The sequence below is a fragment of the Ipomoea nil genome, unplaced genomic scaffold (genome assembly GCF_001879475.1).
Source record: "Ipomoea nil cultivar Tokyo-kokei standard unplaced genomic scaffold, Asagao_1.1 scaffold0222, whole genome shotgun sequence".
Classification (NCBI taxonomy): Eukaryota; Viridiplantae; Streptophyta; class Magnoliopsida; order Solanales; family Convolvulaceae; genus Ipomoea; species Ipomoea nil.
Genome location: NW_017616650.1, coordinates 413,813 through 474,760, shown reverse-complemented (window position 1 = coordinate 474,760; position 60,948 = coordinate 413,813). Strand labels below are relative to the sequence as shown.

Sequence of the window (60,948 nt, the reverse complement as noted above, 5' to 3'; positions counted from 1 at the left end):
TCTTTATGATCCTTTCCTGACTAGAATTTTAAGTTGGGATTTACATAGTGTACATCCGTAGATGCTAGTTACGGAGTTTCTGTTACTAAAAAAAATGTGATTGTAATTGATAATATATTATATAATAGCAATATTTTAATTTAAGTATATTTTGTTAATTAAAAGTATAGAGTGATATTATGGAATGGTATGGATGAAATATGGTAAAAACCAAGTTGGCATGGAATGGGTTCCCACTTCCATCTTCAATAGGACATGGCTGAGGTAATAATGGGCATTGATAGGCACTAATTTTTAGATATAAAAAGGTAAAGTTAATTTGGATAAGCCAAGATTATGATTGTTGTTAACAACCCTAGGAGCATGCCATAAAGTGATTATTAATTAGTTGAAGATCGAGATTCGAGATACTGAATTTAAAAGTAAGTAGGAATTATTAAGTAGTAATCTTTGCAATTAGGTTAAATGGTTAGTAATATTATTGCCAACCACTTCAAAAGTAGTCAATTGTAATAGATATATGTCTGTAACTTTTACTCTAATGAAAGAGATCATCTTAATACATTTAGGAAAACCATAAAATAGAATTATGTTCCAAATTCCAAAACAATCATTGCGGTATGGATTATAATTTATAAAAATAAACTTCCATATAACATACTAAAAAAGTGAAAAGAAAACAGAGGAAAGGAGGATCTCTGGGGCCGAGCAGGGCCGTCCCTGCCGATAATGGCGTCGGCGGAAAGATACCAAAGCTTTAACACATCCCCATTCCCAACCCCACTTTGAATATGTACACCTTTGTTTAAGCCAAATGTTCAATAATAATAAGTATATAACCATAATACACTGTTAATACACAGGTAGAACTAAGTCAGTAAATCAGTTGTGCAATCCGTTGCCCCCTGAAAAATTACGGTAGATATGCCTCTCTTTCGGTCACATGTCAGCAACAGACCAAAGATATGCCTCTCTTTCGGTCGCCTGCTTCTCATTCGCACGTTTAAACATTTGTTTCTCATAACCTACAAGAGATGTAGCAATGCACAGTAAATATTGCGAGTAAATTCATAATGTAATAAACAAATTCGGGCTTAATATATTAAAAATGCAGAAACATTACGCATCCATAAGGCAGTTGGTTTTGGCATATTAACCCCCCTAACATACTTTGTATGATGAAGTAGAAACAATAAAATTCAGTAAGCAATGGAAGTGAACATTACCATTACTGCGGTCAACCCCATCCCAGTGCCGTCCTGGTTTGATACCATATCGATTCGGTGCTGCATCCAAGCCTCTGCGTATCCAGCTGTGAGGGGGAATTTCTTGGGGAATTATAAAACCTGATTCTTTCATTTTGTCATCTGCACCGAGGTCAGGCAAAACCTGCTCCACTCTCTTTTTCTGCAACATTCAACAGGTAAATCATCAATTAATTTGACTGCAAAGTGCAACAGCCAACTCTAGTTAAGAGAAAATGTCATCAGTAGTGCATGAGAGAAAGAGTGTTTATCACCTTGACTAAATGTGCCATGGGGTCACCCCATCTCAACCTCTCCTTCAGCATATTGTCCAGTTCGGGGTCATCTCTGGAAAGAGAAGTGCATCAGACATACAGGTAAAGGATTTAGAAGAAGAAATTTTGAATTTATGACAAGGAATGTTGGCTGAAAAATAATAAACTATCAAGTAAAAGCATGCTGGTTAGAACTTTACCTGCTCCGTGCAAATGGTTTCTCCTTCTCACTTTCCAATTCTTCAAGCCTAGCCTCCATCTCACGCTTTTGTGCCAAACCTTTACCCCATTCCAGCTTTATTTCCTGTTGAAAAGATATGGTAAATCATCTAATGAATAGAGTAAACCAAAAGGAACATGCAAATAATAGATGAGTAGATGATAGGTAAAACAAATTATTTTAGCTGAATAGGAGGACCATTCATTCAAATGTATAGTTAATTCTTAATATGAACAACAAAAAGTCATCCTCTCTGGCCAATAAATTGCATCTATTTATTTCAACATTGGGCAAATCCGGTGGTATAATAACAATGCCAATGATAGAAATAATGTATAGTTACAGGCTGTAACTATATTTAGGTCCTGTAAGGCTGTAACTTACAGCCTTACAGGACCTAAATATAGTTGACAAAGCATAAGTGCATAACTAGTGAAATTTGCCCTAACCTAACTTATAATTTGCAGTACGTCCACCTTGGTTCCTTTGGTTTTTAAAGACAATTCACTTTTATGTTCTCTGTGACTTACATGATATTTGAGTGCATTATTGTAGGGAATGGACCAATAAACCCATAGATACATGTGGCAGGTTTGATAATAAGGATTGCAGATTTAGGGCTTAGAGTAGTGCCAAGCTAAGCCTCTTTCCAAGAAATTGTCCAGGGATAGCTTGTTATGATTTTTCACAGTAGTAAGAGACAGTGTAATAACTCCCCAAAAATAGAAATGTAAAAAAAACTATTCATCGATCAGCATCTAATCATATATGAATGAAGTATGTATGCTGTCCCATGCTATAGTGCAATCCTGTGATATTATATTACAGAAGGACAGTACCTTAGGCTTTTCCTTCTCTTTCTTTTTCTGAGACTGCAAGTACTCTTCCTTTGACAGTCGTTCCCCTGCAGCATTTAAAAGTGAGATTACACCCCAAAAATACATGGTTAAGACGTTAAGTGAAAATTTGTTTCCATTATTCTGCCGAACCTGTTACTTTATCACGATATACTGGTTCAGCACCTTGGCCACTAACTGCAGCGTCCAGCTCTTTAAACCTATCAGAATAGAAACCCATAACATTAGATTAACTGGTGACCCATAAGACAATCCATTCACCAAAGGGACAGGCCCAAATTCCAATCCCAAAATTTAGTGATATTACTTTTCCCTTGACATACAAGTTTGTGCATGAGGTAGAATGGAACAAAAGAGAAGGGGCTACTATGTAGGGGAAAACATTACCTCAACCACTCTTCTTTCTTTGTTTTAGCAATTTCATCCTTGACATCCTTGCCAGTAACCAAACCAGTCTTTTGCCTTTGTTCTATAACAGGCGACCGATATCGTGACTTCCTTGGTGGAGAAAGGTCTAAATCATGTGCATTTGGAGAGGCTTGTAGATCCACTTCATGTGGAGGAGAGTTGCGGTGCTTTTGTCTCCGCCGCGGTGGTGACATATCATCAACTTTTCTTGACAGTGTATCACTCCTAGCACTGCGTTTCCGGGGAGGTGACAAGTCATTATCTTGTGGTTCTGGTGAAGGTGTATCATATCTAGCTCTTCTTTTACGCGGTGGTGACATATCATCATCAACTTTTTCTGACAGTGTATCACTCCTAGCACTGCGTTTCCGAGGAGGCGACAAGTCATTATCTTGTGGTTCTGGTGAAGGTGTATCATACCTAGCTCTTCTTTTACGCGGTGGTGAAATATCAACATCTACCGTGCTTGATGGATTAAGTTTAGGTTCTGGAGAAGGTGAATCATTACGAGCAATTCCTTTACGTGGTGGTGACAAATCCAAGTGTTTTGGAGCATCTGAAACAGAAACCCAACCACTTCCATCCTCTGAAATGGCACCAAATGGTCTTTTAGCTCTGAGCTCCTCCAGTCTCTTCATACGCTTGACATCAATATCTACGTCAACCAGAGGCTTCTCTTCATCTGTATCAAGACCAAATTTTAATTTAAACAATTAAAGCTAGCATTCAAGAAATGCAAACACATTGTAAAACCAAACTTTTTTTTTGTTAAATTACCAGCTGAATCATCCTCTTCCTCATCAATTTTCACTGGTTTTTGCCAGACAGGATCCTCATCAACAATAATGACACCTGAGACATCAGTTTTAGCTTTCTTTTTCTTCTTCTTCTTTTTCTTCTCCTCTTCATGGCCACTTTCATATTTTTTCAGATACTCCTTCAGTGATGTAGAGTCAGATGATGGAGCCACCATTCTGCCTCAATCAACAACTCCCTACACCAAAAATTATTCAACTGTAATCTGATAAATAAAAACAGTGGAGGAGCAGGAAAAAATCTTTAGTGGGGGCAAAAAATTAAAGAAAATTAGATATTTTATTTTAGCCATAATTGATTGTGACTAAAACTATTCAAACTCTGGAATCCTCTCTTAGTTATTACATGGTACACCTGAGTTAAATAGACCATATCAGCATCTTATATGTTTATTTGGTATGAACTTTTCAAATGCAACAATAAGCAACAAGACTAGGAACTGATCAAATTATATATTCCACTACCTAATTCCATGAAATAAAAGAATGAACTCATAATCTATTCAGAAATCAGGAAAGCCAATTCTCTCCCCTGATTTAAGCAGCTCCGATTTCCAATTATATAATATCCTATTATTCTATTTTAGGTACTTCACCAGGCGAAAAAGAACTTAAAATCCAAGGGAAAAGAGAATTTAAAAGCTATTCAGAAACCAGTCACAGCAATAATCCATTTATAACCTTTATGAAACTCAGAATGCCTAAATCCATAAGAAATAACCAGAAAATAGCAGATGGCAAGCACATTATCATACAAACTATCTAACTAACGATCTTTACGCCCAAATTGAGTTCATCTGCCATGAAATCAAAGAGACAGGGCCAACCCCATATCACATAAGAAAAGAAACCCAATTGTGTTCATCCAAAATACACATAAATCACAATTCACTATTAGCCTATTATTCAATTATAAATAAATCTCGCAAATTAATTTTTGGAAATCTACTAATAAAATCTAATAGTCTAATCAAATATTTAGGGATTTAGGGTTTAGGGTACGAACCAGTGAACTGTCAACCGAGCTAGCAAGCTTCTGCCTACCGCGTGCTGCCGAAAGAATCACGGAGAGACGGCGGGGGCCTGCTTGCCGACGGCGGAGCTGCGGCCGGTTGTCGCTGCGGTCTGCGGAGGAGCTGCGGAAGTGCGGAGGAGTAGAAGGCAGAAACCTATTTCCCTATTTTGTTTAGTTTTCTTTCTTACTCCGTATGTTTGTTGATTTGTGAATACTTTTTATTTTATTTAGTACTACGTACTATTCTTATTTACTGTTAATATTTTTTTATTAGTTTCTTATTTTCTTTATTATTCTTCTCAATTGTATTAAATATTTTTTTACATTCAAAAAAAGTATTAAATATTTTTTATTTTTGCTTTAAATATAGCATATTAATCAGTAATTTAAAATTTTAAAAATAAATCAATATACGCATAAACAACGGTAAAATTATGTTCACAATTTCAAGTTACTCTAAATTAGAACCTACTCCGTATAATTTAATTATTACTAATTTTCTTAATTTTATAATGGAATTGATTCCTAAATACTTATAAGAAAAAAAAAAAAAGAGGCACGATTTTATATTAAGGTTAAATATTTCCACAAATTATTTCTTATAATTTAATTATTATATGGTCAAATACTCAAATCATTATTAGTACCTTAAGTTTTATTTAGATAAACTCAAATAATCATATATATATATATATATATATATATATATATATATATATATATATATATATATATATATAAGTTTTTAATTTTGGTCACACGATTATAGGGACTTTGTTAATTTCAGCACCTAATCTTCAAAAGTGTCAATTTAGTACCTTAAGTATGTAATTTTTGTCAATTTTGATCACTGCATTATGGAAACCAGAAGCTGCACGATAAGCTCCACATCACGCTGCTCAAACAAAATTTTTTTTTTTGAATGTTATTAGCTCTATTACAATGTAGTATCTGTTCATATACTTTCTCAACCTACTGAAACACAAAGAGCTAATAACGCCTTCACGCTCAAACAAATTATTTAATTTAGCAACATCCCAATCATCTGTTTCAGGGTGTAACAAGGCACTAACCTGAAGATTTTCATCATGATCCAGCCTTGATGTTCAACTCTATACATAATATTGCATATTTTTGTCTCTCTTAATTAGTGCCTACAATATAATTAGTTCATGTGAAATTATATGCATTCATGACTATGCAATTACCATTACATGCCCAAAATTCTTTATTTATTATTTATTTTTCAAATAGTATAAGAAAATGTATTCTAATAATGCGAAAGTTACTCAAATACAATATGAATTTTAATAATTATCCGCATTTTTTTACCCCAGCCCGACAGAGCATTTGGGAGGATGTAAACATGAACCATAAAGGCTAAACCGGCTAGACCAGTGCTCACTGCGCACAAGGAGCCCCCCTCACTTTGAGAGGTTGCTCCCACACTGCCGCTGGTGAGACTCGATCCCTGGTCATTCTTCCAAAGTTTCACCTCTATGACCAGTTGAGCTACCCATGCAAGCCCATATACATAATAATACATACGGAGTATTAATTAGTAATTTTAATAATTATCCGCATTTTTTAAAAAATCAAACATTATTTGTTGTAGAAAAAAAATATTAATTTTTTAATCCTAACCTATGTTGCTTCTAATTAAAATAATGTATATGTTATTACAAGTTGTTCTATTATGTATTTGACAAAATGTCTTTATATTTTAAGAATTTAAATGCAAAAATTTCATTATCTAATCCATCTTATATGAAAAAATAATATTCCAAAATATTAATGAGTTTATAAGATAAATAGTTTACATATAACAATAATTGAGATCTCAATCATATACACAAAGAAAACTTATAAATTCATATATTATAATTTAGTTGTATATATAACTCTTTAATTACTATTTGACAACATCAGTAAACATATTATAATCATGAAAATTTTAACAAAAAATAAGTTAGGACATCATTTTTATTTTAAATTATTATTATCTACAGTAATAGACATATTTACTACTACTTTTATTACAAGTTGAAAATACTTATTTTGATTACATTAAAAATACTCAATTTTATTTTATATTAATTATTTAATATATAAAAATTGTACTATGTATTTACTTATTTTAATTTCTGTATTGGTATTAATTTAATCGCGCAATGTGCGAATTATACCTAGTAAATTAGAAAACACAAATGAAATATCTCTCATTTATATACTTGTATAATATACAATACACACATTAACTGAAGTTGTTTATATTTAAAAAAATACGGAGTAATAATGATTATTATTATTTAAAATATACTAATTAATGTCATCTAATAATGAGTTTTTTTGTTTTTTTATTTGAGACATAAAGAATTACGATTTGTTGTGTGGAATAGAGGATATGACTCGTATGAACAGTATTTTGATCAGAAGTTCTGAAAATATCAGCTGTGCTATAGACCATGGAGGGATTGGGGGGCTTGTAAAAATTAATGGGGTGAGAGAAGTTTGAACTCTCGACCTCAGGATTACTCAAAAGCTATGAGACCTATACGCGTTTAACTGGTATTATTTGAACTATTTAATGTTTGAATATTGAGTAAATCTAAGTTATGATTTACAAGAAAGTCCACAACTACTACAAAAATGTGTCCTTTGAATGAAACCCGTATTGTGATTCTAGTAAGCAAATGACCATAATTAAATAAACTAGTTTAAATTACACATAACTGACTTATTCAAACTGTGAGGAGTGGTGCATTTTGATAAATCATATTATAAATCAAAATACAATGTTTATGATAAATTATAAAATGAAATATATTATTCACCCTTTCAAAATTTTGCCCTCATGATCTCCCTCGACATGTCATGTTTTTATTGGATGTTTAATTTTTTTTATAACAAATTAGTGAGATCAATTAAGTCATGAGTCATAACACATCATAAAGGATTTTAAGATGAAATATTTTTGGAGGAGTACAAAGTATTTTTCATATAAAATAATACATGTCTGCATTCTCTCATACTCTAAAATGGTTGTAAGATTGTCCTATTCAAAGTACAGTTACATCAAAGCAATCATTTAACATATTGGAAGAAGGTTATTTGATTGGTTTTTCTCTCTGCAAAACAAGAAATAAGTTTTTCCCTCTCTACCAGGACTATGTGGTCTAATGGTATCCGGGTTGGACTTCCATTTGGAAAATTATGAGTTCAAGCCTCAGTGGAGGCGTTATTGGTTCATTGTGTTTCAGTAGGTTGAGAAAGTATATGAACAGATACTACAATGTAATAGAGCCAGTAACTTTCAAAAAAAAAAAAAAAGTTTTTCCCTCTCTAGCTTCCATGGCTAGCCTTCCCTCTTGCCCACTGTAGCAAGTTTTCTTCCTTTCTATCACCTTTTCACCTTTCTCTGCTTTTGCTTTCCAAAGCATTTGGTAAGTGGGAGTCAATATATGACAACTTTCCAAAGCATGAGAACCACCACATATAGCACACCATGGAGATTGTGGCTCCAAAGCTTGAAAAGTGTTTTCTTGAGGAACTTCTTGGCTCATGTTGGCACCACACTCTGAGGGAAAGATTGACAATCTTGAGGTGGAGTTGAACTTGTGGAGTTTAATTTGTAACAACTCTCCAATGCATGGGCTTCACCACAATAGGAACACCACTTAGAATAAGAAAGGAATGATTGAAGTGGACCACCTTGAAAGGTCATTATACCCATTTTGATGAAATCGGGCAATGACATTCTTTGCTCTTGGAAATCATAACCCTCCATAATTCAAAGTTCTTGATTAAGTGGTGAAAGCTCTTCCTTTTCAATTAAGAGTGAATGCACAAAGAAAAGATCCTTCAACCAAATCTCAATCAAGGTAAGACAATTAGCTCCTTAAACAATAAAAACAAACAAAAAGAAAGAAAAAGCTTAGTCTCCTAAGATTCCCTAAACTCTAATGCTAGCAAAACAAGCAATCACATAGAACCACCAAATTCCAATCCCCGGCAACGGCGCCAATTTTTTATTGTAGCAAAAATAAGATGTGAGCTCGGGTGTGTTATGTCGTCCTTAGGGGATTGGGGGATATGGCACGCAATATGCAATCACAATAAACTAGACACTAGCATAAGGAAATCAACAAGAAGCTAAGCAAACTACAAGTTTAAGGAAATGATAAGACTAACACATATATACACAAAGATAAACACAAAATAGAGAAATAGGACTCTATCTAGGGAGCATTATCATCTAGATGCTATAACAACCTAAGGGATTAGGGAGAACAAGTAACCAAGGAATCAAGCGGGAATGCACGTAGGTATCCTAGTCTACGAACCATTCTCGTGATTAATAAACAAGGATTAGAACAAGGAATTGTCCCACTCTCGTGGTGAATCAATTCCAAGTCCATCAAGCACACAAAGTATCTAAAGTCCCTAATTTCCCCTATTTTCGTAGGAATAAATCTGGTCTATGCAAGGAATGGCTTGGATTCATCACCCACCCAACTCTCGTTGAGGCAAGGAATCCTCCAAAAACAAGCTAATGAATGTGTACTGATAAACATTATTTTTAGTGTTATTTTTAATAATATTTTTATAGTTAATTTACAATAATTGATTAATTATATACATATTTTTATTTATTATTGTTATTAGTATTCTTTGTTAATATTATATTTAATTTTAGGTTGCATTCAAAAAAAAATATTTAATTTTAGGTTGTTTTACTTATTAAATTTGTTTTATTATTTGATTTCTGTTAGTCTTATAGTTCTTGATCCTAATTTCTTATAATAATATTAATTTTAGTAGTACATGATCAGTAGGAGTTTTTTTTTTTTTTTTTTGAAAATGATCAGTAGGAGTTTAATAAAGGTAGATTAGTTATATATGGTCTCTAATAAGTTTTATTATTATTATTATTATTATTATTATTGAGAAAGGAGCCGCGAGAAATAAGATCTTCAACAAATCCAGTCTTTGAGTGATCCGAATAAAACGTTGAGCGGAAGAGCAACCAATAATTAACACAATTTTAGTGAGCAGTCCGGAATAAGCTGTTGGTCTAGGGAGTATAAATTGAGGCCAATTCAGAGAAGACATCATGAATCTTACCCCGGATCAATTCCGGAGGTGCGAACAGAAGAGAAAAATCGAGGTCCGCGGCAGCTTCAATTCCGGGCGGTGGCTTCATTCGGCACAAATTAATTATTTGGTGGCAGCAGCTTAGCAATTTTCACACGGCAATTCATCACTCCCTTTGCTCTTTATAATTGTTTATTTACTCTAATCATTGGTTGTAGTTGTTAAGTGTTGGTAGATTAAATCTTGCGAGTTTGTTGGGAGATTAAATCTTGTGAGTTAGTTGCTGTTAATCCCATAATGCATTGCTAATTAAATTTGCTTGAGAACATGATCTAATTTCTATGAACATTTCGCATTAACTTGAGTTTTAATATTGCCTATTAATTATGTTTTATCTAATAATGATTTTATTGAGATTAGTTGAGTTGAATTGATCAATCTATTCCGAGTTACGTTAATCTAGCCTTTATTCCCTAGTTGTTTTGTTTTGTGGTTAATTTATTATTATTTTTTTTCTATCTTTATTTTTGCATGCGTTTCCGTTTAGTTTAATCCATGTTGATTGTCGTTTAGTTTAATCTATTTATTATTCTGTTTTCTGGTTTCTGAGTTTTGTTATTTTTGGCATTTGATTCAGTACTTTACATTATCAAGTCAATTAATTTAAGTTTAAGTTATTAAATTGCATATTATCAATTCCTCTTGGGTTCGACCCTTGCCTTTGCACACTACCACTACACTGACTCGTGCACTTGCGAGGACATTATATATTAAAATTGTCCAACATGTACATCAAACATTAACAAGATATAAATACAAAACCTTCACAAACACATGAACCCTAGGTTGAAGTTCTTCCCCTTTTTTGCAATAATCACAAATCAAGCATCAAGATAGATAATACAACCCTAACTCAAGTCCATAAATTAACTACTCATGATTAAATAGCATAAAGAACACAAAAGCATAAGTAACAAATATAAATCTTGCAAAAGAAAGAGATAAAAGGAAGTAAGAACTTACGTATTGAAAATGGAAGAACAATCCTCAAATGTTGGAATTCAAGCTTCAACTCCAAGATTACAAGCTTCAAAAGTGTTAAGAAACATAAATCTAAGCATAATCTAACCTAAAAATATGAAGGAGAATGAAAGAGAGAGGCTAGGGCTCAACCATGGGTCAAAGCCAAATAGAAATGACCAAAATCAAACTTTAAAAAAAGGCAGAGCACAGTGACACGGCCAAGGACATGGCCATATCCTTGGCCGTGTCCAAAACGGCAGTAGCTACTGGAATGCACAGAAATTACACGGCCACTGACACGGCCGTGTACTTGGCCGTGTTTTTTGGCTTTCAAAAAATTATAATTGGGAACTATGGTCTTCATAAAAGTTGTATCCCTTCAAGTATTCTTTCCAATGGCGCAAGAATCACTTCATTTGAACATTCCTAGGCCGAGATATGGTCAAATTACCAAACAGTGGTCTGTTTTGGACTGTAAGTTTGGGACTTCAACTTCAAGGACAAATTTGACCACCGTGTATTCCTTTTTAGGCTTTTATGTATTTATAAGAATTGTATCCCTTTGATTCATATTTCCAATGGAACAAGAATCACTTAATTTAGATACTTCTAGACCGAGATATGGCCCGAAAACTGAACAGTGGCCAATCCATGCGAGAATTTCAGCTTGTTGACACTTGTTCCACTTTTGCCTTGGTTTAATTTGTCCATATGATCAACACCATTGAAAACATCACTCTTTGGCTCCTTTGGAAGTGTTGCATCCATCTCCTTAGCTTCACCTTGGCTCCCCTTGACTCCAAATGCATCCAACATGATCTAAAATCCTTCATTTCTACTCAAAGATAATGAATTGTGCATAAAGGATCAAATGAGCAAAATAAAGATGATTTTGAACAACATTGTGACACTTCATAAGAAAAACAAGGCTAAATATGGGATAGACATGGGGAATAAATATGAACAATTATGCACTTATCAGCAACCCGCAACCAATGAGACTCATAGCTGGTTTCCGTGAAGAGGTCGAAACTAGCGGGTTAAAGGATTTCAACTTTGATGGCTACCAATTCACTTGGGAGCGTTCAAAAGGCACCCCTCTTTGGTTGGAGGCAAAACTTGATAGGATTTTGGTGACAGGCGCATGGTGTGACCTATTCCCTAATGCTAAAGCCTCATCGATCACCATTGCCAAAGGCGACCACATGCATCTTCATCTTCAATTTCTCTCACTGGTAATTCCTAAATTTAGAGATGGTTTCCGTTTTGAGAACTTGCTGCTCCGCGAAGCACACTGCAGAGAGATTATGCTTCAGACTTGGTCTTCTACGTATGGTCAAAATCTAATTGATAGAGTTGTGAGATGCAGCAAGGCCATTTGGATTTGGGGAAAATAGTTCACAAGAAATTTCCAACGTCGGCTTGACTACTGGAGCAGGCAAATGGTCATATTGAAACACAGATAAGACCAATCTGGAATTTCTCGATTTAAAGAAGTGCAGTCACAGTACCTACAGGTCCTTCAACACCAAAACAACTATTGGAGGCAACGAGCTACGCAGTTCTGGTTACGTGATGGTGATACAAATTCTAGCTTCTTCCACAAAGCTGTTAGACGGAGACAACAAGCAAACCGCATCATGAAACTCAAGAACAATGAAGGAACTTGGATTGAAAGAGGTACCCAACTGGACTTTTTAATTACTTCATATTATCATGATCTCTTCAGTTCTAATGTGGGTAATATGAATTCTATGATTGATTGCATTACTCCTGTTATCGTTGTTATTCAAAATACAACTCTGTGCAAAAATGTTACTCTCCAAGAAGTTAAAGCTGCCCTATTTGACATGAAACCTGAAAAATCCCCTGGCCCCGTTGGTTTAAACCCAGGATTTTACCAACACTTTTGGGACATTCTTGATAAAGATTTCCTGGAATTCTGCTCAGACTTCTTCAAAACAGGGCACCTTCCACCTAACCTCAATTCAACAGATATTGTGCTCATACCCAAAATATCCAAACCTGAGTGTATGAATGACCTTAGGCTGATTGCTCTATGCAACACACTGTACAAGTTGCTTTCAAAGATTCTTGCAAACCGTATTATGCCTCTCCTCACTTCTATTGTGTCTGAATCCCAATCCGCTTTTGTCCCGGGCCGCTTGATCTCAGATAATATCATGCTAGCCTATGAAATCAACCATTATCTAAAAAGGAAAAACCAAGGAAAGTTGGGGTTTGTGGGAGTGAAATTGGACATGAACAAAGCTTTTGATAAGGTCAATTGGGGTTTCCTTCTTGCAGTCTTATCCAACCTGGGCTTCTCGAGTCACATTGTCAACTTGATTCGCCAAATGATCTCCACGGTCAACTATAATATCCTGTTGGAAGGAAGAGTTATTGGTTTTGTTACTCCCAAAAAAGGTTTGAGACAAGGAGACCCCCTAACACCATATTTATTTATCCTTGTCCTTGAAATCTTCCACCCAATGCTTCAAAATGCACAAATGGTTCCCTCCACGGCATCACCATTGCTAGAGGAGCTCCCACTATCACTAACATGTTCTTTGCCGATGACTGTTACATTTTTTGTAGAGCTATAAACTCTGAAGCCACTGTCCTAAAAAATACCATTGAACACTTTGCCAATTCCTCGGGTCAAATTGTGAACTACAACAAATCAACCCTCACCTTCAGTAAAAACACCACTGTGATGGCTAAGAATGATTTTTGCAATATATTGGGCATGAGAGAGGGAACTTTGAATGGAAATTACCTTGGTCTCCCTTCAGTAATCGGGAGGAACAAACGTGAAATCCTTGGGTTTATCAAAGATAAAGTACTTGGTAGAAGCAACAGTTTGACCCACAAGTTTCTACCAAGAGCATGGAGGGAAGTTCTTCTAAAGAATGTCATTCAGGCCATCCCTTCCTTTGCGATGAGTGTTTTCCTCCTTCCAATTGAAATGGGTAAGGACATTGAAAAGATCATGAACAGCTTTTGGTGGGGTGGCGTTGGTGAAAATCACAAGGGTATAAGATGGAAAAGCTGGGATAGATTAAGTGTCCCTAAACGTTGGGGTGTCATGGGCTTCAGAAAAATACGGGAATTTAATCTTGCTATGCTGGAAAAACAAGCTTGGCGCCTTATTGATCATTCGAGCTCCCTTCTATCCAGAACATATAAGGCTAAATATTATCCTAATTGCACTTTTTTGGAAGCTCAACTTGGTAGCAATCCTTCTTTCGTTTGGTGTAGCATTCATGAAGTTCAACCTATTCTTCAAAGGGGTTGTAGGTAGAGAGTGGGGAATGGTGAGTCAATTAACATTTGGACTGATCCTTGGCTCCCAAATAAACACCAGCCTTACATTCAATCTCCAATCTCTACTGATTTTGGTGATTCCAAAGTTGCTGCACTTATTCATCCAGCAGGTTCTTCATGGAATATTCCCCTCATCACTTCCCTTTTCAATCAAGAAGACATGAACCTTATCACAAGCATCCCTCTATCTAACACAAGGCTCAACGATAAAATTATTTGGATGGAAGATGAGAAAGGAAAATATACGGTTCGAAGCTTCTACAAAACCCTCACGGATGATCATGATTTCGATCAGGCACCATTCTGGACTAGGTTCTAGACTTTTAATCTCCCTCCCAAGATAAAAACATTTTTCTGGCAGCTTTGTTCTTCATCCCTACCCACATGTGATAGACTTAGAGCAAAACATGTTAACATTCCGGGAGTTTGCCAATTATGCAATATTGATGAAGAATCTTATTTTCACCTATTTGTTCAATGCCCCTTCGCGAGAAGCTGCTGGGATATGTTTGGTGGTGTCGACTATGTTTCTAGCAACAATCTTCTTGACTGGCTTGAGTCTATTTTTACTACAAAGAATGATAATGATATTTGTGGCATAATCTCTACTTGTTGGAAATTTTGGGAAGTCAGAAATGATAAAGTCTAGAATCACAAAACTGGCACTGCCTCCTATGTTTGTCAATCTGCAAATATTTTCCTAAATGAATGGTCTTTAGCTAACCTGAATGCTTATGCTGATGTCAGGATTACAGAGGTTGTTACTCACTGGAAAAAAAGCCTCATACTGGTATGCTTAAAATCAATGTTGACGCGACATTGGACACCAACAACAAGAAAATGGGATTTGGTTATGTCATTCGGGACTCTACCGGTCATTTCCTTTATGCCAGATGTCTCCCTTGGCCCAGTATTTTCAGGCCAAACGAAGCAGAGGCGATTGGCATTCGCGAAGCATTGACATGGATCAAAGATTCTAACCTTGACAACATCCAAGTAGAGAGTGGCTGCCTTCTGCTTGTTAATGGCATCATACATGGACATGATACTTTCTCTTCTTTTGATCTCATTATTTCTGATATTAGAGAAATAGCTAGTGATTTTGATAACATTAGCTTTTTGTTTGCTAAACGGTCCACGAACAGGGTTGCCCATTTGTTAGCACGGGAAGCCCTGCCTATGTATGGCTATATGGACTTCTCAATGATCCCTTTCCCTTCCATTGCTCAGGTTTTGAGCTTGGATATTAGTTAATGCATTTTGATCGTTTAAGTTTCAAAAAAAAAAAAAAAAACTTATTACCACATATGACATTTTATAAACCACAATTTAACTTGCAAAATAAATACCACAATTTGATATCAATCACAAACTAACACACATTATAATTTTATCAAGGTAAAATATCTTATGAGACTGTCTCATGGATCCTCATTCGAGACTGTCTCTCAGATCCTCATCCGTGAAATGGGTAAGGTTTTTCATAAGTATTACACTTTCCTTTATAAGTATTACAATTTTTTTTTTTTTTTGCATAAATAACCCTTAAACCGTTAATATTACATTTTAATTTAAAAGTATTACATTTTTCATCAAAAATATCACATTTTTCCTCATAAGTATTACACTTTCTATCATAAGTAACAATCAATCAATTTATCAATGATTAATATTACATTTATTTCTCATAAGTAACTATTCAATCCTCAAAAATATTACATTTTTCATCATAAATAACAAACAATTTATTCATGAATAGTATTACATTTTTCAACATAAGTATTACAGAGTACATTTTTATATTGATCTGACATGTTTCATGAATAAAGATATGTGATACTGTATCATATGGAACTCACTTATTTATCAAATACATAATTTATAATCTCAAAGGAAAAAAACTATGGTATATAAATTTGGTTTTAAAAATACATTTCAAATATTGGTGGTAAACTAGATCATTCAAAGTGATTTGAACTAATTGGAAAAATTATAGCCAAGACAATCATGCGTTTTTTTTTTTTTTTTAAATAATTTCATTCCAATTTTAAACTTAAAAAATAAATAAAAATTTTACTTTTCAATTTTTAACTCCAAGACAATCATGCGTTTTTTTTTTTTTTTTTTTTTTTTTTTTTTTTAATTTCATTCCAATTTTAAACTTAAAAAATATATAAAATTTTTACTTTTCAATTTTTAACTCCTCAAAAGTTGTGAACCGTTTGCTCCCATGATAAATGTTAATAAAATATGTTACAAAACAGTTATCTTTTATCCCTCTACATGGAAACAAAGCATTTGTCTAAGTAGTTGTTCAGTCATTCTTCAAGGATAGATAGAGTATGAACTAACATTTAAAATAGTTGTTTAAATGTTATACTCATTGAAGTGAAGATTGAACCAACAAAGAAGATTATTCGAATAGATGTTAAAGACAGTTATTCAGTTAAGATTTTTGTGGATCGACTACTTAATCAGCAGAACAAAGTATTTATAGAGAAAATCAAATACACTTTTGAGAGAGTTTTTTTACCTAAATTGAATGACTTGATAATTCTTCATGAGTTGATAAAAGATTCCTACATCAAGTCAATCATCAATTTGTTATTGATCACGAATTGTTCAGTCACATGAGTTATTGAGGACGACCAGACGTCGACTTCTCCAATGGAGAAGGCGACTGCTGGTCACCTTCACCGGCAGAAGGCGACTGGTGACTAGTGGTATCCTTCCGCCGGAGTTGGCGACCGGCGACGGTTCGGCCATCGTCGGTCACTGGATTTTCGTCGAAATAAAAAAAGACCTGCAATTGCAGGTCATTTACCTGTTCTTGGACCTAATTCCCTCAATATGACATGTTTAAGGGTGTAATTGAACTTTTTTAAAGTTTAAGGGCCTAATTGACTTTTGAGGTAATGTTTAGGAGTGTGTTTGACCCCTCTCTCTCTCTCTCTCTCACTCTCTCTCTCTCTCTCTCTCTCTCTCTCTCTCTCTATATATATATATATATATATATATATATATATATATATATATATATCACATTTATGATTTAGCATATCGTCATAATAGAGTAGATGTGTGGATTTAATTTTTGTGTATTTTAAAATATGTTATAAAATGTATTAACGATGAAATGTTTTAATATATTGTTGGGAAAAATGACACCCTCCTCCCCAGAGTTATTCATGTATTCACATTTGTCCCTAAGTTATGCTAAAAGTGAAGATTCCCCCCCCCCCCCTCCCTCCCCCCCTTATGTTATATGGGCATTTTTACCCTTAAAAATAACTATTTCATTTATTTTTCTTCTCCAACAAATTATTGCTTATATGTGTGGATGACCACGGTGTGGTTCGAACCTAACCGTACACTGTAGCAGCCGAACCAAAAACAATGTGAACAATTCTAGTTATGATTCAGAACTGGAAAAAAATAAAATAAAATAAATAATTGTTGAATTTTATACTATTTTAAAAATTAGAAATAGAATTTATAAAAATAAATAAATAAAATTTGAATTGGTGGTTCAAACCGAAACTGGAACCTTTATAAAAAGTTCCCATTATGATTTATCATTTCCAAGAACTGTGAATCGAAACCGAACCGCAGACATATCTACTTATATGTGAAATTAGAATAAATGTAAAAATGATCAAACACTATTGGTAAATGATAAATCGATTCAATTTGATTCAAATTTCAATTTTGCATCGCCGGATCAAAATTTATTTATTTATTTTTGTAAATTTTATTTATTATTTTAAAAATATTCTAAATTTAACAATTATTTTATTTTATTTTATTTCGGTTCTAAATCGTAACCAAATCCGTCCTTACTATTTCAGTTTGATTGTTACAGTGTCCGGTTAGGTTCGAATCAAACCGTACTTATCCTACATATAAGCAATAAGTTTGTGGAGAAAAAGAAATAAATGAAATACTTATTTTTAAGGGTAAACATGTCCATTTAATAATAAATGGAAAAAAAACCGTCACTTTTAACATAACTGAGGGGCAAATGTGGATACATGAATAACTTAGTGAGAAAAATGCTATAAGCATATAACTCGGGGCGAAAAAGTGTCATTTTCTCTATATTGTTTCATATTATCTATTTAGAGCAAATACTACTTTTGGTCCCACGAGTATTAGTAAAATGACAATTTTGGTCCACATGTTTAATTTATACAAATTTTCATCCACGACTATTGTTTTAGTGCCAAAATTCATCACGCCGGTCACCCCTTGGTAGACATGCCGAAATATGAAATTATTAAGGGTATTTTTATCCTTTCCAAATTAAGATCCCAATTTGAGCATGAATATATAAAGGGATTTAAGCCCTAAGATCGATTCCAATTCACAATTGTGCTCCTCAAATTAAGGTAAGATGAGGATGAGAACTGCGAATTATGAACAATTTCAAAAAAAAAAATATATTTTCTCTCTCTCTATTTAAACTCTATTTTTCTCCTATTTAAACTTTATTATAAAACATTATACCTAAATTCAATAAATTATTTTTTCTTTATTATCCTATATTTTCTTCATACCTAAACTCTCCAATTTTTCTCGCTCCTAAACTTTACAATCCCCCTCTACAAAGTTGAAATAATACTATTTTTACTTCATTATTGTTTGTATATTTGATTTTTTTTTCTACAAACTTTTTATCCCTAACTTCTAAATTTTCTCTATTAACTTTGATCCCTAACTTCTAAATTCTTTCTATGAATTTTTTCTCCCTAAATACATGAACAAAGCAAATTTTTTATCTATCACCGTCAAATTTTACTATATGTTTCATAATATTCATATACAGTAGCACCTTGTTGCTGTTCGCAGTCTCAAATTGCTATTGCAAATAATAGCTCTTTGCTTGATGCCTAGCAGTAAATCAAGTATAATTATATATTATTAATATTATATTTTAAAATATTTTTATTTTATGAACTAGTAATTATATTTTTAAATATTTTTATTTGAACAATTCTATTACTATAAATTTTAGTGTTCAATATTGTTATGAATTTCTTATGAAATAGTTTTTTTTTTTATGCTTATTAATACTATATAAGTAATTAACATATAAGTCTCACAATACTAGGGATAAAAATAATAATGTTGATGTGGGTGAAGAACTATATACTTAATAAGAAGAATAGTTTGTAAAGATGTATTCAATTAGAATTTCAATGACTTTTGAAGACTTTTTAAAATAAAAAAAATTGATAATTTTATGAATATTTTTTATATAGACTTTTATGGAGTCTTACAAAATTTTAAAAAGTTTTGAACGATTTTATGAAAGTCAATCAAAGTTTATTAAAATAAACCATTCTAAAAGTATTTAAAAGTCTACAAAAGTCATGATTGAATACACTCCTTATCCATTTATGAGATATTTAAATAGAGAAATACTTTTCAAAGAATTGGGGGCCCAAAAATTGTTTAAAAAATATTTAAATATCAGGATTTTTATTAAATAATAATAGATTGTGTTAAGTATAAAACGGAAAAAATGTTAAAAGTCTAGTAAGGTTTCAAAATAAGATAATATTCTAAACTCCTTAGGTTTTACTAAACAAAGTTTATAACTTATTTATATTTAATAAAATAAATTATAAAATCTAAAATAAAGGAACAAACTTTTTTTTTTTAAAAATAATTCTTATTATTATTATTTTTTAAAAAAATTCTATCCTCTCATTCTCTATTGACCCGGCCAAAACCACTCCTACATTGTAGGGGGAAGGGCATTCCTGGCTTCTCATTTTCATCATCAGCGAGTATAAAAATCTAAACCGATGATTGCAAATTCATCAATTGTTTTTGAAGCAATAGTTTCATACACTTCTCTCTCTCTCTCTCTCAAACTAAAATCGTCCAAGAAATTCTAATCAAAAAATCTCAAAGATGTCGTGGCAAACATATGTTGATGAGCACCTCATGTGCGACATTGAGGGCAACAAGCTCAGCGCCGCCGCTATCCTCGGCCTCGATGGCAGCGTTTGGGCCCAGAGCGCCAATTTCCCTCAGGTTTTTTTCTTAGCATCTACTATCATCGTCGTTTTAAAAATTTGGTATCTTTGTTTATGATCTGCATATCTGTGACATTGTTGGATGCTTAATTGATCAGAGTTTTCAAGTTTGTTTTCATTATTTGGCACATCTGATCTAATCTGAAGGATCACAAATGGCTGAATCAATTAATGTTCTTGGCATTGTAGATAAGCCCAGCGGAAATCACTTCTATCTTGAAGGATTTTGATGAGCCCGGGTCTCTCGCTCCCACTGGCATGCACATTAGTGGTGCAAAATACATGGTGATTCAAGGCGAGCCAGGCGTGGTTGTTCGAGGCAAGAAGGTATTATAACCTCCTCATCTAAGACACTTTTTACTTTGAACAAACCAAAATCTTGGTTTTTGACATGTTGTGATTATGAATGATTCAGGGGCCTGGTGGCATTTGCATCAAGAAGACTACCCAGTGCTTGCTGTTTGGGCTATATGATGAGCCAATGACTCCAGGCCAGTGCAACCTGGTTGTTGAAAGGCTTGGTGATTACCTGGTTGATCAGGGCTTTTAAGTATTCTGGTATTGCTCCAATAATGGCTCCTCCATGCTGCTGAGAAGTCTAGTAGTGATAGGGTTTTCATAATAATGTCTTTCCTTCTCCCTTGGGAGAGTTGTTTTTTCATGTTTTGGGTTGTTTCGTTGCAGTGAATTTGATTACACTGCTTATTAGGTTCTTGGGTCTGTGAAACTTTTCAAGTTTCCCTTTTTTTGTTATTTTATAATCTCAGTTTGTAATTGGGGAGCTGTATCTAAATTCCAAATAAACAAGTTTGTTATAAACTATTCTTTAATCTATCTGGATGTTTGCATTTCTGGCTTCCTTTCCTCTTCATCTTTTCTTGATTGCTAACACTCACGAAATCTTTTCTCTATTTAAAAAGTGAAATAAAGCTAAAGGAGGCCTAACTTAGACAGCTGAGTTTGTGGGATACCCTTTCTTTTTTTGCTTTTATCAAATGGGACACCCTAAATAAATAATTCCTTGATACAATTTACAAATACAAATTAAATAACTTAACAGAAATATATTATTATTATTATTATGAATTATAATATAAACAATTTCAAAAGCCAGATGAACCAAAGTTTAATTAGTTGGTCTGGAAATAATAATAATGGAAAAAAGAAACTTACAACCCACAAAGGCTTCGTTACACTGATTAAATCTATTGTCATTTTAAGAGTTGAATGGAGTAATTAATAAGTACATTGCCTATACATATATTGCAGACCACACAGACTTTGTCCCTTTTGAGTAACACTATCCCCTGTGAGGGAGCCAGGGAGGCTTTTGACAATTTCTCAAATTTCAATGTTAATCAATTGTTTAACTTTTAAAGTAATTTGTGTATTCTCACAAAATAAAAGGTAATTTGTGATTTTTTTTTTTAAGGTAATTTGTGGATGAAGTGGTATCTCTTTTTCTAAAGAACAAAATTTAATGCATTAATTCAGAAGAAATACAATCAACAAAAAAAAGGGAGGATTATTAACCTAAAGTAATTTGTGAATGAGATGATATCTCTTTAAAGTAATTTGTGAATGAGATTTGTTATGTTCATAAAAATAGTCTAAAAAATTCATATTATAAGTTGATTTTAAGAGATGATTTAATTTTTTTTATTCAATTAATTAATGTGATATCATAGGTATGATGATATTAGGTTATGTAGTCCTTTTATGTGGATCATTGTAAAGCTTTTTTTTGATGGGCAATAATTATTTATATGAGTCATCTTTAGAAAATATTTTTCAAAAGGCCCTTTTTTTTTTTTTTTTTTGCTAAAATTATTATATGACCTAATTCATTTAATAATTGGATTTTTGGAGTTATCAAGTTATTAGCATAGGATTTCTGTTTTTTAACCATGTGAATGAATACTTTTGGGAGCAATATGATCTAATGAAGCGTGTAAATCTTATTGGAGTTGTATTATGAATTTAAATAATAATCACTTATTGATTAAGAATATAAAAATTACACTTATAAATATATAAATTTTAAAGTGTAAAAATATTACATTAATTAAAATTTAATCACAATTGAGAATCGTTATGCTATGGACCCGTGTCCAGCATGCATTGTGGACACGGGTAACAGTGCCGTTAGTGGCACTGTCATCTTTCACTTTTTTTTTTTTTTTTTTTTTTTTTTTTTTAATTTCAGACCGCTTCGTTATGGGAGTATATGTTCATAATTTTATCACTATATGTTCATAATTGTAAGTTCATAATGTCAGAACTCTGTGTTCATAATTCCATAACTGTACATTCATACTTCCATAATTGTACATTCATAATTCCGTAACTGTACATTCATAATTCAATAACTATAACTTCACAATTTTCGAAGCTCTATGTTCACAATTTTAGAGCTCTATGTTCATAATTTTATCACTATATGTTCATATTGTAAGTTCATAATGTCAGAGCTCTGTGTTCATAATTGCATAACTGTACATTCATAATTGCGTAACTGTACATTCATAATTCAATAACTGTAAAATCATAATTTTCGAAGCTTCATGTTCACAATTTTAGAGCTCTATGATCATAATTTTATCATTATATGTTCATAATGTTAGAGCTCTGTGTTCATAATTTTATAACTTACATTCATAATTGCATAACTGTATATTCATAATTTCATAACTGTACATTCATAATGGCACAAACAAATAACGCCGTTAACGGCGAGACAAAATCAATTTAAAAAAAAAAAAAAAACTAGAATGACACATTTTCTCTAAAAACGACGTCGTTTTGGACTCGTGTCCACAATGTATTGTGGACACGGGTCCAGGGCATAATTTGCCCACAATTGAGCCATGGGCTCACTTTTAATAAAATTCCAAAAGGGATAAAAATTAAAGTTAAATGATTCAACTGCAACGTTTAAAACGAGAGGAGGTCCAAGTGCTAATGTAGAAACTTTCCAGGACCAAAGTGTAATTATCCCAAATTACCGTTGACGTTCGGATCATTTCTGGCGCTTCCCAGCTATTCAAAATTCAATTCATTGAATCCGCTTATTTACTGAGTTTTTGAGTAACCCTAGCCTACTGCCTCCGTCGCCGGTCACGCTCCAGCCGGCAGCCGCCTCCATCACCATCGCCGATCACGCTCCAGGCTTCCAGCCGCTTCCATCGACCATCGCAGTTGGTCGCAGTCGGCAGTCGCAGGCTTCTTCGGTCGCCGGTCCAATGAAGCGTCCAGACTCCCATTGGCAGTCGTAGGCCTCCATCTTCACAGGTAAGTGTCTATATACTAATATACTGTGTATACATTGTGTCTATATACTGAGAATTTGTGGAATACTGTGTATTAGTGTATACTGTTTCTATATACTGTGAATTTGTGGAATATACTGTGTCTAACTGTCTATATACTGTGAATTTGTGGAATATATTGTGTCTATGTACTGTGAATTTGTGGTATACTGTGTATTAGTGTATACTGTGAATTTGTGGAATATACTGTATTTATATACTGTGAATTTGTGGAATATACTGTGTCTGTCTATATACAGGGGATGGGGATTCCCCTTCCCCGTGGGGACGAGGACGTGGAATTGTTTCAATTCCCCGTCGGGGACGGGATACTCTCCGTCCCATCCTGCCTCGTTGCCATCCCTAACTCCATTCGAACACCAGGCCAGTGCAACCTGGTTGTTGAAAGGATTGGTGATTACCTGGATGATCAGGGTTTTTAATTGTTTTGGTATTGCTCCAATGATGGGTCCATGCTGCTGAGAAGTCAAGTAGTGGTAGATGCTACTTTTTTCTGGTTTTTCAATGTCTTTCCTTCTCCCTTGGGAGAGTTGTTTTCATGTTTTGGGTTGGTTGCAGTGAATTTGATTGCACTGCTTATTAGATTCTTGGGTCTATGAAACTTTTCAATTTGATTGTTTCCCCTTTTTTATTATTTTATAATCTCAGTTTGGAATGGGTGAGCTGTATCCAAATTCCAAATAAACAAGTTTGTTAATAGACTATATCTTTAATCTTATCCCAAAAGGCTGAATTCTCAATCCTAAGGGTCCCCACACTTCGACCCGACAGAGCATGTGGGAGGATGTAAATCACGGTGACTCAATGAATTAGTAGACAGGTCCAAATGCCGGTGCGCACAAGGAATCTGTCCACTTTAGACTATATCTTTTATCTATCTGGATGATTGCATTTCTGGCTTTCTTTTCTCCATCTTTTCTTCAATGCTAACTCTCAAGAAATCCTTTCTTTATTTAAAAAGTGAAATAAAGCTGAAGGGGGCCTAAATTAGACAGCTGAGTTTGTGGGATAGCCTGTTTTTTTTTTTTTTTTTTTTTTTTTTTGCTTTTATCAAATGGGACACCCTAAATAAATAATTCCTTGATACAATTTACATATACAAATTAAATAATTTAACAGAAATATATTATTATTATTATTATTATTATTATTATTATTATTATTATTATTATTATTATTATTATTATTATTATTATTATATAAACAATTTCAAAAGTCTGAACCAAAGTTTAACAATCATTATTGCATGGACTATGGTCCCAAATAAAAAGTACATTTTTAATATACTAAGGGTACATTATTTATGTACATAAGGTACATTTTTTGAAAAGTATATTTTTAATATACTAAGGGTACATTTACAATATATATATAATGTATCTTCAGTACAAAAATAATGTACCTTTAGTATAAAAATAATATACATTCAGTACAAAAATAATGTACTTTTAATATATTAAAAATGTTCTTAATATTCATGGTCCACACAATAATTTGCCAAAGTTTAATTAGTTCATTTGGAAATTAAAAAAAGAAGAAGAATGTTTTGGCCAGTGGGACACTTACAGACCTCTCAGACTTGGTCCCTTTTGAGTAACACTTTCCCGGTATCGCCTATGAGGGAGGTTTTTGACAATTTCTCAAAAAAAAAAAAAAAAAAAAAAAAAAAAAGACTTGCTATATAGTCTAAAAAAAAATCCGTAATTCCGTATTATAAGTTGGTTTTAAGAGATGACTTATTATTTTTTTTAATTTTTTTTTTAATTCAATGAATGTAAATCATTATAAAACTATAAGTTGGATTATTGCAAGGTCATTTCCAAGAAGGCGTCATATCACTTAATCACCAAAAATTTGGCGTAAAGAGACAAAAAAAGGCTCCAATGGGATGACAAAACACCAAATAATTTGGTGTTGATGAATCGTGCCGCGCCAAGCATTGTTCATCCACGTCATTTTTTGGACTACTTTCTTCTTCTTATTTTACCCCTGCTTTGCCCTTTATCTTCTTTTATAATTCCTTTTGTATCTTTTTTGGTTTTTATATATTTACAAATTTTGTTAAATATTTAAACATAAATTGTATATTATTTTAAAAAATTATATCATTTGAAAGATTTCATCAAGACGATTAAAATAGGGTTAATATTTAATATAATTTAATTAAAAATAAAATTACATAAAACATAATTAAAATTTAATTTATTAAATTAAATTACAACTATATGTTATATTAAAATAATAAAAGTATAAATATAAACTTATTTATAAGAATATAAATTATTTTAGTGTAGGAATAAAATTTGGTATAGAATTTGATCTAAATGGGTTGGAGATGAAAAAAAATTTGGTGTAAGAATATGCTAGAAATATTCTTTAAAATTTGGAGCCGAATTTAATTTTTGGGTTGGAGATGGTCTAAAGGTTTTTTTTTTTTTTTTTTGAGGGGCAATATTTTTTTAATGAGTCATTTTTATTTTGAGAAAATATTTTTCAAAATGTTATAGTTTGGCCTATCAACTAGCTCAGTTCTCACGTGATGTTTGCACGGTAACTCGCCCGGAGGTTCATATATATGTATGCATGTATACGTAAAGATGAACAAAAGGAGAAGAAGAGGAAGAACACCAAATGTAGGGCACAACAATATGTGTGTCATTTCATTAGCCTTCACTCCATTATATAAGGTTTCATACAACCTTTCACATACTCAACATCAATACATGATTAAAGGTTAAGCTATTGAAAGGTCTAATGGTTTAATGGCCACTAATAAAATATTTATAACACTCCCCCTTGGCCATTAAATAACTATACTCATGCCTCATTAAAAACCTCGATAGAAAAACCCTGTGGGAAAAATCTAGACGAGGAAAAGAGTACACGAAGTATGTCAAACCATTGTGTTGCACCGGTTGCCTCATTAAAAACCTTAGCCTAAGAAAACCCAATGGGAAAAAACTTAGCTAAGGAAAAGAGTACAACCATAAGCTTTCCGGGCATAATCTTCAAGATTTCAAAGGTCTTCAGGACTATCCACTCAAGTGCACCAACATCGATTGCCTCATTAAAAACCTTAGCCTAAGAAAACCTTGTGGGAAAAAACTTAGCTAAGGGAAAAAGAGTACAATCATATGCTTTCATAGCATAATCTTTAGGATTTCAAAAGTCCTCTAGATTGCGCATTCTAGCACAGCTAGGGGTTGTCACTCTCCCTGAAGATAACAATCTTCTTAGCCAACGCATCCCAATTTTATAAACATATTACTCAAAAGTGGGTGTAGGGAGAGACTTAGTGAACATATATATCTGCAAGATTATTCACTAGCGAAAACTTTCTCAACAAGAATTTTAACACTCTTCTGGAGTTCATGTGTGTAAAAGGACTTAGGTGCATGCAATATGTTTTGTAAGGTTCCCCTTAACAAAACTATTACTTGTTCGGGCAACACAATCTTTATTCATCCTCATATGGGACATTGGGGGTAAAACTTAGCATAACCAGTTTGAGACTTGGCATCATAGGGATCAAATAAAAGAGCCAGCACCCAAGTAGCCATCAAAATCACATATTGGTTTCTCACATAAACGTCAAAATCTTTATACCTCGAAAATGCTGGAGGATATGTTAAACACAATTCTAATATTTCATTGTAGAGGGAGCACTAAACTTTGCTAGCAATTTCATCGCAAATTCAATATCAGGCCTGATGCGACTATAGAAGTTCTAGTTCTATAATAGTGCTCCAATAAAAATATCAAGTAATGGACTTCCAGTCCCAAAATATCCTCATTATCATCTTCGAGTCTAAATTGTCCTTTATCTACTTCAAGAGATTATTGGACAACCGTTAGTGTGATAAGTAAATAATACTTATCCATATAAAACATCTTCAAGACATTTTTCAAATAGGCTAACTGGTGTATAAAACTTCTTCAAGGAGAAGCTCGATCTTCAGGTCGAGACAATACTTGGGTTTCCAAGTCTTTTATTTCAAAACTCCGTCTTTCGGCATGAGCTGATATCACCACGCTCTCTATGTGTTTCAATGATATTTAAACCATCAATATCGCCTATGATAATAAACAAATAACTCCATTAGCAATTCTTTAACGAACACGTAATGGTACATATTTGCATATTCCTTCTTCGGGAGGAAAAATACATAGTCAACTCAATCATTCAATATGCATTCCTTCTTTAGGAGGAAAAACACTCAGTCAATAATATTCAATTCTTACAAAGAATTTTGTAATTTAATGATACACGTTGCGATTTTCACTTTCCACATTCCAAAAGTGTTGAATCCATCGGGGATTTACAAATAAATATTAGCGTCTAATGACCAGTAAATTACAGTCATGACGTTCATCAACTGCATATCTAAATTCATAATTCACTGCCAATAATGTTAATTTGCGGAACGTAATGTCATATGTTGTGGGAGAGAATATTTTATCAAAATTAATTCAAGGTCTCTGCGAAAACCCTTAAGCTATCAGTCTCGCTTTATATCATACCACCATATTGTTTGTATTTCTCTTTCATACAAACACCCATTTGTAACCTACAGGGTTAACATTAAATGGTGTACGTGTTATAAAGAGAAAACAGTTTTAGCGAGCTGAGCTGTACATGCCTTAATTGCTCTGTTATACATAAAAAATACCAAGGCACAACTGGTGCCTAGCTCTGGATCCAGATTCTCATATAACGAGAACAATTTGTAAAGACAATTTTGTTGTCGACAACTATAACATTTTTCATAAATTTCTCCCATATATATATAAAATAATGGCAATTTCTAATTCAATCAGACTCTAGACATTTCCCAAAGATATTTTTATCTGGTCGTTCCGCATCCACAGTATTATGATTTTGGGTGCACCTAAAATTTTACTGGGATTTTCGCCTTCTGGACGAATGTCTTCAGGACATACTTCTTTAAGCGATTTCAAGAGTGACACCATTTTCTACTAGATTTAGCTTTCCGCAGATTATACCAACATGTCTCCACGCTTCTGGCGTCAATGAGCATTGGTAGATACATATAGTCCAAGTTGGGGAAAATATGTAGGACCTAGTCACTCTTTTTATGATCAATATATATATTGACAGATTAATTATCTTCTGAACTTCTAGTTCAGTTTACTTCTTCTGAACTTCTAGTTCAGTCTACCTAGTACGTGGATTTAGATATTGAAGATCTTTTTCATCAATCATCCATAGAATTTCTCGGCATTCTATTAAATTTGAGCTCTTATCTCCCCCTAATGCCGTGAAATGATCTTCATAAAGTGTGCAATCAGCGTACCTAATTATATATTGATCCCTTATCATGGGCTCTAAGAATTTAAATAACAGACGGATGTTTATAATCAATATATACATGCCCACAAAGGTACGCTATGGTGGTGATATAGGAAAAAGACTGCACACTGTGAATAAAACGCAGATGGGAAATGTTTGGTTTTATACCACGTACTAGGTTCTAGGGGGAATAATTATGATATGCAGTAGGTGAGATTGTGATAACCACAATAGCATATAAAACTGATGTCCCCAACAAGAAAATATATAATCATATATGAAAGCATACATATCAAATGATATTACAAGCTAAGGGTACACAACAATCATAGGGAAGCCGTGAAGCTTGTCAAATAAAATAGATCTTCAAGATCTTCTAAAAATCCTTATCCTGAACTTTACATTAGGTCACTCACTGGTTTGGGAATTGTTTCGTGCAAATTCACATGATATAATTCACTCCCTCATTTGATTCAGGGAAACTAATATGAAATAATTTATTTTTTCGTTTGCTTCAGGCAAATTGATATGATATAATTCATTTCTATCTTCCAAACCAATAACATCTAAATCAATCATATCATGTATGACAATAAGTCAAAGATCATTTTTATAAAGGAGTATACAAATCCCTAAACAACACAGAATTGCACTAAGTCATATTCTGAGAGAATTTTGTCATGTTGACATCATAAATTTAGTCAAAAAGAAGATTCTCATAATTTGTTGATAATAGCAATCCTTCCGGGATTAACAATAATTCAATCTTGAATTAGCAACCAGTCAATTTCATATGAGAGTCATGTTGCATGCATGAGAAAAAATTCCATAAATAAACATGCAAACTAAAAGAATTAATTCTGAGAAGTAAACTTCCTCTGAAAAATAAAGTTCCAGAAAGTAAAAATTCAAGAAGTAAATCGAGAAGTAAGATTACAGAGGTAAGCTAAGAGATGTAAGCTTAGAGAGGTAAACTTTTTGAATAGTCAATTCGAGTAGTAAAAACAGCAAGAAAAATCAGCAAAGTAAAGCCACTTTGCACTCATAATAATTTGCCTCCAAAAATAACTTTTCACTCAAAAACACATTTGGAGTGTATATACTACTCGGTTACGCAATAAGTTATTGCGGCAATGAATTAACTTTTCGGGTGTTTTAGGCATAAGTTAACTTCTCGGATGCTTCATGCTTCAGGCATGAGCTAGCTAACCTTTTTATCCATGAATATATTTTCATGAATTACTCAAACATTATCTTGACACCAATCATTTTCTCATCAATACCTCATCATTTCATTATCATCATTATCACAGTATTTGCTTCAGGAAAATTACCTAAAATCATCAAGATGATGTGCATTCTTCGACGACCAAATGCTTTGGTGTGCGGCACGTAGGGATCAACGCCCTTCAGATCCACATTGTTAGCAAACCTGCTTCTAGCTAGGATTTTGCCTCGATGAGTTTGGTCGTCCTTGAATATCTTGATCACTTTCTTTCTTATTCTGAGCTCGAAACTCATACCACACCGATTATAATTTCGACCGCAACCCCTTATAAAGTTGCTCAACTGGGTAACATTATGTGCTTCAAGCACCTATGCAAAAATCGACCAGACATGCATTTTGATTCTTCATCAACAACTAGTTATGTTTCTTAGCCACAAGGGGTGCTAAAATCAGCTTAGGATGCTTCTCATAATTTGTTGTCTTGTACTACTGCTGGAGTACAAATTACTCTCATGAAAAGTTAGCAATGTCTTTCCAATTAAATATTTCTCTGAAACTTCTTGTTTAGAGTTTCACTTACGAGACTATTTTGTGCATAGCTGAATTGTAATTAATCACTGACTTACATTATAATCTCAAAATTAAACATGAGATTAAACTAGTCAAAATGTGTCTAAGGAAGAATATTTGATGACTTCTGGTCGGAATAGTCCTTCAGGGACTCCCATTAATTCAAGGGGTTCTTTTTCAATCAGACACTCATTTTTTTAAGGTTGTGGTTCAAGTGGTGACGTATGAAAATGACAGCTTGTGCCTTTTAGGCATCGGTGCTCTATGACTTAGCAACAAAAAACTTGACTCAATTCTTTAGATGCTGAATATATTTCAATATCAAGAGCTCAAACTAAATAATTGCTTCATTCATAAGTGAGCTCAATAAATTTACATTTTTAATGAAAGGCATGATCCATAAGATCATCATTTGATGCAACTTATACTTACAGAAACAGTAGTTGATATTCATGTGAAAAACATGTCTTGTAAGCAAATTTCAAATAGAATGTGAAAAGGGAATATTTCACATGTTCTCATACAGATTCATATCTCTCCATGTAGTCAGTTTATATATATATTTTTCAAAAGAAGCATAAATGCCAAAAATGGGGAATAGTACATAATCAATCTACATGATCAATATAGTAAATATTATCTTTTCCTAAGGCATGAAGTCATTTTAAGTGAATATAGTAAATTCCAATAATGGGAAATAGTGCAAGAATCATTGTTTCACTGGCAAATATCAAACACGTGTATATTTAACCCATATATATACAGATGAACACATTTACATTTGCACGTATATACATACAATTTAACATATAACACATGTATTTACCATTTCAAAGCATCATGGCATATGTAGAACCTAACTCATATACATGAATTGAGAGAATAAATAAAAATAATATGTATTTACAAATTCAAGTTGACAGGATAATAGGGCTGGCACCCGACCCGGATCACAAATGGGCATTGACTCAGCATCACATGGGAACCCAACGGGCAGAAGAACTCCAACGGTCAGGAATTCCAACAGGTGCCACTTTACTACCATTGAAGCCAGCATTGAAGTCCCCATTGATGAGAGAGAGTTAAAGGCTAGGCTCCCCATTTATATCCCATGTTGTTACCGTTAGGACTCTAAGTATAAATGGGACTCCTCTCAGCTAGCAATGGAGACACTGTACTTTCTATACTGAGAGAAGAAGCAATACAACTATTGTTACCCTCTTTTAGCATTATTATATTATTGTTTACCGGTAACGTTATTACCGTCATTGGTGCTTTCATTGAGAGCCTGAGTCCAATACTCAAGCAGGCTACGACAAAAACTCATTCCTCTTTCAACAGCAAGCTTGAAAGAATGGCGTCCCGCAGCTCCCACGGTTCTCGCAACGTGAACAATGGCAATGTGAACAATGACAACGCCTCAGGCGACCTCCGTGACCTACTCACCAACAATCGCGGAGGGGACCTCCGAGAACATCTCAACAACGGGAGGCCCGGGGACCTTCGCGATCAACTCAACGGGGACCTCCGAGACCAGCTCCACAATGGAGGGGCGAACCAAGTCATGAACCTCCAGGCAACCATTCAGCAGGCAGTAGCGGCGGCACTAAACCAGGTGGCGGTGGGACTACAAGGTCGAGTGCCCCCGCCGCGGCCTCAGGAAATAGAGGTAGAATCCCCACGAAGAGTGGATGCCCAGGACGCGACCCGTGCCGCGAGAGACGCAGGGCGTCGCACTAGGACCGGGGGCCCGGGAGAGGGCACCCAAAGAAGCGGACCGGCCGGACGGCAACCTAGGCCCTCCCGGCAAAGGCCGGAATCGCGTGCCGAGGGGTCTTCCGCTAGAGGCCCTCATCGACACGAGGAAAGAGAAGCGGAAAGATTGCCCTCAGAAAGGATGGGCGAGTCTCGTGGGCCGGCCCCGCGCCGGCACGGTGACGAGTCGGCCCCGCGTCGACACTCGGATGAGCGGCGCTTCGATGAACCGGCCCTGCGTCGGCACTCGGCGGAGCGACGCGTCGATGAGCCGGCTCCGCGTCGGCACTCAGCGGGCGAACGACGCATTGGTGAGCGGGTTCTACACCAACACATGGAGGGACGAAACGTCGAGGAACCAGCTCCGCGTCGACACTCAGAAGGACGGCGCGCCGATGAACTAGCCCCGCACATGGAGGAGCGGCAGCCCGCCCCGCGCCGGCACCCTGACGAGTCGGCTTTAGTCGAAAGGCTGCAGAGAAGGATCGAGGAGCTAGCAAGAAGGGTAGAGGCACGGGAGCAGTCGCCGGAACTTGAGGTACGAATGGCAGCACCGTTCTCCCCAAGCATCATGGACGTACCTCTGCCGAGGGACTTCAGGTTACCCGCCATCAAGGCGTACACGGGAGCCACTGACCCACGTGTCCACATGACTAGGTACAAGGCTGCTATGGTAATGATTGGGGCAGGGGACGCCATCATGTGCCGAGCATTCTTGTCCACCCTGGATGGAACGGCCCAAGATTGGTTCAACACCATCCCAGACGGGTCAATCCAAAACTTTGGAGAGTTGTCCAAAAGCTTCCTGACGTACTTCTCAGGTAGCATACAGCGCAAAAAACCGTTCTTCCACCTCTGTGTGGTAAAGCAAGATAGAGGCGAGAGCCTCAAAGACTTCCTGATCAAGTGGAAAAAGGAAGTCAATAATGTCTACGATTTCGACTCCAAGGCTGCGATCCCGATATTCATCCACGCCTTGAGATCAAGGTATTTTCACAAGCAGCTGAACGGCACCACCCCCGTTCGTACGAAGATTTGATGAGGACGGCTAGCCGCTATGCCGAAGCAGAGGACGTCGACAGGAAGAAAAATGATGAGGAGGACGGCAGGAAGAATGGGAAACCTGGGAAAGTTGGTCCGCCCAGCCAGGCGCCACGTTCGAACCACCCGGCCGTAGGGAAAGGCCGGGACCATGAACGGCCTCGCCTGGTTCCCTTGCGTAACCTAACTCCGCTTACCCATCCCGTCAGCGTCATCCTAAAACAGGCTGAGGAGATGGGAATAGTCGAGTTCCCACCGGAATGCATGAAAGTCTCCCCAAAGGGAGACCAAGCAAAGTACTGCAGGTTCCATAGCAACCCGGGCACGACACGGACGAATGTAACGTGCTAAAGAGACAAATAGAAGAACTCATCCAGCAGGGCTACTTTCGGCATTTTGTCAAGCGATCTAAGCAGCAGCAACAGCCGCAGCGCGACCCATCAAAAAATCCACCAAAAAAAAAAGGGGGGGGGGGGGGCGGGGGGGGGGGGGGAGAAAGTATATTCATACATGCATAAATACGTTGTAAAATAAAATTACAAAATAATAATGACAGCGAAGACTTACAGAACTGTGGCAGAAAGTTGTTGAAGAAGTGCTCTCAGATTGCTCAGAGAGACAGGGGTTTATATTGGAGAGGAGCTTGAGATAAAAAAGTTAAGTGAAGCAGGAAAAGATTGGGAAAGCACAAATCAGGGATTTGGAAGGCAAGTTGGGGATTTGGAAAACAAAATCAAATATCCTAAATCAAGCAGATTTCTACACAAGATCAAAACAGATTCAGCTTTACTCCCAAGTCAGCTCAAACACATCCGTTGACTCATGAGTAGGGGGGACTGGTGACACGATAATAGGGCTGGCACCCGACCCGAATCACAAATGGGCATTGACTCAACATCACATGGGAACCCAACGGGCAGAACTCCAACGGTCAGGAATTCCAACAGGTGCCACTTTACTACCATTGAAGCCAGCATTGAAGTCCCCATTGATGAGAGAGAGTTAAAGGCTAGGCTCCCCATTTATATCCCATGTTGTTATCGTTAGGACTCTAAGTATAAATGGGACTCCTCTCAGCTAGCAATGGAGACACTGTACTTTCTATACTGAGAGAAGAAGCAATACAACTATGTTACCCTCTTTTAGCATTATTATATTATTGTTTACCGGTAACGTTATTACCGTCACAAGTATTTACCCAAATTCTTAACCATGTCTTGATGATGAGTTCATAACTCAAAAGTTATTAACAAATATGAAGAATTATTACTCATTTCATAGAAACAATAATTGAAGGTTCCAAACCAAACTCATAGTCATATATACACATAATATTTATATATAAACAATGGCATATGATTCAAAAACAAAAGTGCATAGTAAAAATGAACCAATAGTACCGTTCACCGGAGATTACAATAGAGACTCGTGCTGATAACGTGTTATAGTTTGGCCTATCAACTAGCTCAGTTCTCACGTGATGTTTGCACGGTAACTCGCCCGGAGGTTCATATATATATGTATGCATGTATACGTAAAGATGAACAAAAGGAGAAGAAGAGGAAGAACACCAAATGTAGGGCACAACAATATGTGTGTCATTTCATTAGCCTTCACTCCATTATATAAGGTTTCATACAACCTTTCACATACTCAACATCAATACATGATTAAAGGTTAAGCTATTGAAAGGTCTAATGGTTTAATGGCCACTAATAAAATATTTATAACACAAAAGACTTTCTTTTTGCTAGAAATTATTATAGGACCTAATTCATTCAACAATTGGATTTTTGGAGTTATCGACTTATTAGTCTAGGATTTCTTTTTTAGCCATACCATATCTTATTGGAGGTGTATACTTGTATTATGATTTATGAATTTAAATAATGATCACGATTAATTAAGAATATAAAAATTAAACTTATAAATTTTAAAGTGTAAAAATATTACATTAATTAAAATTTAATCACAATTGAGCCATGGGCCCACCCTTTTAATAAAACTCCAAAAGGGATAAATTAAAGTTAAAGGATTCAACTGCAACTTTTGAAACGAGAGGAGGTCCAAGTGCTAATGTAGAAAAACTTTTCAGGGCCAAAGTGCAATTATCTCAAATTACCGTTGACGTTATCATTTCTGGCGCTTCCCAGCGATTCAAAAATTCAATTCATTGAATCCGCTCATCTCCTGAGTCTTTGGTGGTACTTTTTGGAGTTTTTCCTGACCCGCCCGGTCGGACCGGTTCACCGCCCAAGAGCCCAAGACTATCCGTTACCATTTTTCCTTCTCCCATTTGGACACCAGACTCCGATCTACTTCCAAGAGTATTTGCAATCGCACTCCACACAGATTCGCGAAGAAGAAGAAGAAGAAGAAGGAGAGGCAGTATGAAGACGAAGAAGCCACTGGCGGCACTCAAGCTCTCCGTTCCGACTCAAGAGACCAACATTTCCAGCTTCCTGTAAGTCTATCGTTTGATTCTGTTGGGATGATCGATTTTAATTGAGATATTCCTTGAAAATGGCGGCGTTGACGTTTGTGTGCGTGATTTTGAACCGCAGGACCGCTAGCGGAACATTTCACGATGGAGACTTGCTTTTGAATCAGAAAGGATTGAGATTAGTTTCACAGGAGAATGAATCTCAGGCAATTAAGTTCTATGCTGTCAACCTTTATTTTATTTTCCCCTTTTAAATTCATGATTCTGAAATTGATATCCTTCAACGTTTTCTGTTTTGAGTATCGCGAAGCAATTTGTTCAATGTTTTCTAATGAAGGTAAATTAGATGGAAATTGACTCTGTGCTTGAAAGTAATAAAAAGGACGGTTAGCTAATTACTAAGGAGTAGGAAGGATTAAGGATTGTTAATGTCTTTAGTGCATTGGATACTAGGTTTACTTGCCTGCGTTTTTAATTTTTGCAGCCTTCAGAATCAAAGGAGATTGACCTCCAGTTCTCATTGGAAGATCTTGAGACCATCAAAGTCATTGGAAAGGGAAGTGGAGGTGTAGTCCAGCTGGTTCGCCATAAATGGGCTGGCACTTTGTTTGCTTTGAAGGTGAGTGTTAGCTTCACGAGTAGTATGTTCATCAGTTCATGTTTCCTTCATTGGTTAAGGAATTTAAAGCATATCATTTGTGTGCATTTCTAGTTATGACGTCTAAAGGTTCCCTAATTTGGTCTTATTTATACACATACTGATTAAGAAGTAACATTCAGTAATGCACTTGTCCTGTTTGAGTAAACGTTCCTGGTATTTTGGATAGATAAAGATTGCAAAATTTGTCTTTTTGATGTCCAAATGTTTGAGCCTCACATCACTTTTATCTGGCTGTTGTTTCTTTATGTGGATTTTTAGTTTATGCGCATCTTTTATCTTAAGCTAGTTGAGTTTTTTTAAATGCAGGTTATTCAAATGAATATACAAGAGGAAATTCGTAAACAAATTGTGCAAGAGCTGAAAATAAATCAAGCATCACAATGTCCTCATGTGGTTGTTTGCTATCACTCGTTCTATCACAATGGAGCTATTTCTCTGGTGTTTGAATACATGGATCGCGGATCATTAGCAGATGTAGTAAGACAAGTTAAGACAATTCTTGAACCATATCTTGCGGTTGTTTGCAAGCAGGTATTGACATTTCAACTTTGTAATTTGATTTTTGAACGCATCTTGGCAGTCTTTAATATGATTTGCTACTTAACGAATGTATTCCAGGTCTTACAAGGTCTTGTCTACTTGCATAATGAGAGGCATGTAATCCACCGCGACATTAAACCTTCAAACCTGCTTGTGAACCACAAAGGAGAAGTGAAAATTACAGATTTTGGCGTGAGTGCAATGCTCGCCAACTCTATGGGTCAAAGAGACACATTTGTTGGGACTTACAACTACATGGCTGTGAGTAGAGCAATCATCATTGTATCAACTCTATTGATTAAACACAATATTAGTTGCTTTAATTTTTCTAGGTTCTCCTTACTATTTTGTCCATTGCGTGTCATTTCTGATTGTTTAAATGTGGCTTCCATCTTGCTGGTGCTTAAATTCCAATTGAGATAATTATGTAAACTAACGTATTATAAACCTTTTTCAAGCCTGAAAGAATTAGTGGAAGCACCTATGACTATAAGAGTGACATCTGGAGTTTGGGCATGGTGATCCTTGAGTGTGCCATTGGACGTTTCCCTTACATACAGTCTGAAAACCAGCAAGAATGGCCAAGCTTTTATGAACTCTTGCAAGCAATTGTGGGAAGTCCACCACCTGCTGCTCCACCAGATCAATTTTCCCCAGAATTCTGTTCATTTGTCTCTGCTTGGTAAGATCCATAGCATCATAGACATAAAACTTTGTTAAACATGTATTGCCTCATCTTTGTTTTTGAAGGAATTATGTTTCTTAAACTGTTTTCTTGTTTTGCTCAGCATACAGAAGGATCCGAGAGACAGATCTTCAGCTTTGGACCTCTTGGTCAGTAAACAACATCAGTTAGTAACTATATCCATACTTTTTTCTCTTCTTGTTGTGGTTAATATTTGATTGTTTTTGCATGCCCAGACGCACGCTTTCATCAAGAAGTTTGAAGACAAGGACATTGATCTCAGCATCCTGGTTGGTAGCCTGGAACCTCCTGTAAATTTCCCACGGTAATTGTGTTGCTGCAATGATCTGTACTCATTAAAAAAAACTGCTTCCCCATTAATAGCTAGCGATTATCTCAACCGTTGCGTACACTGAGAGTAGCATTCTGCTGTACTTTTCTTGAACCCAGATTCTATACTATTTTCATTTTCAGTCATGTGAAATATGTAGTAAGCCCTGCTATTGCTGTTTTATATTTGTTCCTAATGCAATGCGTTTAAATGATGTTGTAGAGATCATTGTAGAAAAAATGGCAGTGTAATACATGCATCTCCAATTCATGGTTTAACTTTGATTTTGAAGTTTGTTCAATTTTTCTTGATCATATATATGTCTGTGTGTTCTGAGACCATCTCCAAAGAGACGGTAAAACAACATTTTGCCAAAAAATTTGGCGCAGTACTATTGAGCTTGGATCCTTCTTGTGCTGGTTTCAATATCTCCATCAGTTGAGTATGTCTTATAATAAATATGAGTGGAGCATGTTTAGGTTTTCATATTATGTTTGTAACCTTAGATGTTTTATCATCACAATTATAATTAATACAGAGTAAAAGAATAGTTTCACTTCTATACATGTAAGTATTGGTGAGCAAAAAAAACAGACTGACCAGAAAATCCACGATCAAATTGAATTGTCCAAATATTTCGATTTTTGGTAAAAAATAATTTAGTTATTTCAGTTTTTTTGGCTGGTTATCAATTTTTTAAGAGAAAATCGAAAGCAGACTGAAAAATCGAAAACTAATCCAAAGAAAAAAAATATATAACCTCCTTTCATTTACATTTTGCAAGTTCATAGTCTATCACATTAATTTTAATGACTAATTGGGTTGCACTGCATTTGTTAACTATATAATGGCAAATTATGTTGTGCACACGGTTGCAAAAACGGCGTCGTTTTACATTTACAAAAAAATTATTTTCGATTGCCGGTTAGTTACGTAAACATATGTTCATAATTTTATAATTTCACATACTGAATGTATAGTTATGAAGTTATGGATGTGTAGTTATGCAATTCTGAATGTATAGTTATGAAGTTATGGATGTGTAGTTATACAACTCTGAATGTATAGTTATGAAGTTATGGATGTGTAGTTATGCAATTCTAAATGTATAGTTATGAAGTTATGGATGTGTAGTTATGCAATTCTGAATGTATAGTTATGAAGTTAATGGATGTGTAGTTATCCAATTCTGAATGTATAGTTATAAAGTTATAGATGTGTAGTTATGCAATTCTGAATGTATAGTTATGAAATTATGGATGTATAGTTCTAATTGTGCACAACATAACGCCGTTAACGACAATCGAAATTGATTTTTTTTTTTTTTTAAAGTTGGACGTCAAAATGACGTCGTTTAAGCAACCGGTTGCACAACATAACGCTCCCCAATGTATAAATATAGTCTATTTGTATCATACTAAACTATTATTGTACTTGAGGACATTAATTTTAATTGATTAATTATAAATACTAAGATATTATTTATTTTCTTTAATAATTTAGTCTACTAGTAATTCACCCGCGCGATGCACGGAAAAAAATTATGCTATTATAAATAAAAATAAAAATAGAAAAACTAAAATATTTTAAATTATTTAATATAATAATATTTTTGAGCTTCCATTGGTCAAGTATTTATTATTTTTATAGAATACAACATTACAATTAAAATTAAAATTATAATTATAATTATAATTTTGTATGGTTAATATAATCTCTAATTATGTGCATATTCAAATAAACTTATAGAGATAATTTACATAATTACATTGATTTATTATTAATTGTATTTCATCTATATTATAATTTTCACAATACAAATAATATCTAAGATAATTACATTTGGAAAGCAAATTTCAAATTTTGTATGTGTAAATTTAAACTCTAATTGAACGCATTTTTTATATAATTATATAATATATAGCTATTTTATTTTTCAAAAGCATATTTTTTATATGATTATATAATATATAGCTATTTTATTTTTAAATGTTGTGCTTTTTTTTTTTTAAATAATAAAGGATGTTGTGGCATTAATTATAACATTAATTATTTCCCAAACCATATAGCTTTATTATATAAAGGATTAGCATTAGCCAAATAAATAAAATAAATTTAGCTATTTTACAAAAAAAAAAGGGTTATATTTAACCGATCGAAAACCCCCGATTTCAGTTATGAAGGTTCATTTAAAATTGCTATTATTAACCAAAAATCGATTAACCTGACCGATGTTCACCCCTAGATGTAAGTTCATTGTCGAACCACGTAGATTTTGCTTCTTTAAAAAAAAAAAAAAAAAAAAAACTTTCCGTCATTGTTATTGTTTTTGTTCTAGTTAATCTCAACAATATTGAATATATATTAATTAAAAATGAATTACATAAGCAGATTGTCGAACCACGTAAATTTTACTCTCTCTCTCTCTTTTTTTCTTTTTTTTTTTTTTTAAACTTTCAGTCATTGTTATTTTTTTGTTCTAATTAAGCTCAATAATATTGAATATATATTAATTAAAAATAAACTACATAATTTCAACAAAATAAATATTGTGGAATAAAAATATTATTTGCATTGTAATTATATTTTATATTAAAATAATTAAAGTATTAATGTAAATTTTTATTTTATGAGAATATAAATTATTTTAGTGTAGAAATAAAATTTGGAGTGAATGAGTTGGAGATGAATAAAATTTAGTGTAAGAATATACTGAGATTATATTTCATTTGGTTTTAGTGTTTTGAATTGGAGATGGCCTAAATGAGTAGAGCCATCTTTATGCATTTTGCCAAATGTGATTAATCTAGTCAAATCTTAGTCAATCATCTCTATTTTTTTTTTTTTTTTTTTTAATGTCCCTTACCTTTTGTATTGAGTAGTACTGCATAATAAATTAATAAGAAATTAAGTACTATTGCGAAATGAGTTTCAATATTTATATGATTCTATGAGAAGTTGGGAACTATTGCAAACTATTACTAATAATGATGGGGACAAATTATACTGTGGACCATGGTCCTCACTCTACATTTGTCCACTTTGCAATGTGTACAAAATGTAATTATAAAACATTATTAATTACAATAATTTATTTAGAGATTTTGATGACTCTGCTTTTGGACTGAACTCACTGACGGTACACAAGATCAGACCAGGGCAATGTTGAGTTGTGAGTGTCGAAGGATGCACATGAGTACATGACTTGTGGAAATCAGTGGATCATGGCTTCATCATTGTAAGTATACTGGAAGCTTTGAATGGAAGAAGTGGAGTTCTCATTATTCAAGTAACAAGTATTCAGTACAGAGTGATGCAAGTATATATATGAAAGCTAAGGAGGGAAAACTACTGCTATATCCAATGGAACAGTACAAGGGGGAAAACAGAAGCAGTTGTAACAGAATAACAGAAAAGAAGAAAGAAGATCAAGTTACACTAATGCCCTTGTGATCTTGTGTTGCCTTTCTCATCACCCCCCCCCCCCCCCCCCTTAAGCTGGAGCATGAACATCTTGAAGGCCCAGCTTAGAGTGGAAATTAGCAGGATGAGGTAAGGGCTTGGTGAGACCATCAGCCACTTGCTGCTGAGAAGTAATTGGAAGCAGTTTGATGAGGCCTTCTCTGACCTTTTGCTTGACAATGTGGCAATCTATTTCAATGTGCTTTGTCCTCTCATGGAAAACAAAATTTTCCCCTATAGCTATAGCTGATTGACTGTCACATAATAAAGGGGAAGGCATGTCCAGATTGACATTTAGATCTGCTAGTAAGTAGTGTAGCCATTGGATTTCACAAACAGTAGAGGCCAGGGCTCTATATTCAGCTTCTGAAGAAGACTTTGAGACAGTGGCTTGTTTTTTTGTTTTCCACGAAATCAGATTGCCACCAAGATATATGCAATAACCAGTGATTGATTTCCTAGATTCTGGACAATTTGCCCAATCAGAATCTGAAAAACCTTGCATTTTAAACTGGGAATTCTTATGATAGAACAATCCTTTTCCTGGGGAACTTTTGAGGTATCTCAAGACTCTATGTGCTGCAGTGAGATGATCTTGTGTTGGCTTGTCCACAAATTGACTTAGCTGTTGGACTGAATGAGAGATATCTGGCCTAGTGTTGGTCAGATATAAAAGCTTACCAATCAGCCTTCTGTAAGTTTCAGGTCTATCCAGCAGACCATTCTGTGAGTGTATGAGCCTTGTACCAGTAGTGGCTGGGGTCCTTGCAGGCTTAGATTCAAGAAAACCATTTTCCTTCAGGATTTCAAGGACATATTTTCTCTGAAACAAGTGAATCCCTTCAGGTGTTCTGACTGCCTCAAGTCCTAGAAAGTAGTTCAAACTACCAAGGTCCTTGATCTTGAAAGATTTATTCAGAAAGTCCTTTAATGCATTGATTTGCAAAGTGCTTGTTCCAGCCACTAGAATATCATCCACATATATTAATAGAGCTGTGAATGAGTCACCTGAAGTCTGTGTGAGAAGAGAGGGGTCTGCAACAGATTGCTGATAACCAATGTCCTGCAAGGCTTTTGTTAACTTAGCATTCCATTGCCTACTGGCCTGCTTCAAGCCATATAAAGATCTAAGTAACTTGCATACTTGCTTTGGCTTATCACTATGAAAACCAGGAGGCAACACTATGTAAACTTCCTCCTCAAGATCCCCATGTAAGAAGGCATTATTTATGTCCAACTGTTGGATATCCCAATTCCTTGCCACTGCCACAACTAGAAACACTCTTATTGTTGTCATCCTTGCAACTGGTGAGAATGTCTCAGTATAATCCACCCCCAATCGTTGTGTGTAATCTTTGGCCACAAGTCTGGCTTTATACCTTTCAATGGACCCATCAGCTTTGTGTTTGACCTTAAAAACCCACTTGCATCCAATTGGGACTTTACCAGGTGGAAGGTCAGTGAGGGTCCAAGTGTTGTTGGCAACCAAGGCCTCTATCTCAGTTGTCATAGCCTTTCTCCATGATTCATCCTGTACTGCCTCATTGTATGATTGTGGCTCATGAGAGGATAGGATGGAAGATGCACATATTCTATAGTTATATGGCAGATGTTCATCAGAAATAACTTTGTCAAGAGAATGTGGAGAAGTTCTCACATCTGTGTCATGTTTTCTCATAGAATGGCAATAATAGTCATACAGTCTAGGAGGTAAATTCCTTACCCTTTCAGATCTTCTTGGCTGTATGTGATTAGAAGACTGTCTTTGGGAATTCACCTCTGTATTTGTCTCATCATTCATCTCATTAATATCAGAAGCAGATAGCTCACTTCCTCCAATATGCATTGATGGAATAGTAGGACTGTGACCAGGTGTATGATTATCTGTGGGAGCCATTCTATTTCCTTCACTATTGTTATCACAATTGAGCTCATTACTAGGAATGGCAACATGATCTTTAGGCAGCATAGGAGCATGCCTTGTTGTATAAAAGGAAGGCATCACATCTGCATCAACAGAAACTAGAGGTAAGGTAGGTTCATCAAAAGACTTGTCTGTTGAAAGTATGTCATCCTTCTCCTTGAAGGGAAAAGTATGCTCATAGAATTTTACATCTCTAGAGATGAACACAGAGTTGTCATTGAGATTAAATAGGATGTATCCTTTAACATTTGCTGGAAACCCCAAAAATATGCATCTTCTAGCTCTTGGCATTAGTTTGTTTCTTCCTTGAGAGGCAGTAGCAGCAAAACATAGGCATCCAAAAGTCTTCAAGTGATCATAGTCCACATCTTTGTTAAACAGAAGCTCATAAGGTGATTTCCCATCATTTATAGGTGTTGGTAACCTATTAATGAGATAGATAGCTTGCAACACACAATGACCCCAAAACTCCAAGGGTACCCCAGACTGAAACCTGAGTGCTCTAGCTAAGTTTAAAACATGCTGATGTTTTCTCTCTGCTATCCCATTTTGTTGGGGGGTGTTTACACAAGATCTTTGGTGCACAATTCCTCTTTCATTAAAGAAGGATGTCATAAGGAATTCACTTCCATTATCAGACCTTACAGTCATGATTTTTGAGGCAAAATGTGTTTCAGCATAGTGATAGAAGTTCTGAAACAAGCTTCTTACTTCTGATTTATTCTTCATTAGGTGTAACCATGTGAATCTGCTAAAATCATCCACAATTGTTAAGAAATAATGTTCACCTTTCAAGGATCCAACAGGAAATGATCCCCACACATCCATATGTATCAAATCAAAGCAACTTTCTGCTCTATTATTACTTATAGGAAAAGGAGATCTCTTGTGTTTAGCAAGATTGCATACATCACATACAAAATCAACTAGTTTCTGAGACTGAGTAGACTTTATTCCTTTTAGTTCAGGGATTTTATCTATAGGATAATGTCCTAGTCTATTATATATGCCACAATTGTAAAGATAAAGTGTTACACTATATTTCCATATCTCTTTTCTTGGCAGGTGGATGATCAAGCAAATATAGTCCATCCTTTTCCTTAGCAAAACCAGCCACTATCCCATGGGGTCCCTGAATGTTACACACATCAGCATTCAAAACAATAGTGCAGTCAGCTTGGCTTATTAGCTTACTAGCAGATATTATGTTGAAAGTAAAACTTGGTATGTACAAGACATTCTTTAACAGCAGATTTGGGAAGAGCCTTACTTCCCCATATAAGTCACCTGTACACTCTCTCCATTTGGCAACTTAACAGATATGTCATTAAGCTTTTGATAGTTATCAAGATAGTCTAATGAACATGTAATGTGATCAGTTGCCCCAGAATCCAAGATCCAAACATTAGGACAATTTAGGATAGCATTAATGTGAAGTTGAGATTTAGAGATAGACTTGCCTTCCTTTGGTCCATCATTCAGACTGAGAAATCTGGCTTCAATCCAGTTTTGTTTACTGTGACAGCAGCACTAGTAGAAGGTTGTGCCCCTTGATTTTGCCCTTGCAACAGAGACAGTAGCCTCTGAAACTGATCAGATGACATACCTATGTCACCAACTTGGTTGACAAAGGATGAGGGAGGTTGCTGATTCTGCTGAAGATCTTGATTCCCCTTGTTCTTGGATTTGTAACCAGGTATCCATCCAGGGGGATATCCATGCTTCTTGAAGCATTTTTCAATAGTGTGGCCACTCATACCACAGAATGTGCATTTTGGCACATTCTTCCCTCCATAATTGTTAAACTTCTTCTTGTTGTAGGAGGTTGCCATGGCTACAACATTCTGTTCTTCTGCTACTGTGTTCTGAACAGCATTAGCCTGTGTTATCTCACTGTTCTTATGATGATTAGAACAATTGAGCTTTCTTTCCAGCTTTAAGGCCATATTCAGCACCTTCTCCATGTTAGGGACAGGGTCCATGACTAGAACACCAGACTTGATAGTTACAAACTCATCATTTAGACCTTCTAGAAATCTAATAACCTGATCATCCTCCCTTTCCTTTCTTATTTTGCTCATTAATTTGCAGGCACATCTAGGCACACACTCACATACAGGTAAAGGTCTAACAGCATTTAATTGTTCCCAAAGAGCATTACATCTAGTAAAATACTCATTAATGGATTTGTTACCTTGCACATTCCTGTATATGTTGTTCTGAATCTCTGCTATCTTGTGAGGATCTGCCTGAGAGTATCTCTTCTCCAAGGCTTTCCAGATATCCTCTGCAAGCTCATAGTACAGGACACTTTCTGCTATAGTAGCATTGAGAGACTTAAGTATCCAAGCACAAACTATGTCATTGCATCATTTCCATGCTGAATATTTAGGATCGGATTGCTCTGGAGTTGGAACTGCACCACTCACAAAGCCAAACTTGTTCTTCACTCCTAAAGCAATCTTCATAGATCTGCTCCAGGTAGCATAATTATGCTCAGAAATAGGAGGTGAAACAAGGATCATGTTCGGATTCTCGGTGATGTGTAGATACATTGGATCTTCAAACTCATCCAATCGATTCACTGGAGGCAGTTTCACATGGATACGACTTGCTGTGGCTGAGGTTTCTCCTCCATTTCCAGTAGGGTTTCCTCCTGTGCCTTCTCGATCCATGCCTACAACTGCAGCGTAGCTGAAACGTCGCTCTGATACCATGTGGAAATCAGTGGATCATGGCTTCATCATTGTAAGTATACTGGAAGCTTTGAGTGGAAGAAGTGGAGTTCTCATTATTCAAGTAACAAGTATTCAGTACAGAGTGATGCAAGTATATATATGAAAGCTAAGGAGGGAAAACTACTGCTATATCCAATGGAACAGTACAAGGGGGAAAACAGAAGCAGTTGTAACAGAATAACAGAAAAGAAGAAAGAAGATCAAGTTACACTAATGCCCTTGTGATCTTGTGTTGCCTTTCTCATCATGACTCGCCTCTTGTATATGCTATAGATGAATATGAGAAAGTCGTCGAGTACTGACTACCGTTTCATGCTCAGTCATGGTCTCGTCATCGTCAAAGGATGAGCGATTGAGGGGAATTGAAGTTATGAGATGGTGGTTGTGAATCATAAAGACTATGATAAAGCGACAAAGAAAAGTGAGGAAGAAAGAGAATAAAAGCTGACGGTGGAAATCGGTGCATTTAATTTTACTGTTCACCTGTGTGTTTTCAAATCAGAAAACATATTTTGAATGTGTATCTGATTTCCTATTGAAAAGAGAACTGTTTTATACTTTGAAAATGAGAAATAGCATTAGTAAACGCATTCCCTCAAAATTTTCTGGAAATTTTACAAAATTTCCTGCTAGTAAATAGCTCATCATTGTCTCATTTCTAACATTGTCATTATGACACTTAGTCCAATGCCTTCTTCTCTAATCTCTTAAGAGTAAGTCCAATTGTTATGCCGTGGTGCAAGGTGGACACAGTTCTATATTTATAATTATTGAACTTTATGTTCATAATTATAATATTCTATGTTCATAATTTTTTAACTTTATATTCACAATTATTGGATTCTATATTTACAATTACAGAACTCTATGTTCATAATTATAAAATTCTATGTTCATAATTTTTGAACTTCATATTCACAATTATTGAACTCTATATTCACAATTATGACAGTTTTAGAACCGTGTCCACCTAGAAAGGTGGACATGGTTCCACAGCATAATTTGCCGAGTAAGTCCCATGTTTGAATCTAGGAATTATTATTCTATGAACCATGATCCACACAATACAATGAATAAAATGTACAAAGGTATATTACTTGAAAACATATTATTTGAGTACTAAGGTATAATATTTTATATACTATCAAATAATGTAAATTAAATATATAAATAGTGTACTTTCAATATATTAAAAATGTACATTTTATTTATTGTCTGAACAAAAATTGTTTGAATCTAGCAAGCAGCTTGTCTCATGGGTTAGAACTCAAGTAACAGAACAAGATTAGTCTTGAGTCTTTGACTTATGTCATGTATTTATTTTTTAGTCCAATTGTATATAGTATCTAGACTTAGTGCTATTTTTTTTTTTTTTACTCCATCATAATGTAGTACGGAGTGTCTGTTTATACTTTCTCAACCTATTGAAACAAAAAAAAAATCTTTTATTTAAGAAGTCATAGCTATATTGCTCGACCACAAGACCTTTGGCCTATTAACTCATTAAGTACTATTATTATATTTACTGGTCTCATTTATATCTATACCCAATCCTATAAAATTATCAAATAATATTCGGTACAATGCATGGCTAAAAAAAGTATTATTAGAAATTATTACTACCAATAATATCAATACCATGATGCATGGCTGCATTGAATGCTATGGACACCTAAGAATTTTTAATAAATGAATAATAAGATATAATCAAAATGTAAATAAAATATGTCGTATTCAAAAAAAAAAAAATCATTTTTCATCGATTGATTCATTGTATTTAACTATTATTGAATCCAAGTTTGATCTTATCCATATCTGGTAGTCCCTGTCAAGGCACATGACCAGCCCATAGCGCCACAGGGCCCACAGATCCACATGTCCAAAAATACCCCTCCACCTTCCACCGTATATGATATAAATACCCCTCTCCAATTATATCTCATCGTTATCGTCTGTCCTAACTCCTCACTCACTCACTAAGAAGATGAAGAACGCCGGGAAGGGAGGTACTAAGAGCGCCAGATCTGTGCCGGACGCCAGGAAGGACCGGCGATCGGCGACCGGGATGAGTGGATCGCCGAAGAAAGGAGGCCATGGCGGGAAGTTCACGTGGTCCGGTGACGGTTACTCTCAGGCTGAGATGGGTTTGGCTGAGAAGAAAGCGGTTGATGCTCATGACCCCAACTTTGAAGATCCAGAAGCAGAAGAGACCGTTCCGGTCGCCGATTCCTGAATGAACTTTCCGATCAGCTCCAGTTTCCGAGGAATGGTGTTTGATCTCTTATATTGGGAGTTTCTAGATGTAAATAGTACGTTGAGTGTTGACAAACGGTGATCACTGATCACTCACCAGTGAATCGCTGTGTTTAATAAATCAGTGATTTCTCCAGTTATCTAAGTATATTTCCGTGTTAATCTCATCAATTTCTCTATCATTTTTACCATTCTATAACGAATTAGTTGTACTGTTTTAGCAGATCAGAAACCCGAAATGATGAAGGAACCCTACCCAAATTAATCCAACTTCGACCCGATAAATGATTGTAATAACATTCACACCCAGCTAAGACTAGGACTAAGCCACAGCGAAACAATTCCTAAATCCTAATGGCACTTAACTGTACAAGAGTGTCACTTGTCTGGTGCAGTTAAACTGGCTAAGCAATTGTTATACCATGGTTCATCGAATTCAAAACAATTATGTACAATCAATTAATAAATTATGAACTTGTAGTTAATATATTATATAATTTTAATTTATTTATAAGTATATAATTGGAAGTATATAATATTATAATAATTGTTAAATATATAATATGAATGTCAAACTAAAATTCACAATGCAAAATAGATTTTAATTCGTAATGTAATTTATAATTTATAATGTGGATCATAAATAAATATACATTTTTAATATATTGAGCGTACATTATTTGTGTATCGAATGTATATTATTTAATCAAATAATACATTTTCAATATTAAAAAATGTACTTTCAAAAAATAAGTTTTTATATAATAAAAATGTGTCTTATATTAACGGTTCAACTTATAAGGTGAGGCGAATGTTTATGTGAACCATTGTCTAGACCATTAAAAAAAAAATACATTTTATCGAGCGCCGGCCAAGTTTAATTCTTGCTCGATTCAAGAAGTGACGTTATGGTTTACCTTGAAGGAATGTGGTTAACTGGTTAATGTCCACTTCATTATCACCAATTAATTTTAAGTAGGATATAACAATTAAATAGCCCAAAAAACTCTATGGTTAAGCGTGCAGTCCCATATAGGATGTAAGCGTAGGTCGGGCCAAGTCCAGTCTCAAGAGGAGATGATGGGTGTAGAGGCTAAAGACTGAGTCAGGCATGTTGCGCAACTGAGTTTGGTGTTCAAAGGTTGCATCAGGTATTAGGAGGGGATTGCTGGGCGTTAGTCGAGTTCCTGCTCGATTCGAGACATAGCGTTGTGGCTTACCATGGAGGAATGTGGTTAAATGGTTAATATCCACCTACTTATCACCAATTGGTTTTAAGTAGGTTATGACAACGAGATAGTCAAAGAACTCTGTGGTTGAGCGACTTACGCAATCACAGGAGGGTGACTCCCTGGGAAGCATAATATAGTGCTGAGATCCAACACATTTTGATTCACATAATGCTGTGTGAGCCATAAAAAAAGTACATTTTTAATCCTTTACTAAAAGTATATTATTGGTGCATTGAATGTATAATATACAAAATAATGTACTTTCAATACTCAAATAATATATTTTTCCTTAATATAAGATACATTTTTAATATACTAAAAGTATATTATTTGTGTACTGAACATACATTATTTGATAGTATATAAAATAATGTATTTTCAGTACACAAATAATGTACTCTATGTATACAAATAATGTACGAAGTACTTTTTATTTGTGATGCACATAGCTGTGTGGACCATGATCTATGCAATAACGACTTACAAGGTGGATCTTGGTCCATGGACCATGGTTCACACTATACTATGGACCTTGGTTCATGTGTATGTGTTTTGTGTTATGACTTTGTGTCTTGTGTTATGAAATTATGTACCTTAAGAGTGAAATTTGTACCTGGAACAAATTATTAATTGTGTCTTATGTTATGAATTTTTGTGTCTTGTATTGTGAAATTCTGTACCTATGAACACAAATTATACCTAAATCAGATTTGGAAAATAAGTAAATATATAACATACATATGTGTCTTATGTTATGATTTATTGTGTCTTGTGTTACGAAATTCTGTACTTTACAATTATGAATTCTGTATATCGTCTTTTCAATCTAATTGGGTCCATAATGCTATGCTATGTGTCTTGAGTTGTGATTTTTTGAATTTTTTGTGTTATGAAATTTTGTACCATACGAGTATGAATTTTGTACCTCGATCTTTCAATTTAAGGTCCATAATGTTATGTGGATCCTGGTTCATGATGTAAATTACCAATTTGCCCTGGCTATGTTTAAGCTCTTTGGAGTTTGGGCTATGGTATAACTCAATGGGCTTATATAGAATTTGGTAACAACAAACGAGCTTGTCAAGCCCATATTCATAGCCCAACTAAATTTTGGACTCGTGATCTAGCAGCAGCCCAGCATGAAAAACAAAACATGCCAACATGATGTAGCAACGCAAATTATGCTGTGGAAACGTGTTCACAGGGCGTTCCAATAAAAATAGGGGTCTTGTACAATATTTTAATTTTGGGCATTTTTTCAAATAATTTCTATATATAAATAATAGTTGTTCAAAAAGTTGTATCAAAATATAAATATTGTATAAAAAATACGTCTAAAATTTCATTTAAAAAGTGACATTCGTCGTCGTGTACATTTAGACGCAAAATCATCTACCAAACTTTTGATATCAACTTCTTCCAAAAGCTCATTTTAATGGATATTAAACCTATTCCATTGAGTCTCTCTTGCAACATACTTGATTATAAGTAAAATTTCAACTTTGAAAAACTCCTTCCTGCAGAGGTAACAGTAATTGGGATAGGAAATGATATTCGATATAAATAGTAGCATTTGGAAAACAACCCATCTATTTCAATGAATTCAATATACTCACTATCCGTATCTTTTCTTTCGATAAAATCTCCCTAAGCAATTTTTGCTCAATATACAATTTATTTTCATCAATATCGGCATACTGTTCATTGAGATTTGCTAATTGAATTAAAAAATAAAAATTATAAAATAATGGTAATTGCTAATTAGCAGAAGGTTGTGGTCGAAGATGCTAATTGTTATTTGAGATTTTAAATTGAGAATTGCCATTCTTAATTAACAATGGTACTTGACTATTGAGATGTAGGAATTGGGAATTACCAAAAGTAAGGGGAATGGGGATCAAGGGATTAGAAAATAGACACATGCACACACACACACACTCACTTTTTTTTGGGGGGGGGGGGGGGGGGGGGGGGGGGTTTAAATAATTGCCAATTGGACTCAATTTTACCCAATCACAAATTGGCTCAATCCCCTTGTACTTAGCCTGAAATCTTGTATACTATATATATACATATAATTTTATTTTTTTTTTAATATGGGCCCCCAAAAATTAGGGGCCCTGTACGGTCGCACATGTTAGACATGCTCAAAATCGGCCCTGCGGATTCACCATGCGCATGGTAAACACAGGAGTTTATCCATAATTTCTATGTCGTAGATCAATAATTTCTATACTGTAGAAATTATGAATCTACAGTATAGAAATTATGAATTTACAGTACGGTATAGAAATTATGAATCTACAATATAGATGTTATGAATCTACATTATAGAAATTATGGATCTACAACTTAGAAATTATGAATCTATAGCATACCTATTGATTTAGCAATACTTGTGTTGAAAATCAGTTCTTCATTATTTTTATTTTTATTTTTGCGTTTTTGTTTTCTTTATGGGGATGGGACAAATTATATCGTGCATCCTTGTATTTACGTTGCATCGTGGATTTCGATTATATGTTCATTTTTAAGATATTGTAAATTAAACTTTAACGTATTATAAATTTGTTATATTTTAATACATATTTATTAAAATGATAGCAAGTCAAAATGAATATGTGTTTTTTCGAAAATTTCCACCAATGAATGAGTGTGGGAAGTGGTATTTTGACTCATCAAACGAGATTTATATAAATATTCTTCTTTTTTAAGTACACTACCGACTCTGTTACAAGTTCAAATATGTAACATTCTATTTAGGAAAACTACATCTGTACCACTTGATTACAAGGTCATTGGCAGATATTCAAAAATATTATTGTTTGAAATAAAATGATTGGCTTAAATGAATTTGGGTTTGAGTGGAAGCACATGAACATGCATCCACCTGTGGCTATGGAGCTGTTAGCACAAGCCTCCAAGAAAAAGAACCAACAACGTAGTTTAGCAAACATTCACAAAAAGGAATCTAATTATCTTTCGGCCGCCTTCTAATTTTCTATAATCTATTTTAAGCCCATTCTAACTTTTTTTGACGAAATTGAAAGATGTATTTTATCTTAACATTTTCTTTTATATTTTTTAAATAAGATATTCAAATCTAGAACTTTTTGTTTGTTCTAATATTAGAATTAAAAGATTTGTTTCATAATTAATAATGAGACTATATATTTAGTATTTTATATAGTTTAATTTAGGAGCAGTTATTAAAAGTACGCTTTGTGTAAATATCACATTGTGGGTATAGCCGACAAAAGATTACAATGAAGTAAACTAGTCTAGATTTTTTATAGTTGACTGACTCAAACTAATAAAATCAACAAATAATTTTACGAGAAGTCAAATTTAAAATCTTGTGATTCATTTATATATTTATTTATATATTTTATACTCAATCTTCATTGTTTCATGTCATCATCCACATACTCACTGTATTTATTTAATTACTCATTTTTATTTGGTTGTACTTTATTTTATATGTTCTTTCTAATTATATTCTCTTTACCAAGACTATGTGGTCTAATGGTACCCGAGTTGGACTTTCATTTGGAAGATTGTGAGTTCAAATCTCAATTAAGACATTATTGGTTCTTTGTGTTTTAGTAGGTTGAGAATGTATATGAATAGATACTACATTGTAAATTTGTAATAGAGCCAGTAGCATTCAAAAAAATATTCTCTTTCATATTATTATACAATTATTATCCACATTCTTTCCTATGATTATTTGGCAGATTTAGGTGGCAGATAGGCAGAATAACTACTCCGTATATGTTATTAATAATAATATTATTATTTTTAGATGAGGAGGGAAATTCTCGATCATTATTTAAGATCTACATACACCGATAAACGATTCACTAATTTTTTTTTTTTTGAATGCTACTGGCTCTATTATAATGTAGTATCTATTCATATACTTTCTCAACCTACTGAAATACAAAAAAACCAATAACGCCTTCACTGAGGCTCAAACTCACAATCTTCCAAATAGAAGTCTAACTCGGGTAACATTAGACCACATAGTCTTCGTAACGATCCACTAATTTAATATGTAACTAGTTTTTTTACGCACATTGCGCGATTGAGATAATGCCCAATATATATATATATATATATATATATATATATATATATATATATATATATATATATATATATTAAATAAGTACTTTAAAGTATATCAAGGCAAGATTATATTGGAATTGTTCATGCATAGATAATTGAATGTTAAATTTGTCTATTTAAATAGGCAATTCTAAGTTTACTAATGCAAGATAATATAATCAAGATTGATTATAATTGTCAATAAAATAATTGTATAGGTATGGTTGAAACCAAATACAGGACATAAGGGAGAAAAAATAAAAATTAGGGCATTAAATATTAAATATATACTAATATTGAAGAGCTAACTGCTGATTGTCAAACAAGGACATTGCGATGTAGTTCTCACTTCAATTTGTTGTGTGATTTGAATACTCTCTTTGTCAACAAATCCCTCAAGTAGTTAATATGATTGGCTTGATTAATTATATATTTTTACATTTTTTTCATGGTATTAATAAAATACTTGGTAAATAAATAACATTATTTTGTATTATAACTTGGATATTTAATTAAAAAATAGTGCACGAAAAAGATAATAGACAATGTAGTAAATATAATCAATTGATGAATTTGAATGTAAAGAATATTTACATTGGAGAAATATAAAGACAATATAACGAATAAAATTATTTCTCTTAATTAATTTATTAATAATGAATAATTTTTTTAATAAAGACATTGTATGGACAATGTAGCGAATATAATCAATTGATGAATTTAAATTTAAAGAATTTTTATATTGGAGAAAAATAAATACAATATGACTAATGAAATTATTTCTCTTATTTAATTTATTGATAATGAATAATTTTTTTTGAATAAAGACATTTGTAGACACATAATTCTAAATTAAAAAATGCATATGTATTATTTTTTTGTTGTAGTTACTAAATTATTATTTAATTTAATAAGAGTAAAATACAATACTAATTATGTCAACTTTGATTGGGATGGGGTTTGAACCTAAGACCTTTATTATTGAAATCAATAAGTTAACGGTGAACTAACAGAAATTAACGGAAAACATAATGTTTAACGGAAAAGTTAACGGATAATCATATTCATTAAGGATAAATTAGGAAATCTTAAGGAAAAATTAAAATCTGATCAATCTGAGCCATTCATTTGATTAAAAAATTTGACCGCCATTTTTTCTACCCGTTATAGGACTAACTCTCTTGGGCTCTTATTAGTATAGTAGATAGTAGATAGTAGATAGTAGATAACAAAAATAAATTGCACTAGTAAAATCCTATGCGATGGGCTCGACAAAGAGAGTGTTGGAAAGAATCAAACTTGTAACCTTTTGGTACGAGAGTCATGTTTCATCACTTGACCACTCTCTTCGAGGTAAAAATTTGATCGCGAAAGTTGATAGGAAACTAAATGTGAGCGAGAATTTCAACTTCTTGTTCTTTTGCTCCAGTTCTTTGGTTTGTCCAAATGACCAAGACCATTGAAAACATTACTCTATGACTCTATTGAAAGTATTTTAGCTATCCACTTAGCTTCTCATTGGCTTCCATTTAACTCTAATATCCTAAAAAATGCGTGAATATATATATATATATATATATATATATATATATATATATATATATATATATATATATATATATATACTTCAAGTGAGATATTATACCTAAATGCATAAAGAAAGAAAATAAGAGCTCTTTTGACATGATATATAGTTACATTTTGAGCTTGAAAATGGAATTAAATATGGGGTAAAGTGTAGGTAATTAAAATGTGTAAAAAACAGTTATCAATCGTCCCACACACTTGAGGTCTTTTTTCACTTGTTTCAGTTGTTTGTTTGAAACTCTTGTTGATTTTCTGCTTCTTCATTTTGTTGTGTATCATAATCATCAAAATGTAATTCTATTATTTCAAATGCTCCAGCTTGTTCGTGCACCTCATTAATAATTTCATTACTTTCAGCAACCACGCTACTTGAAATTTGTGGATTTTGCGGGATAAATAAATTCTCTTTTGAAATAGATGACTATGAAAAATAATACCGAAAACAATAATTAAGCACAACATAATCATCTGCTACCTCAACAACCAAAACAACACAAAAAAAAAAAAAAAAAAAAAAAAATGGTCAATGCATGGAAGCATCTGTCAACTCATGCCTCTATTCCTGAAAGGTAAAATAGCTCAATTTATTTTTATAATCATCCAAATTTATTAACTACAACAATCTTATAATAACACTACAAAGTATATCCTAGTTTTTTAACAATACAATTATGAACAACTAATATGTTTGGAATAACAATTCTCAATATAGTTCACTTGACTTTTGCTTCACTGGCCCGACCGTGTCTAGGCTGTGTCAAAGAACTGAAATTCCAGTCTTCAAGACATGGCGTAAACACATCCAGCTTACACAATGTAGATTAATTGTAGAATCAAGATTCAAGAACACCTACCCAAAAGTCCAAATAAATCATAGGTGCTAAGAGGCAAAGAAATACCAATTGTTATACCATGGACCCCCTCATACAAAAATTATGTATCCTCAGTCAACACATTCTGCACCTACAGTTAACCATGTCTGTACATGTAAACAAATAACTTGATAATTGCTGACACATAATATGATAACTACACGTACAGAAACTTTCAACTGCAGGTACAGAATGTGTCAACTATAAATACAGAATTTGAAGGTTATTTTTGAGGGTCTACAATGCAAGGTAGACCTTGACCCATGGTATAATTTGCCAAGAAACACCTACCCAATTCGTCGCCGGCTGTTGCTCGCAAATTTGCAGGGGAGGGTGGGAGGTGGAGTCTTAGTCGTCAACTGCTATGTATATTACTCTTCACATTTTTTTTTTTTTATATTTTATGCAGGGTATTGGTGTCTTTATACTAATTATTCCAAGTAATTTATATCTCACAAACCAACCAATAGAATTAATATTTTAGATGATTTCTTTTCTATATAACTTAAATCTAATTCATTCTCAATTATTTTTCACGAACCAAATCATTAATGTTCAGGCCCACAATAATCTAACTTCAATTCCTTCTCAATATTTCTGATCATAAATTCTGAATTTCCAATCACTTTTAGATGTTCATGGTGCAAGAACTTAATTTCATGTATCATTGGTAGAAAATGGTAGTGCAAAAATAATTATAATCAAAATTATATAAGAAAGTAATGATTCATTCAAAGATGGAGACAAGTTTTAGGTAGTTAAAAAAAAAAGGGGGCAAATATAATGGAGACCTAATTTTCCCATTCTGAGAATATTTTCACATTCAGAAACAAACAGGCAGGCACTCACGGGCACTAAACAACACCCCCAACAAAAGGCAAAAGAACACACTTGAACGAAACTATGTCTTTTAATTTGATGTAACCCAAATATTTTTTCTTTATCCGACCACGAAGTGTCTTGAGCAGACCTTAATTGTAGGAGACACATTCTAGCTCGTACCATATTCAAACTAAACCTCGTTCGCACCGGATCGACCGAATTAAGAGGCAAAATACTGCCCAGATTAATTTTTTCATATGAGAGGAATTTAAACTTTCGACCTCTCTTAAGGAACAAGAGTGTACAGCCACTCACGCCAACCAAGCTGGTTGATCATTGATGTAACCCAAATATTGCACTCGTGCTGCATAGCTGTTTGTGGCCTAAATTCTTCTCCTGTGAACCCTTCCTTCCCTACCCACCCCCACCCTATGTACCTGCTCCCCCTCCTCTTTTTGCATTTCCTCTCATGCATTCATATGTCAGTGGTAGAACCACCCGTGACCATCTCATCCTTGTCACCATTCTCCTTTTCACACAAAACATAAATTCCACTTTTCAATCTTTTACATCATAACTCCATTCTAAATTAATCAAAACCCGACACCTACGATTACCAAATAATGTTGAATTGTATAGGAAATGGCAAAATTTTGCTTCCAATCCCTTTTGGTGATTGTCCATATCTTAATGCGTAACAAAATTCATCGGGCCATAACTCATGACATGTAGTTATGGCCTTCTTATAACAATTAAAGGTAAGGGTACCAGAGAGGGTTCGAATTCCAGATTTCTTTTAAATGATGAGAATGCATGATCACTCAGGCCAACCAAGCTGGTTTCAATGTAATTTTTAAATATATAAATTTTATATATTAATACTAAACTTAATATTATGAAAAATTGAATTAATAATAAGGAACCTCCATCAAGTCTCATTAGCTGAACCAGACGCATAAAATTGGACAAGATGAGTCATAAAAAGTTTCATTTTCAGTTGCCATTTCATTAAGGCCAATCAATCAACATTCCACTAAAAGTGACATGTATATATGTATGTATATATATACCTACCAAGTACCAACCTGGGTATGTGTATGACTATATATACACACATAATCCTTCATTTGCTTAACTCCAACCGGAGTACTTCCATTCCATCATCATTCTTTCCAAGAACTCTCAACACCTACCTTTTTCTCTTTCACCTTATTATTCCTGTGAACTATCAATAATGCCAAGTTTTAGCCCCTTTCCCTTTCTCTTTCTCTTTCACCTCATCATTCTTCTCCTGAACGCGGCGACCATGGCGGTCTCCCACACCAATTCAGCCATGCGGCCCAAGGAAAACCAGTGGAAGCAGCTAAGTGTGAACCTCACCCAAGTGGAGTACTCAGAGCAACAGTTCATGAAGTGGGTGAGATTCGTCGGAAGCCTCAAGCACTCCGTCTTTAAGGCCGCTAAGAACAAGCTCTTCCCCTCCTTCACCCTCACCGTCGACAAGAATCCGGCGCACGGCGACTTCACGTCGATACAGGACGCCGTTGATTCGCTCCCGCTGGTTAATCTTGTCAGAGTTGTCATCAAGGTGCATGCAGGCGTTTATACGTGAGTATTAATTATTACTTCTTGCAATTTTCCTATATATTTTCTTGCCTTTAATTACAGTAATCTACCACTCAGAAATCAACTGGATCAACTGAGTTGTTCGTGCTCACAATTTTTCTATTTTCTTCTTTTTAAGGTCAATTGTCTTTAATCATGTTTTGCTCATATATATAGTTTTGTACAATTAAGGAAAAATTACAAATTTTTTGTCTCTAAGTTATCATTGTACGCCAGTTTCATCTCTACTTGTTACTCTGGTCATGCTCACTTAAAAATTGGGTCCTTTTTCTAACAGGTCATGCATAGTTCTCGTTCTTAAGTTATAACTGACCTTCCAAATTTCGTCGTCCATAATATTTTTGTAGCTTAGGGGCGAAAAGTGAGCATGATTAACAAGTATGAACAAATCTTATAATTATCATATAACTTAGGGACAAAAGATATAATTTTTCCTACTATTAATATCTAATTTTAAGGGTTTTTTCTTTAAAAAAAAATTAAAATAATTGTTGGTCAGCATGTGAAATTCCGGTATACCCAAAAATAGTAAAAATAACAGGACTGAATACAATAAATAATTGAGTTGATTGGTCTTGTGAGAGGGGGGTGTGGGTCATGTTTTCTTTTGTCTTTCTGCATCTTTTGTCAATCACAAATTTCAAGTGATTTTTGTATTTCTTGGACAATGGAATAATGTGAATTTGTTGTTGTTTTTTTAGTCGTTGTATAGTAGTTGCTTTTATATAAGTGAGTATTAAGTACCAAGTTGTACCTGCAATGTCATTTTCATCATATATGTCTTCATCTAACTTAATTTTCTCTACCTTTTAATTTAATTGAATTTAATTTGAAAACATTGTGAAATTGATATTCATCAGGGAGAAAGTGAATATACCTACAATGAAATCTTTCATAACAATTCAAGGTGCTGGAGCTGATAATACAATTGTGCAGTGGGGAGACACAGCTCAAACCCTTGGCCCAAATGGGAGGCCTCTTGGTACCTATGGCTCTGCAACTTTTGCTGTCAACTCACCATTCTTTATAGCCAAAAACATCACATTCAAGGTATGTTACACTAAATGCACAATTTAATTTAACCCCGGGCCCGGGGCATAGCTCAACAGACAACGTAACAGTTGACCAATCCAAAAAAAGTTTGTAACTTTTTGCTTTGCTGGTAGTCTTAAGGTGTAGGGTTCAATTCCGATTTCCGACCGAATTGGCCCTGTTGTGACTACTAGTGTTATGTTGCAATATCTTTAGAGAACTGTAGACTGTTGGGTCACATCCCGATTTTCTTGGTCTTGGGTGTATATTATATTATTGTTTGAGAGCATGTGAAATGAAAATGCAGAATACAACACCAGTGCCACCACCAGGAGCAATAGGGAAACAAGCAGTGGCATTTAGGATATCTGCAGACACAGCAGCCTTTGTAGGGTGCAAGTTCTTGGGTGCACAGGACACCCTCTATGATCATATTGGCAGGCACTATTACAAAGATTGCTACATTGAAGGCTCTGTGGACTTCATTTTTGGCAATGGCCTTTCTTTCTTTGAGGTACACATACTCTTCATTCACAAATTAAAATTTCCACCTTATCAGAGAAACTCACAGCCACTACCTGAAAGTGTGCACTGGGTAAATCCATCTTGTTCAAATTGTCACCTTACAAGGAAAACTCATAACCACTATCTGAATATGTGCACTGGATAAACGTAACCCTGCCTTGTTAAAATTGTGACCTTAGCTTCACCCATTAACATATTGAACCATTTTTTGGGGTGCAGAATAGTCATTTACATGCAATAGCACAAATGACTGGAGCTGTAACAGCACAAGGAAGAAGCAGCCTGTTAGAAGACACAGGGTTCGCATTTGTCAACTGTAAGGTCACTGGGTCAGGTGCTTTGTACCTTGGAAGGGCATGGGGTCCCTTTTCTAGGGTTGTTTTTGCCTACACTTACATGGACAACATTATCATACCCAAAGGTTGGCACAATTGGGGTGACCCTAATCGAGAAATGTAAGTATCTATATATCAACCGAATTTCATAACCAGTAAATTCTTCTTTTAAATACAGACTACTAAATCAGTGATCTAAACCCGTGCGGACATA

General features: G+C 34.4%; 5 protein-coding genes across 6 annotated transcripts in view; 4 read left to right on the top strand and 1 right to left on the bottom strand.

Annotated features, from left to right (window-relative positions):
• Positions 1–571: 571 nt before the first annotated feature.
• LOC109193045 (BUD13 homolog) lies at positions 572–5,036 on the bottom strand. Its single transcript, XM_019343833.1, has 9 exons — positions 4,826–5,036; positions 3,782–3,998; positions 2,984–3,686; positions 2,729–2,796; positions 2,579–2,643; positions 1,720–1,823; positions 1,520–1,592; positions 1,227–1,407; positions 572–1,025 (listed from the first exon to the last, which is right to left on the bottom strand). Exons 2-9 carry the CDS (start codon positions 3,975–3,977, stop codon positions 940–942), a joined length of 1,476 nt encoding a protein of 491 aa, XP_019199378.1. The 5' UTR covers positions 3,978–3,998; positions 4,826–5,036; the 3' UTR covers positions 572–939.
• An 8,631-nt stretch (positions 5,037–13,667) lies between these two features.
• LOC109193683 lies at positions 13,668–15,532 on the top strand. Its single transcript, XM_019344539.1, has 4 exons — positions 13,668–14,247; positions 14,365–14,590; positions 14,672–14,906; positions 15,026–15,532. The coding sequence occupies exons 1-4, from the start codon at positions 13,668–13,670 to the stop codon at positions 15,530–15,532; spliced, it is 1,548 nt and encodes a 515-aa protein (XP_019200084.1).
• Positions 15,533–20,097: 4,565 nt separating this feature from the next.
• On the top strand, positions 20,098–24,367 carry LOC109193035 (profilin-like). 2 transcript variants are annotated; one of them, XM_019343820.1, is made up of 4 exons: positions 20,098–20,320; positions 20,512–20,649; positions 20,738–20,892; positions 24,091–24,367. In XM_019343820.1, exons 1-3 carry the CDS (start codon positions 20,198–20,200, stop codon positions 20,870–20,872), a joined length of 396 nt encoding a protein of 131 aa, XP_019199365.1. In that variant the 5' UTR covers positions 20,098–20,197; the 3' UTR covers positions 20,873–20,892; positions 24,091–24,367. The 2 variants fall into 2 exon arrangements, with proteins under 2 accessions (XP_019199365.1, XP_019199356.1); XM_019343811.1 differs by lacking the exon at positions 24,091–24,367 and having other exon boundaries at positions 20,738–21,170.
• An 11,518-nt stretch (positions 24,368–35,885) lies between these two features.
• LOC109193026 (mitogen-activated protein kinase kinase 6) lies at positions 35,886–38,503 on the top strand. Its single transcript, XM_019343799.1, has 8 exons — positions 35,886–36,020; positions 36,121–36,205; positions 36,484–36,618; positions 36,967–37,191; positions 37,279–37,461; positions 37,659–37,882; positions 37,989–38,034; positions 38,122–38,503. The coding sequence occupies exons 1-8, from the start codon at positions 35,947–35,949 to the stop codon at positions 38,212–38,214; spliced, it is 1,065 nt and encodes a 354-aa protein (XP_019199344.1). The 5' UTR covers positions 35,886–35,946; the 3' UTR covers positions 38,215–38,503.
• Positions 38,504–58,365: 19,862 nt separating this feature from the next.
• LOC109193547 (probable pectinesterase 53) overlaps positions 58,366–60,948 on the top strand; it is a 3,667-nt gene continuing 1,084 nt past the window's right edge. Inside the window, exons 1-4 of the mRNA XM_019344391.1 lie at positions 58,366–58,824; positions 59,703–59,892; positions 60,182–60,388; positions 60,619–60,854. Of these exons, the coding sequence (XP_019199936.1) occupies positions 58,451–58,824; positions 59,703–59,892; positions 60,182–60,388; positions 60,619–60,854 (1,007 nt within the window). The 5' untranslated portion in view covers positions 58,366–58,450. The remainder of the gene's footprint in view (positions 58,825–59,702; positions 59,893–60,181; positions 60,389–60,618; positions 60,855–60,948) is intronic.

What these genes read in the sequence shown, in the direction of transcription:
- LOC109193045 (XM_019343833.1), bottom strand. Translation starts at nt 3,977, where the DNA reads ATGGTGGCTCCATCATCTGACTCTACATCACTGAAGGAGTATCTGAAA. An exon ending in AAACCATTTGCACGGAGCAG is followed by an intron (nt 1,593 to 1,719) that starts GTAAAGTTCTAA and finishes TTCTCTTTCCAG; the next exon opens with AGATGACCCCGAACTGGACA. An exon ending in TGGGGTTGACCGCAGTAATG is followed by an intron (nt 1,026 to 1,226) that starts GTAATGTTCACT and finishes CATCTCTTGTAG; the next exon opens with GTTATGAGAAACAAATGTTT.
- LOC109193683 (XM_019344539.1), top strand. Translation starts at nt 13,668, where the DNA reads ATGGCTAAGAATGATTTTTGCAATATATTGGGCATGAGAGAGGGAACT. An exon ending in ACCTATTCTTCAAAGGGGTT is followed by an intron (nt 14,248 to 14,364) that starts GTAGGTAGAGAG and finishes GTGATTCCAAAG; the next exon opens with TTGCTGCACTTATTCATCCA. An exon ending in CTTGTTGGAAATTTTGGGAA is followed by an intron (nt 14,907 to 15,025) that starts GTCAGAAATGAT and finishes TGCTGATGTCAG; the next exon opens with GATTACAGAGGTTGTTACTC.
- LOC109193035 (XM_019343820.1), top strand. Translation starts at nt 20,198, where the DNA reads ATGTCGTGGCAAACATATGTTGATGAGCACCTCATGTGCGACATTGAG. An exon ending in AGAGCGCCAATTTCCCTCAG is followed by an intron (nt 20,321 to 20,511) that starts GTTTTTTTCTTA and finishes TTGGCATTGTAG; the next exon opens with ATAAGCCCAGCGGAAATCAC. An exon ending in TGGTTGTTCGAGGCAAGAAG is followed by an intron (nt 20,650 to 20,737) that starts GTATTATAACCT and finishes TGAATGATTCAG; the next exon opens with GGGCCTGGTGGCATTTGCAT.
- LOC109193026 (XM_019343799.1), top strand. Translation starts at nt 35,947, where the DNA reads ATGAAGACGAAGAAGCCACTGGCGGCACTCAAGCTCTCCGTTCCGACT. An exon ending in TGTTCATTTGTCTCTGCTTG is followed by an intron (nt 37,883 to 37,988) that starts GTAAGATCCATA and finishes TGTTTTGCTCAG; the next exon opens with CATACAGAAGGATCCGAGAG. An exon ending in CTTCAGCTTTGGACCTCTTG is followed by an intron (nt 38,035 to 38,121) that starts GTCAGTAAACAA and finishes TTGCATGCCCAG; the next exon opens with ACGCACGCTTTCATCAAGAA.